Genomic DNA, 72,089 nt, shown 5'->3' on the forward strand with positions numbered 1-72,089 from the left:
GACAGGCACCTGGCTGGAGATGGACCAAGTGAAATAACAGTAAACTCCTGAAAAACTTGAGAAACTTAAACAGTAGTTGTTAATACCCAAGTACCTAGCCAAAGTCAACTTCAAATGTTCTAAAGCGATGACATCAGAAGAGATTACCTAAGAATCCCAGTATGGACTTCTGCAAAGAAAGGTGGCCATAGAAAAGGGAGCCAGGCACAGCACTGAAGCCCGGACAGATGATCACAATAGGTTATAGTCATAGATCACCTCCTCTCTTTCCTGATTAACCCACCTTTGCCTAGTTTTGAGCATCCATAAGCTCTTTTGTAGAATTAAATGAGTGAGGTAACATTTAGGAATTTACATTTCCATAAGATAGTTTGCCTAGAAGCAATAACATTTTTATTAACTCCCAATCAACCTCCTCATTCTATACAAACCTCACAATTTTTCATTCTGAGGTTAATATGAAAAGTCTGATAATGCATTGAATGATTTTCATTCTTGAAATGCCTACAGAAAGCTTTGAGTTTAACAACTTTCTGTATTTATTTGTCCCACCCGCTACTCCCCAGCCTCTCCTCTCTGCCAATCCCTTCACTGGCTTCCCATTGCCTAACGACTCCAGTTGAAAACCCTAACCATGACATACAAAGCCATCCACAATGTCTCCTCCATACATCTGTGACCTCGTCTCCCGATACTTACCTGCACGTAACCTCCGATCCTCAAAATATCTCTTCCTCTACTCCCCTCGCATCTTCTCTTCCTACAATCACATACAAGATTTCTCCTGTGCCTCCCCACATACTCTGGCACTCTCCACCCCAAAATACTAGACTCTTGACTACCTTGAAAAGCGTCAAAAGGAACCTGAAGACCCACCTCTTCCAACAAGCCTACAACCTGTCGTAAGCCTCAGTTCTCCATAGCGCTGCATGACCATCTCCATCTTCACCTACTGTATCCTCACTCATCCCCTGTAGACTGTGAGCCCTTCGCGGGCAGGGCACTCTCTCCTCCGGTACCTGTCTGCTCCTTGTATTGTTTATGCTTATTGTACTTGTCCCTATTATGTGTAAAGCGCCTTAGAATAAATGGTACTATAATAATAAATAATAATTTATGGCAAAGTAACAGAAATACTATCTGTCTCTTCCTTTCCATTTTTGGTTTTCCTCTATTTGCATTTTATAGAGTCTCTAGAAATCATCACTTGATGGACAACATTTTTTGAAGTGGTCATTTTGTTTAGAAAACAGACATTTTTAAATACATTATTTTGGATACTAGCATCCCCTGTCCACGTCAGGTGAGGTAAGGTGCACCAAAATCACGCACACACTTTTGGCATTGTTTTCACATGTGTGTTCCGACACTTTGTCTTCTAGATTAGATTTCTTATTTTATTGTTTATATGTGTGTTTTAATGTGAAAAATTTGTAGGATATAAAACAAATACGGTACGTGAAAGGGGAGTAATTGTCTTTATGAGCAAATTCCATTTTAATTTTTAGGTAAATGAAAGCAACAACTAGTTTTTCTTTTAACTATTTTTGATAAATCTTCCCCAATGTGTTCTTTACATATAAACTAGTAGATAGTTAGATAAATGGATAGAGGGATAAATAGACAGATAAATAGAGAGATCGATAGATAATAGAGATAGATAGATAGAGGACGAGGCACATTTCCTACTGCACTGTTACAAATACTCAGCAGTGAGGGCCTCCCACTTCCAGATACTTAAGATAACTGTGGAAAGATAAGGCGCAAATAGGGTCTTACCCGGTATACACGTGGAAGTGAATACTGGCAGGTCAACTCACCTGGTTCGGTTGTGCCAGTCACAACCCCTTTCAAAGCATGTAAATCACGATGTGATGGTGTGGGAGGCAGCGGTCCCGCGGTGATGAGAAAATTCAAAAAGTGTAAGAAAGCAGGTTGATATACCGCGCCACACCACAGAAGCCAAAAGTTGTTAAAAGTAAATCCCTTGTTCTTTATTTTCACAGGTCTACGCGTTTCAGGGACATATCCGTCCCCTTCCTCAGGACAATGTACAGAAAATACTATAACAAGAGGCAGCTTGTGAGCTCTCATATATACATCTGGAAAAAAAGACTTTTTTTCCAGATGTATATATGAGAGCTCACAAGCTGCCTCTTGTTATAGTATTTTCTGTACATTGTCCTGAGGAAGGGGACGGATATGTCCCTGAAACGCGTAGACCTGTGAAAATAAAGAACAAGGGATTTACTTTTAACAACTTTTGGCTTCTGTGGTGTGGCGCGGTATATCAACCTGCTTTCTTACACTTTTTGAACTTCCAGATACTTACCGCTCATACCCCGGACTTTCCATTCATGGACAAGGAGAGGAAACTCCGCATCCTACTGGGGGAAGAAGAATCAATGGTGGAGATCGACTCCCAATATGTCATCACATGTCATAAGATGAGGGGTACTAAAGACCTCCAAATGGACCATCATTCCCCAAATTTTGGCCCCAACACCCCATCTCCACAACCCTAACCCACTCCCTTGTCACACTTCTTTTTTTGCTTTGGCAATGCTAATAGTTTTTTGGTCCTGCCAATAAAGCCTATTTGATATGATTTGATTTGATAGAGATAGATAGGGATAGATAAATAGACAGATAGATAGATAGATAGATAATAGAGACAGATAGATAGATAGATAGATAGATAGATAGATAATAGGTACATTTGTACATTTCCTGAGCAGCAAAGCACTAATTATTCAGATTACATAGTCACTTTGCATTCTATTTACATATTCTTATGTATCTTGTCAGATGCATTAAAAAGGAAACGTATGTATGCCAGGTACAATTAACGTTTCATCCCACCTATTTTAGTACACAAATAAAATTATTTGTGCTGTGAAAACACTAGCTGTCAATAGATATTCAGTTAATGTTTTCTGTGATGTGTTTGGCAAAAATTGTTCATATTCATGAAACGTGCCATTTGAAAAGATATTTGGCCATTTTAGCCACAATTCTCCATCAACTTACTCATTTGGCTCAGATGTGTTATTTTTATGGTGGAATGAATGACTGGCCAACATTTCTAAAGCTTCTTATCAAGGGAGAACTCAATGTAGAGCTAAAGGAAGAAATCCAATATGGCCATTCCTCTAATCCCAATGGAGCAAATAGAAAGAAAGGGTTGCCAAATTCCAAAGGCATCTGCCAACAGAGGGGATAATGTCTATAACCAGGCTTAGATCATTTGTATTAAGGAGAAGACCCAGGAAAAATGTTGGAACTTTGGGTTTGTCAGGCGTGTTGGACATCTTGATTGCCATAGACATTTATGTATCTGCCGCCCCATATACCAAAGATCTTAGAGCTTAGAATTCTAGGTTTTCGGGCTTGAGTTGAACAAATAAAACAAAGTAAACAGAGATGATCGAATCGATTTACAGAGAATAAAAATAAAGATGAATTTCATGAATTTCACAGATGAAAGTGAATTTGAACAATTCGAAATTCAATTTCCACGGATCGCTAAAATAAAAAATATTTTTGCATACCTGATTTATTAAATGAATATCACAAGTCCAACAAATATAAAGAGAAAGTTCCCTACTCACCAAGCTTCAACAGCAGAAGTATAAATAACTTGTAGAAAAAGGTAATTTCCCACACAAGGAAATAAAAAACATGTAATTTTATTGACAAAATGGTTAAAATTTACAAAATGAAATTTGGATTAATGTGGAGGCTGCGATCCTCCCTGTGTTCTGCCTTCATCCATGCTTTAAACAAGAATGAAATAAACACACTTTCAATTCTATATCTCCATGGAAGTTTTGCTGGACTCTCCTTTTCTGTTATACAGTAAGTCTGCCTTGTACATTGTCCGTTCACTGCCTTGGAATAGCTTCCCACCATTGAATAATGGTAAGCTGAAATAACTCTCTTCATCAACATTCTCCTCCATAGCTCCCTATATACAGTATGAGCACACACATAGCATTCCTATATACAGTATGAGCCTCCACATAGCCTCCCTATATACAGAATGTATTCCAAGAGGTAAAGCAGAAAGCAGGTTTCAAAATCCGCGCCACACCACAGAAAATCCAGAGGCTTGTTAGTGAATCCTTTCTTTATTAATTTTTTACAGGTCTACACGTTTCGAGGACATATCCGTCCTCATCATCAGGACAAGGTGCAAAGAAAGACGGAAGAATGAACATTCATATAGCCTTACTATATATTGTATGAGCCCTCACATAGCCCCTACATACAGTATGATCACTAATATAGCCCCCTATATACAGTATAAGCCCTCACATAGCCCCTATATAGTATGAGCACTAATATAGCCCCCTATATACAGTCTAAACCGACACATAACCCCAATATATAGTTTGATTTCATAGCCTGTGTAGACTGTGAACCCTCGTGGGCAGGGACCTCTATCCTCCTGTACCAGTCTGTGTCTTGTATTGCAGCCTCAGCCGAGGTTTGGGGTTTGGGAACAGGGGTCCTCACCGGCTGGACCTGCGCCTCCTTTGGGACCGGACGGACTACCGGAACCGGGACAGACTTAGGTGCGGCCACTTCAGGTGCGGACGGTTCTTCTTCGCGGACGGGCACCTCCCGCTGGATCTTCCACGGTAGCGGTGCGGGTCGTCTGCAGACATCACTTGCAGGCTGGTCCTCCAGGGCGGATGGCCGGAACTCCGCTACCGGTGGTGGGGGTAGCGGGCCTAGTGGCGGGGCAGCAGCAGCCTAAACGGATAGCGGGGGAGGCAGCAGGGTGAGCGGGTGCAGACCGGGCCCCTCAGCCGCAGCGACCGGTCCCTTGGGGACACAGGGGTGTGGGTCACCTACCCGCTCCTCCAACTCTGTCTCCACCTCGCATCTCCGCACGGCCGCCGCCACTTCCGCCATGTCGGCCATCCATTCTTCCACGAGGGACTGTACTTGGGCCTGCAGGTGGCTGCAAATCCGCGCGGTCCGGACCTCCACCCACGCCACTGTGCCTGGCGTGGGCTTGGGGATTCAGCGGTGCCGGACGGACAGGACATCTTGCGCAGCAGTGTTCCAGGAACCAAATGTTTGCTGAGTCCTGGCGTCCCCGCTTTTATGGCCTCGGCTACATTAAGCAGACATTCACCCGCACCCTTGGTTCTCTTTTGCACTTCCACTTTGGGGGCGGGGCATTGCTTTTTCGCGCCTTCCCTGTTCGGGAAGACACTCGAGCGGGAGATTTTCGCGTGAAGATGGCGGCATTTCAAATTTTTCGGCCGGACACTGCCGGCAGAGACCACAAGGCGCACTTCTACTGGTAAGTAGATAAGTTCTATCCTGTTCGTGATGCCAATTTATCGCGGGCGGCGGGGCGCTGCGCTCGCTAACGCTCGGGTCCGGCGCTGCTGCTGCTCGGTGGCTCAAGCGGTGGGCCGGATCCGGGGACTCGAGCGGCACTCCTCGCCCGTGAGTGAAAAGGGGGGTGGCTTGGGGATTTAGTCCGTGACGCCACCCACGGGTTGTGGTGAAGATGGGCACCACCGCTGCTGGTGACGGGGATCCTGGGAGCGATGGTAGGGAGCAGCTGGGATGTTGTTTTCCCCCTCCGTGGGTAGGGGTTGGTGGTCCCGGGGCCCGGTGGTGTGACTGGGAGGCAGGGTCGGTGAGGTGCAGGTTTGCAGGGACAGCGCGGCGCGGTGCTGGATGGCACGGGTGTACTCACTCAGCAAGAGATGCACAAAGTCTCCGGTAAACCAAACGGCTGGATGGTCGGGTCCCGCAGCCGGCTGCAGTGTCTCTCTCTCCCCAGACAGGTGATGGCGGCTGTCTTTCCCTGCACCTTTGTGTAATGTCTTGACTACGATGGGTCCCCAATGGTAGTCCGCTCCCCGGTGTATGGATGCCGGAGGAGCCCGTTTTGCCCGCAGGCACTGGCCCTTGGGTCTCTAGCCTGTGGCGGTGGCTGTATACCCTCACGGTGCGGATGGTTGCCTTCTAACGGGTCTTGGATAGTTAGGAAACCCCTGGGGTTCCTGTCACACTCGGATTTGACTGTTGACGGTGGCTCCAAGCCTAGTCGGGGTCCGATGGCCCTGCCTGTGTGTGCTAGCTTCACTTTGCTCCCCGGTCGGTACCGGCGGGCCACCGCCCGACAGCGGTCCTACGGTTCTGCGTTGATCCACCACTCCTGCAGACGGCCACCACTGGCTGCCGGCCTTGCTGTCAGTGCCTGGGCCACAAACCCAGACACTCCTCGTTTCACTCCTCTCACTTCAACCTCCTGAACTGAACTGCTCCTTTTCCTGCCTCCAGGCCTGTAAACTCCTCAGTGGGTGGGGCCAACTGCCTGGCTCCGCCCCACCTGGTGTGGACATCAGACCCTGCAGGGAGGCAACAAGGGTTTTTGGTTTGGCTAATGTTACTGTCTAGGGGGTGGGTGTGTGTGTGTGTTTTACCTGTGATGACCTGGCTAGTCCAGGGCGCCACATTGGCAATCTGGCCATGGCCCCCCCAAGCCTCGAGCCCTGGCTGGTAGCCCAAATTGCCCTCATTATAATCTGCCTATGCCCAAAATAATAATGCATGCTGTTGTCTCTGGTACCTTGTTAGGCACATTTATATGTGCCTAAAAAATATCTAGCAACTCAGCATTTTTGGGTTACCGCAGATTTTTTTTTATCAAGAGGGAGGTAATAAAAAAATATACAAATTAAAATACAAGAAAACTTTAACGTTTGGCATAACTGTTTTAAACTGTTTTAAGTGTGTTAAATTTAACAACCATACACATGACAACAATACAGCTAACAGTTGCCATATGTTGTTTCATTGGTGTGTACCTGTCTAGCAACTTAACTTTTCAGGATTACAGACTTTTTGTCAAAGGATGAAGCGTACTAAACTTATATACCACAGAAATACTGTTGGCAACTTATAGGATAAATACTGGAGCTGGTTGGATATAGAAATGGGCACCGGAGGGGCAGTACCTAGAATATGGGTGGTGCAGGTATTCAAATAGCTTCTGTGTGGTGACAAATTAAATGCTGTAGTAATAAAATAGTGGTGTTAATATGAGTTAAAATGCATACAAAATTTATGACTGAATATGTAACAAAAATGAACTCCCCTATAGGCAATGCACAGTGTGCTGAAAGAAATTCCAGAATACAAATTAAAATTGAATCACACAGTGGCTGTAGGTAGTACATTGAATTAGTAAATAAATAGAAACATGTTAATAAATATAAACATTTTAAGTCTAATCAAATCCGGCACATACAGTGAGGAATATAAGTATTTGATCCTCTGCCAATTTTGCAAGTTTTCTCACCAAAAAGAATGGAGAGGTCTGTAATTTTTATCATAGGTACACTACATTTGTGATAGACAGAATCCCCCCCCAAAAATTCAGTAAATCACATTGTATGATTTTTAAATAATTAATTTGCACTTTAGTGCATGAAATAAGTGTTTGATCATCTACCAACCAGCAAAAATTTTGGCTCTCACAGACCTGTTATTTTTTTCTGTAAGAAGCCCTCCTACTCTGCACTTATTACCTGTATTAATTTCACCTGTTTGAGCTCCTTTCCTGTATAAAAGACACCTGTCCACACACTCAACAAAATTGAAGACCGGCACAAGCTGCGATAGGCAACAGGACAATAGGCAAGCAACTTGATGAGAAGGCAACAACTGTTGGTGTAATTATTAGAAAATGGAAGAAACACAAGATGACTGTCAATCTTACTCAGTCCGGGATTCATTACAAGATCTCACGTCATGGGGTAAAGATGATTCTGAGAAAGGGCAGGAATCAGCCCAGAACTACAAGGGAGGACCTGGTCAATGAGATGAAGAAAGTGGGACCGCAGTCTCAATGATTATAGTTAGTAATACACTATGCTTTCATTGATTAAAATCCTGCAGGGAATGCAATGTCCCCATGCTCACGCCAGCACATGTCCAGACTCGTTTGAAGTTCACCAATGACTATCTGAATGATCCATAAGAGGTATGTGGTCAGATGAGACCAAAATAGAACTTTTTTGGTATCAACTCCATTCGCCGTGTTTGAAGAAAGAAGCACAACCTCAAGCACACCATCCCAACCGTTAAGCATGGGGGTGGAAACATCATACTTGGGGGTGCTTTTCTCCAAAGGGGCCAGGATGACTGCACTGTATTGAAGGGAGGATGGATGGTATCATGTATTGCAAGATTTTGGCCAACAACCTTAACAAGCACATCAGTAAGAGCACTGAAGATGGGCTGTGGCTGGGTTTTCCGGGATGATAATGACCTAAAGCACAACTAAGGGCAACTAAAGAGTAGTGCCGTAAGATACATTTCAAGGTTCTGAATTGGCCTAACCAGTCTCCAGGCCTGAACCCAATAGAAAATCTTTGGAGGCAGCTGAGACTCAATGTTGCCCAGTGACAGACTCAAAAGCTGAAGCATCTGGAGAATATCTGTATGGAGGAGTGTATCAAAATCCCTGCTGTGTGCAAACTTGGTCATAAACTACAGGAAACATCTGCCCTCTCTAAATTACAAACAAAGGTTTCTGTACCAAATATTAAGTTCTGTTTTTCTATTGTATCAAATACTTATTTCATGCAATAAAATGCAAATTAATTATTTTAAAAACATACAATGTGCTTTTCAGGATATTTGGGAGGGATTCTGACTGTCACAGTTGAAGTGTACCTATGATAAAAATTACAGACCTCTCCATTATTTGTAGATGGGGGAACTTGCAAAATCGGCAGTGTATCAAATATTTATTTTACTCATTGTATATGTTTTGCAATGGAGAAATGTCCACTAGAAGTAAGTGTTAACATAAAATTATAAATGGTCCACAAAGGACCATTTATATAGAAAAGTTCTGATGGTTCCACTTAGTTTGGCAGGTTGTCCGTGGGCTGCCGGGTTTGAAGAGAGATCTTATGAGTTTTCTCTGCTGCCGCTCTGCTGTGACTGAGGACACTATTGGGTGGAAGCATTGCCTAACAGTCAAGAGCGGGAAATCCTGAACGGGAAAGCAAAAGAGCTGGCATCTGACATCACTGTGGAGCTACGGGTGCCTGACACATTCAAAATACTACACGTTTCAAAGGGGGAATGCCCTTCTTCTCTGCATTCTACACAACAGACATGACCCTATCTCTAACAGCCACAGGACCCAATGTTGATTTCACACTTTGCACATATTTGTTGCATTCATGCAAGTTATAGCATTGCCATGTGGTTTTCCACCTTGAAAGCATTGAGCACAAAAGCGATAGAGCAGAGGAGTTGCTGATGTGCATCAAACAATGAATCTCATGCTGGATGGCTCCTCGTCAACTGCAGTAGGGAATTGTTATAAGCAACAATGACTGGAACATTTTGTCTGCCTTATATTTTGGCACAGTAACTCAATCAGTCATTTCAAAAGTTCTATTGTGACACTTCTGACTTTGCAAAAGCATAACAGTCTGCCAGTGCACTGTCTGATTTGTGATGTTGCAACCTACTGGAATTTGTCGCTACATTTTTTGGAGCATCTGTATGAACAGTGTAAAGTAGTGATAGACTATATCATGCAGCAGCCAAACTGGAGCACGGGTAACTTTTAGGTTCACCATCGACAGCTGATGAATGACGCATGTCACCTACTGAAACCCTTTCAACAAGCTACAAAATTTGTCAGTATGGACAACTGTGGCAGCAGTGACAACTTCAACCTCATATTAATCTTGAAAAAAAAATCACTCACAAGAATGCAGCAGAGGATGAAGGAAAAACAGCAAGTTTATATGTTCAGCGCTACCCTGTAGCTGTTGGGGACCTTCAAGGTACATGCAACTAGATGTGAGGAAGGGGAAGTGAAAGCGCAAGAGGATGTGGAGAAGGAAGAGAAAGAGGAAATTAAAAGAAGGAGCATCAGCATGTGGATCTAGATGGAGACATGACACAGGCAGGGGATGATGCTGACTGTAAAGGCCGCTTTACACGCTGCAATATCATTACCGATATCGCTAGCATGCGTACCCGCTCCCATGGGTTGTGCAACACTGGCAAATCGCTGCCCGTGGCGCACAATATCGCTCAGACCCGTCACACTACTTACCTGCCTAGTGACGTCGCTGTGACGGCAAACCGCCTCCTTTCTAAGGGGGCGGTTCGTTCGGCGTCACAGCGACGTCACTAAGCGGGCACCCAATAGAAGCAGAGGGGCGGAGATGAGCGGGATGTAACATCCCGCCCACCTCCTTCCTTCCTCATTGCTGGCGGCCGCAGGTAAGGTGAGGTTCCTCGTTCCTGCAGTGTCACACATAGCGATGTGTGCTGCCGCAAGAATGACGAACTACATCGCACACGCAGCAGCAACGATAATTGAGAATAGGAGGGCATGTCACCGATTAGCGGTTTTGCACGTTTTTGCGACGATGTAAAATCGCTCATAGGTGTCACACGCAAAGACATCGCTAAAGCGGCTGGATGTGCGTCACAAATTCCGTGACCGCAACGAGATTGCTTGAGCGATGTCGTAGCATGTAAAGCGGCCTTTAGAGTACTCTCACACTGGCGTAGAAAACAGAAGCATGCAATTTGAGAAAAAATTGCATTGCACTTGGACCAATGTTGGTCAATTAGGCAGAGAAGATCTGCACATTTTTTCTCAGCTCATATCGGACTGGAAAAAAAATCAGCGCATGCTGTGATTGCATCGACTAGCGGACATGACTCATCATTGCAAGTCAATAGGTTCGAGAAAAAAATCGGACACCATACGCATCTCTGTGTGGCATCCGTGTGTTTTCGGTTTTCTATGTATACATTACCATTCTGTAACATAGGACACTATAAATGTTTCTGGAAATGACAGTAGAACAATAGTTGCTGAATAAAAAATGCATGTCATATGGATGGCATATTGATGCTGGATGATAAAAAATTGAACACTCACATAGCACTCGCATAACATATGGAATGCCAAATGGATATCACTAGCCTCAGTTTTCTGTATGGGATTAGCACTGATTTTTTATGTCAGTGCGTCATGGGTAAGGATGAGTAACCTTGCCCCTTCAGCTCCGGGGCACTTTCCGTTTTTGCGTTTTTGTTTTTTGCTCCCCTTCTTCCGAGAGCCGTAACTTTTTTATTTTTCTGTCAATCTTGCCATATGAGGGCTTGTTTTTTGCGGGACAAGTTGTACTTTTAAATGAAGCCATAAGTTTTACCATATGGTGTACTGGAAAGCAGCAAAAAAATTTCCAAGTGTGGAAAAATTGCAAAAAAAGTGTGATGGCACAATAGTTTTTGGGATGTTTTATTCACGGTATTCACTATATGGTAAAACTGATATGTGGGTATGATGCCTGAGGTTGGTGTGAGTTTGTAGACACCAAACATGTATAGGTTTACTTGTATCTAAGGGGTTAAGAAAAATTCACAAGCTTGTTCAATAAAAGTGGCGCATGTTTTGCGCCATTTTCCAAAACCCGTAGCGTTCTCATTTTTTGGGATCTATGACTCAGTGATGGCTTGTTTTTTTCGTCTCGAGCTGATGTTTCTAATGGTAGCATTTTTGCGCAGATGCTACGTTTTGATCGCCTGAAAACGTGCGGCGACCAAAAAACGTAATTTTGGCGTTTGGAATTTTTTTGCCACTACGCCGTTTACCAATCAGATTAATTGATTTTATATTTTGATAGATCGGGCATTTCTGAACGTGGCGATACCAAATATGTGTATATTTATTTTTTTTTTAACCCTTTAATTTTCAATGGGGGGAAAGGGGGGTGATTTGAACTTTTAGTTTTTTTTTTATTTTTTAAAACTTTTTTTTTAACTTTTTTTATTTTATTTTACTAGTCCCCCTAGGGGGCTATAGATATCAGCAATCCGATTGCTGATCGCTATCTGCTGATCACAGCTATGCAGCTGTAAACAGCAGAAATAGTCACTCATATGTTAGCTGGTATTCTCAGACTGGGGAGAACCATGCTTATTGCCCTCCTAGCCTAAAAATACGAGTAGCAGCCTGCAACCACCCAGGATTGTTGCATCTATTAGAAGAGACAATCGCATAACTTTACAGAGATGAGCTTACCCGTGATCACAGGTTGGGTACCGTGGAACTTCCAGCTCTGAACAGAAATAAACTCAGTGACATCACAGCTCACAGCTGTGGCTCAGTCAGTGTCTGCCTGAAGCCACAGCGGGAGGTCATGTTCAGTAATGTGCCCACGTCCTGTGACTTCAGGATGTAGCAAAGCCAGGATAATCATGGGTCCTTTTATGTTGGACCTGGGTGTTTTGTGGGTTAACAAATTAGAGAAAAAGGAGTTTGTATTTTATTTCAAATAAAGGATATTTTCGGTGTTTGTGTTTATTTCTTTTCACTTACAGGATTTGTAATGCAGAGGTCTCATAGACCTATTACTAATCTAGGGCTTACTGTCAGCTGTGAGCTGTCATTACCCCTTATATTATCCCGATTGTCATTGCACTAGGGCAAGTGGGATGAGCTGGGTAAATTGCCTGGCTTGTTGCATCTCATAGATGCAACAATTCTGGGAGGCTGCAAGCTGCTATTTTTAGCCTGGGGGGTCCAATCCAATAACCATGGGCCTCCACAGCCAGAGAATACCAGCCCCAAGCTGTTAACTTTATCTTGGCTGGGTATCAAAATTGGGGTGGGACCGCACATGTTTTTTTTTTAAACTATATTTATTTTTTTCTTTTTAAAAAAGCCTCATAGGGTCCCTCTTATTTTGATACACAGTCAAAATAAGCACACGGCTGGGGTCTGCAGCCTGTAACCATATGCTTATCTGTGCTGAGTATCCCAATATATAGGGGACCCTACTCCAATTTATTTATTTATTTTTACACCACTATAAGGATGCAGACAGCATGTGTAACTCAAACCAATAACAGACACTGTCACACAGGGTGGGGGCGCAGTCTGACTGCAACCAATCACAGATGTTGGGACTGATGGTGGGCGGGGGAAGGAATGAATATGTACGAGGGTTAAGGAGGGGACCCAGAAGTAGTGTTACAACTCCTGAGAAGTGTAGTAAGTATAATGGTCCTACTTTATTCCTTATTTTCTTTCTTCTTCCTTTAATTTATTTTCATTATCAGGGTGTCCGAATCCGAACAGTAACATGGACTTCGTTGCTTCCAGCTCTGCTGCATGAAGGTGACTGGAGCTGCAGAAGACACAGCCGCTCATGTCAGCTCCATGCAGCTAATGAAGGGAATAGCGCAATCAGCTGAGCTGTCACTGAGGTTACCCGCTGTCACTGGATACAGCGGTGGCCGCGAGTAACCTCAGTGACAGCTCAGCTGATCGCGCTACTCACCTCAATTGCTGCGTGGAGCTGACAGAGGCGGCAGTGTCTTCTGCAGCTCCGGTCACCTCCATGCAGCAGAGCTGGAAGCGACGCTGGACCATCCTGGATTACGCCGGACATGGAGGGCGTTTTCGGGCTTATTAAAGTGGTAAATCAGGGAATATGTTTGTGTTTTTTATTTCTAATAAAAGATTTTTTCGGGTGTGTGTGTTTATTTACTGTCACTTACAGATTAATCATGGAAGGTATCTCGGGGAGACGCCTGACATGATTAATCTAGGAGTTATTGGCAGATATGGGCTGCCAATAACTCCTTATTACCCCGATTGCCAAAGCACCAGGGCAAATCGGGAAGAGCCGGGTACAGTCCCAGAACTGTCGCATCTAATGTATGCGGCAATTCTGGTCGTCTGCTGGCTGATATTGTTAGGCTGGGGGGCTCACCATAACGTGGGGCTCCCCATCCTGAGAATACCAACCTGCAGCCGTATGGCTTTATCTGGCTGGTTTTAAAATTAGGGGGACCGCACGCCGTTTTTTAAATTATTTAATTATTTATTTCACTGCACAGTATAGACACGCCCACCGGCTGCTGTGATTGGGTGCAGTGAGACACCTGTCACTCAGCGTGGGGGCGTGTCTCACTGCAACCAATCATAGGCACCGGTGGGCGGGGAAAGCAGGGAATACGAGATTGTTTAATGAGCGGCCGACTTTTTCAAAATAGTAAAAGCCGCCGGAGCAGTGTGAAAGCCGCGCAGCGCCGCGCCGGAGATCGGGGATCGGTGAGTATATGAGAGAGGGCTGCTCAATTCAGTTACTCAAGAGTTTAGCGGTCACCGGTGAGTCCTTCACTGGTGACCGCTAATCAGGACGCGGCACAGACAGAGCCGCAGCATGACAATGAAGTCGGGTGAAGTTAACCTGAGTTCATTCTGATCGTGCGGCTCTTTCTGTGTCTGCTGTCATCTGCCATTCAGCTCTGCTACATGGCTGTCTGTGTCTGCTGTTAGCGGCCATGTAGCAGAGCTGAATGGCAGTTGACATAGTAAAAACGCATCCCTACACATTACACACGCTTGGCAAGTCAATAAATAAAAAAAAAAAAAAAAGGGTGCCCAATGCATACGTCACAGAACACATGATCTAAAGCAGTGTTTCTCAACTCCAGTCCTCAAGACCCACCAACAGATCATCTTTTCAGGTTTTCCTCAGTCAGGTTTTAAGGATTTCCTTAATGTTGCACAGGTGATGGAATTATCCCCTGTCTAAGATTGAGGACAACCTGAAAACATGATCTGTTGATGGGTCTTGAGGACTGGAGTTGAGAAACACTGATCTAAAGGATCGCACACAAAATTGATCAATTTAACATAGACTATTAACGCACGTGTGACAGCAAATGAACGACCTACGTGCGATCTCATTAGATCACATATGCGATCTGGGCGTGTCACATCGCAAACGTGATTGCACAACAAATTGCAACGTGTAAAGCAGGCTTAACAGTGACAAATTCAGCAATTAAAAGTTGAAGAAAAAGCTAGGAAATGTAACTGTTTTGCTACTTTTTCCTAACAACAAAATAGGGATATTGTTAGAGTAGATCAAAGCTTGTAGAATTCAATTCTGCTGGGTTCAACTAATTTTCCACCAAAATATCATCTAATTCAGGGCTGGGTAAACTCGGCTGGGTAAATGGGCCACACAGAGGAAAAAAAATAATTTGGGGGGCCGCATTCTTTGCAGGCCAAAGTGATGACATTTTTATTGGTACCATATATATATATATATATATATATATATATATTTATTTATATTATATTTATATATTTATCTCTTTCTTGTAACTAATAGTGTTTACAATTAGAACTATATAGAAATTTTGGCCAACATCTTTTAGTAATGTTCCCCATCTTGTTATAATGTGCCTTGTCTCCTTGTAGTATTGTGCCCCATCCTAGTCCCCATCCTACAGTAATGTGCTCATCCTTGTCCCCATCCTATAGTAATGTTCCCCATCCTTGTCCCCATCTTGTAGTAATGGGCCTCATCCTTGTCCCCATCTTATTGTAATGTGCCCATCCTGTAGTAATGTGTTCATCCTTGTCCCCATTCTATAGTAATGTCCCCAACCTATAGTAATGTGCCCATCCTGTAGTAATGTGTCCATTCTTGTCCCCACTTTATAGTAATGTTCCCCATACTTGTCCCCTTGTAGCAATCTCACTATCCTGTAGTACTATCCCCATCTTATAGTACTGTCCCCATCCTATAGTACTGCCCCCATCCTATAGTTGTCCCATTCTATAGTAATGTTCCCCTCCTACAGTAATGTCCCCATCCTATAGTAATGTGCCAACCTAGTCCCCATCCTATAGTAATGTACCAATCCTGTAGTAATGTGCCCACATTGTCCCAATCCTTTTGTAATGTCCCCAGCCTTGTCCCTGTTATGTCACCACCGGAGTCCGCTCCATCGACTTCTACTCCGATCGCCAGGTGATGCCGTGTTTCTGCCGTGGATAGTGCTGGTGATGGGAGAGGAGTCGATGCCAGTGGCGCGGTGGGCGCAGGCTCTGCTCATCCACTGGTCTGAGTTTCCTGGAGATCTGCAGTGCCACTGGCTGACTGTAAGTGGCGGGTGTCTCCCAGCTGAAGTACCATCATTCAGCTACAACCTATGGGAAGACACCACACCCTTTTTAATGCCCCTCCTGTCTGCTGACCTCTGCCAGAGATAGTTCTGAAAATTCTGGCTCCTGTTCCGTCCTGTTCTATGATTTCGTGTGCTGATTACCGCTTGTTTCCTGACTACCCTCCTGCCTGCTGTTTTTGTACCTCGCTGCCCGATCCGGTTTTGACCTCTGCTTGTTTCTGATTACGTCCTTGCCTGCCGATTCTGTCCCTGTTCCGCAATTCCTGGTTTGACCCTGCCTGACTACTACTCTCTCGGACTGCAGCCTGCCACAGGTAGTGATCACCTTGGGCCCTGTGTAATTCCAAATCCCTGTATAGGGGTTAAAGGGTTTCAGGGTTCTAGGGGTCTTGATTGGTGAGTGGCTTCCCTCTAGCCTGTTCATTACAGCCTGTCTGAGTCTGTGGATCCAGGCAGGCGTTACAGTCCCCATGCTATAGTAATGTGCCCACCTTGTCCCTATTCTATAGTAATGTGCCCACTTTGTCCCCATCCTATAGTAATGTGGTGGCGGCTGAAAGGGGGCAGTGGCGCTATAACTTACCGATCGCTCTCCTCAGCTTCCACAGACGCCAGAGTGAAGTTGAGGGGAGCGGTCTCCGGCCCCAGATCCACAGTAATTGGAGAGATCGGTCACAAGGCCGATCTCTCCAATCAGAGCTGGGGGCGGGTGTCACGAACAGCCAGGGGGGTCACACCAGAATCCCACCCACTGTTGATGGATTGGTAAAGAACACGACTACTCTCTAGCGCCCCCTTATTGTCAGGTCAGTTTAGGAACTACCGGACAATAAGTAAATGAGGCTGCTGAGCTAATAATGCCAAATATTGGAGGTCTCACAGCAAGGGTAAATGTATATATCACCGATTCCCACTAATGGAATATATATATACCTCGGTACCCTTACTGATAGCATCCCAATAATTCTATGCAAGAATAATTACGCTGCCACCACCCAACTTCAGGGATAGCTGGGGACCCGTTTCAGATAGCAGAAGGCTTCGGGTTCAAGGTCGTATTTAGAGCGAGGAAAGAAGCTATTTAATTTTATATATTTAATCCAAAATAGAAGGCAGTGTTTATAAAAATATACAAGAATTTACAAAAGGGAACAATACAAATACAGTATACAGTTACATAAAATAAAAAGGAAAAATGAAAGAGATTACTACACCTGGTCACGAAATATGGCCTAGATATAGGTTAGAGGCACCCCAGGAAATGGACAATCCTATACACAGAATGTATATCTTCTGGGCATTGACACAGAGGGTAATAAGACATTGGCTTTTATTAACCTCTGTCCCACCCGCAGCCCCCACCTCTGCTGACATCATGTAAGGGAGGGGTTTTTCCCCTCTTCCAACATTATGGAATCCTCATGGTCCTCATATCTCCATGTGGGAGCATCCCACACGGACGATATTACCCTCATATTTTATACTATGATTTTAGCAAAAGGTAGATACCACACAAGGGGGATCTGGTATGTTCTGGTGGGCAGATATTTAATTTGTGGCTCTTCCGTATGTCCTATAATTAAGCTGAAATATATGAGATGTGCGTTATGGAATTTCGAGATCAGCGGTATGCCCGCCATATCTAGAGGACATATGTATCTCGCAATATTAATATTTCCCCACTGGAGACAATATGGCTGCCCTAGCCTTTTGATCCTTCCTGCAGGAAACTTGTATTCCGCTCCTGTGTATACAGATTGTAGTCAGAGCGTCTCTTGCTACGCAGGGGGGTCTTTCAAGAGCTGGGAAGAGGGGTTGTATGTTAATTGAAATATACCTGTTACATCCTCTGACCAAGAAAGCTTTTGCTGGCTATTAATTTGTCAGGGCCCTGGAAGGAGGATTCACTCCTGATCCAGAGACCATGAACATATCTGCTTATTATATTTTCATGACAGCGGTGAAACAGAGGTCACCCAGCTCCAGCCAATGATCAGTGCTATAACTGCACTGATCAGTGCTATAACTGCACTGATCATGACTGGATTTCAATGTTTCAGCCATTCTCAATGGCGTTCGTCAGCTAATCATAGCCTCCATAGGTCCGGCGAGGAGACATCACCTTTCCTGAGGTCCCCTCCTCCCCGAATCTAAGGTATTTGCAAAGCAATCACAGCCACCGGGGCTGCGATTTCACCATGATGTACTGGTTACGCAGTACGTCATAGGTCGCCAAGGGGTTAATGTGCCGTCCTTCACATACACACACACAAAAAAAACCAAAACACCATTCTTCTCACCTGTGCCCCGTTCCCTCGGCTGCCTCATCTCTGCTTCTTGCTGTGTGCAGGCCTGTGCTCCCTTTGCCTATTTCGGCAGGTGCAGGGGCAGTAATCACTGTCAGTGATTTATGTCAGATGATTGTTTTGCCGGCGCTGCACACGCAGAGTCAAGCGCTCTGTGCACAACGTTTCCAACGCAGCCGTAGCTGTCCGCCAATCAGAGGTAAGCAGCTGAGGTTAAGCAGTTTCCATTGGAGGAATAGTTGTGCACAGATCGCTGGACTCTGTGAGCGCAGCGCCGACAAAACATTTATCTAACATAAAGCGCAGACAGTGGCTGTGGCCCCTGCACCGGCCGCAATAGTCAACAGGGGCACAGGCCCGAGGGGTTGCATGCGGCCCGCGGGCCGCGTGTTTGAGACCTCTGATCTAATTGATTTGTTGTGAATCTTAATATATGGAAGCTTTTATTGCCCAGAAAACATGTGTGTAACAGTCTGAGGTTTTCTTGGCTTGACAAAAAGCCATTGTAGTTTTTTAGTTATTTTGAGTAAAGCAAACCTGTTGCAGATCGTAAAAAAGGGATATTTTTTTCTCTTCAAGGTGAAAGCCAGTACTTCTTCACTTTCAAAACAGCACACCTTTTCTACTCCATAAATAATGAGATACATTTTGAAAAACTTGACAAAGAGTAGTTGTATTTTCATTTAGTGAAGATCAGTACTCCTGATTCTCCCCAATCACCGCTCCCCGCCGCATGTACTCACTTCAGACCTTTACCCAAGGCAGTTCCTCCTGTCAGCCTTCTGTCTTAGCAGTTTCTCTTGTCAGTGCACAGAGCAGTCACAGGAGGAGCTGCCAGGAGCTGAGGTCCAAGGTGAGTACCGGGGGTGGGGAGCGGTGATCGCAGCGTGATATCTATAGTACAATACCAGGCTGCAGATCACAGATCATCACCACCACCATGCTAAGAGGGAAAGTGGAGCGCATAGTATATGCTGTGTGCTCTACAGAGATGGCGTCGCTCTACTTCCATAGCTGTGATCTGGACAGACCATGGGGTGTGCCCAGATCACAGCAGTGAGCAGCTACAGTGCAGGTGATAGGGTTGGATGCCGACTATTTTCTCTATGTACAGGAACTGCTGATTTTGAGGTGTGTAACACACACTGCAAATCCAAAATGGCAGCCCCCAGTGTTTGAGTAAAAATAGAATTAAATAAAAACTAAATAAAAAATGAATTTAATTTTGTATTAAAAATAATCGATTCCATAATCAGTAATTATTAATTCAAAATTAAAATTGTGGCATCTTCCCTTTAAGAATCATACAATGTGATTTTCTGGATTTTTGGGGGGATTCTGTTTGTCATAGTTTAAGTGTACCTACAATAAAAAATATAGACCTCTCAATTCTTTGTAGGTGGGAAATCTTGCAAAGTTGTCGTGTATCAAATACTTATTTTCCCCACTGTGTATATAAATAAATATAGATGTATATATATAAACACTCATGCATTTGAATAAACACTTAAACATTTCTGCATGAGGACATTAGGTATCGATTACCCTTGTCTGCAAAAGTGTACCTTGTTGGTTCTTCATAACACAACATGACAGCCAGGAAATGCTATACAGTGGATTTCAGGAATTTATTCTCAAAATTAAAAGTGACAACTGTTAACCTGCACTGAGAACCGGTCACCAAATGATTAACTCTACTCACTGTGTCTATTTACTGGTGGCATAACACATTCTACACCAATTTCTCGATGTCCCTACTTAAAAATGTGTTATCAACTGTCTAGTTATGTTAAGGAAAAAAGAGCAATTATTACATTACCAGTCTAATTGAGTTTCTATGCAAAAAAAAAAACTATTAAAGTGACACCTCTTCTTCACACTTAAAATCCATAGGTTTATTTACACAACTACAAAAGTTCAGTTTTCAATACATAAGGTGTGTACATATCTGTACTCTGCAAATTACAATTTTTTTTAGTCTCTTCGTGGCATAGGAGTGATTCGAGAGGGCTGGCTGTTGTTTAAAAAAAAAAAAAATAAAAAAAAAAAAAAATAGATAAATAGATGTATTGAGTCTACTTATGGTTATAAAACTAATGTCTTGTTATTTTATGTTATAAATAATAACAAATATTGTGAATTATAAAGAAATAAAGGAAAAATTTAAGAAAAATAATATAATAATCATTAAAAATAAAAATCGATCACGGCACTATTGCATGACACAGTTGACCGTTTCCAGGCCGTGTGGGCACCATGGGACTACTTTGCGGGACAGGAGGATCTGTGAGACTGAGGCCTATGGGTCCTATGGAAGGAGCATGGACTCTTGAAACCCTTCCCTCTTCCCTCCTATTTCTCCTCTCCCCTCCTAACCCTCCTCACCTGTCCTGTCATTGTTTGTCTAGGTTCGATAAGAATTCTGAATTTTATGTTTTATTTTATGTATGAAAAACGTAAATTGAAAATCTCAATAAAAATTCAAAGTTTAAAAAAAAAAAAGAGGTACCATGTAATTTTAAATATACAGTACTAGATAAAATCTCATACATTGTAAAATTGTAACTGAATTACATTACGCATAACTAAAGCAGGTTTACTCAAAGAACATATTTGCATTAAAGCAGATGCTTTTACAAAAAAATAAAATAAATAAAAATCGAACAAAAAGAACAATTTGATTTACAATGTATTTTTTTTACGCATTCCAGTAGATATGTCACAAGATTTCACAATACAAACTGCTTACATAAATAAATAGATCTGTAATACCTGATGATGTTGATGTACTAACTGTAAAAATCCACGTTAAAATGATCGTAGAATCAATATATTAAGAATAAATACAAGTTAGAAATGGATCCATAAAATTCTCATTTTTATACCAGGCAGGAAAACTTTTAAAAAGGTTTATACAGCCAATTTGACATTGATTTTTAAAATAAGTACACATGCCTCATCAGGCCTAAGGCCTCTTTCACATGTCAGTGAAAAACACAGACGTTTTTCATTGATATGTTAAAGGTATATCCCTCCGTGTGCTGTGATTATCGCACACATGTGACCTGCATGTGCTATTTGTGATAACATACAGAGATCTACTCACCTGTCCACGCTCCTGCTGTCCATGGTGCTGATATCTCCTGCTCTCCTGTCTCCATCCGCCGCTGTCTCCCCTCTGCAGGTACACCCAGGTCGGCTGTGCAGTGCATATATATGAGCATAATTAGCCACCCTGGAAGCAGGAGAGAGCAGCGGTCGGAGACAGCAGCGCAGGAGAATGTGAGTATAAAAAGCTTTTTATTTTAAATGTAAGTGTTTTTTCTGGTTTGTGTTTCACAGATCACAAAATAGTGTGGTCCGTGGGACATCAGTGCTGCCAGAGAAAAACGAACTTATCTCCGTGCGGAGCACACGGACACACATGTGCACCACACGAAAACACGTCACTGAAAAATCACTGATGTGTGTGCAGACCCATTGTTTTGAATGGGTCTGCGTATGTTCATGATTCTGGCACGTGAAAAAACAGTAATATATGTACCAGAATCACTGACGTGTGAAAGAGGACTAAAGCGGGCTTTACACGCTACTACATCGCTCAAGTGATCTTGTTGGGGGTCATGGAATTTGTGACGCACATCCGGTCGCTTTAACGATGCCGTTGCGTGTGACACCTATGAGCGATTTTGCATCGTCGCAAAAACGTGCAAAATCGCTCATCGGTGACATGGGTGTCCATTCTCAAATATCGTTACTGCAGCAGTAACAAAGTTGTTCCTCATTCCTGCGGCAGCACACATCAGTACGTGTGACACTGCAGGAAGGAGGAACCTCACCTTACCTGCGTCCCGGCCACAATGCGGAAGGAAGGAGGTGGGCGGGATGTTACGTCCCGCTCATCTCCGCCCCTCCTCTTCTATTGGGCGGCGGTTCAGTGACGCTGCTGTGACGTTGCTGTGACGCTGAATGAACCGCCCCCTAAGAAAAGAGGCGGTTCGCCGGTCACAGTGACGTCGCAGGGAAGGTAAGTCCGTGTGATGGGTCCGGGCGATGTTGTGCGACACGGGCAGTGATTGGCCCGTGTCGCACAACCAATGGGGGTGGGTACGCACGCTGGCGATATCGGTACCCATATCGCAGTGTGTAAAGCGGCCTTTAGAGAGCTATTTATTAATTTGTGTACTTTCCAATCTGGTGACAGTTCTGCCTTCAGCCCAATTATACCTTGAGCCTTTCTCACCATAAACTTGATAAAATGTGTAGTTTATTGTTTTTTTTAAAATTACATCGAGGAAGTCGTATTCTGCGATGTACCAAAGTTTTCCATACTGTTTAATAGACTTCTAAGTCTTTGGGCCTATAAGAGTATATGTTGGGTTTTTTTTTGTCCATCTTGCACCATAAATGTGAATTCGGCCCTCAGATATCTTGAAAATATAATTCTTTTCTATAGCACAATCTAGTTTTCTTAAATCTAAAATGAAACCAGAGGGAACAGGGAAAAATACAATAAAGCGTTGTGAATATCTATGGCCTATAGGTATTTTCTTTTATTCCCAAAACACAGGGGATTTTTGTGGGATTTTTATGTAATATAGTGCAGGCCCCCTCCCCTCCCACCTCACAATCAATGGTTGTAAATATTACATTTCGCTTTCTGTCTTGGGAAATATTATGGAATAAGCTGAAAATCTGTTTGAAACCAATTACTGATGGAAATCTCCGCTCTAGACGTTAAGTAAACAGTCTGTAATAATTAGTAGAATGGATTAGACGGTGTCTGGATTACTTCAGAGTCCAAAAAATGGCAGATCATTGTCATGAGACATATTTCCTTTAGGTTATTTTTCTCATAAACTGTTTCCTTCATCTTAAGTTATTGAGTGATATTTCTATAGAAATGCTTGATGGATTTTTTTTAACCTGGCTATATAGGAAGCAGTAGAGTCCTTGGTATTAAGACCGCTTTACATGCTACGATTTATCTGACGATCTCATTAGTGATGTGACACGCCCAGATCGTAGTTACAATTTGCCGAGATCACATATAGGTCGTTTATTAGCGGTCACACGTAACGATCTCACAAGCGACGCTAAATCGTTCAGCAATATATTGTTTGACCAAGGCGGTCGTGTGGATGTTGTTCGTCATTTGCAGGGTGTCAAACGTAGCAATATGTCGGCTGCGATCCAAACGACGAACAATATTTTGAAAATGAATGACGTGTTAACGATCAACGATTTTCAACCTATTTGCGATCGTTCGGAGTCGCACGTAGGTGTCACGCGCAACGAAGTCGCTAACGATGCCGGATGTGCGTCACGGAGTCCGTGACCCCGTCGACATATCGTCAAATAAATCGTAGCATGTAACGCCACCTTAAGTATTTGTTTTCAAGTTTTTTGCACAACTGAGATAACAGATCCCAGATTAGATAAAGGAATTTTAAGCATAAACCTGGAAACTTAAAGGGGTTTCTCAATGAAGAAAGTTAATTTAAAAGTTGATTTTAATCAATAGATCTTAGAATAATAATAATTTATACAATTGGATGTGTTTAAAAAAGATGTTCCTGTGCTGAGATAATTTTATATACTCTATGTGCCCATGTTATGTACTGTGTAATGACTGTGTCTGATTGTACAGTTCTGATCATACCACATCTCCTGGGCAGGGGAGGATGCAAAAGAGAGTATGCAGATAGTGCAGCATGGGATCGTAACTGCTTCTTTTTGTGAAGTAAAACATTTTTCTTCCTGTTTTTAAAAATTATTTTACATCATAGAAATAATAATTTGAGATTACATGATGTAATGTCTGTATACTTTATTATGTCCTCCCCGGCCCAGGACCTGTGATATGATCAGACCATGTTCCTGCAAGGTCATACACAGCCATTACACAGTACATAGCAGGGAAACTTATATAAGATTATCTCAGTACAGGAACATTTTTTCTTAAACACATCCAATTGTATAAATTATTATTATTCTAAGATCTGTTGTTTAAATCAACATTTAAATGAACGTTGTTTGTGGGAAAACCGCTTTAAAATGACTATCCAATAAGTTAGGCATTGGTCACAGATTTGTTTTTATTTCCATTTTCATAATCCGCTTGGGAAAACATCAAAACAGAAATAAGTTTCAGGATGCATACTTTTGAGTTGCTTTTTATGTTTTTCCAAAATCGTATCTATTTTCTCCAGTTTTGACTGTTGTCCATTTTTGTACTTATAAAAAAAACAGAAAACAAAAAGCAGACAGATTCCTTGTTATTACTAAAGTCTATCGGAAACAGATTTTAATGAATCGTCATCGATTATGTCATCTTTTTAACAAATATATTTTTTAGCACTGCACATTCCCAGAATACAAAGAGGTGTTCAGAAACATCTGTAGCAATAAGTCTCCAGCAGACATTGCAGGTGCCGTGCCGGCTTTCTCATGGAGATCATTCAGCTGAATGAGCACTATTGGAGAACCAAGTGAGATGGCTGTCAGCAACTGGCCTACTCCAGTCCTCTAGGTCCACCAATAGGTCATATTTTCAGGATTTCTTTGGATTACACAGGAGATAATTTAGTGACCTGCACAGGTGAGGATTCCAACACCTGGCCAATACTAAGGAAATCCTGAAAACATGCACTATTTGTGGCTTTTGAGAACTGGAGTTGGGGAACTCTGGGCTAAAGCATCGTTCATCCCAAAGCCATCTAATGTATATCGGAGGCTTTACTTTGAATATGATATCAGAGTGGATCCAGACTACAGTGGAAGACCAAGTCACTACTACTGCACCCTTGAAAATGACAGTTCCAGTCCTGTATGGCTCCATCATGAACCATGTCACTACTACTGCACCGTTGGAGATGATGGCTCCAGTCCTGTATGGTTCCATCATGAACCAAGTCCCTACTACTGTATCCTTGGAGATGACAGTTCCAGTCCTGGATGGTTCCATCTTCTTTGCTACTTCGATGAGAAAAAAAATGCATAAGACTCTCCGTTCTAAGAAAACTGTAAAATTGATCAACTAAAACTATTGGATCCCAAAATGATTATCTATTCAGAAGGCTGGTCAGTTGCCCTCTGTCATCTACAGCCTCATGGCAAAATGGTCTATAAGTCAGAGGGGATTAGAGGTGATATTCTTCTGCTAGGCTGTAAGGTGCTGTTGGTGTTGACCATAACAGTGTAGCATCATCACACTGAGTTGTTTTCCATAGAATTGACTATCCTAATGCCAAATTGGCTCAATTTTTGTCACACTTAGTGAGTTTACGACTTATTGTGATGCTGTATATTCCCTACCATGTCCATGAGGCTTATGCTGTATTCTCAAACGCAATTTTGCGTTTCAATTTTAATTTAAATATTTTCCAAGAAAAAAACAAACAAAACAAAAGCAGCAAAAAACTAAAGCAAAAGCGACTAATAAATAATAGACTTAATCTATTATCTTTCTAAACAATATATTTATTAACTACCGTAATTAGTTTTGACGTGAACAAGAATAATTGAACAACAACCTATTTTGGGAAATATATAAACAATTACTTTAAAATATTAATACTGCATTAGTTCTACTATTACTACTAATAATAATGTAATTATATTGAACGCCATCATCAACAAATCTTTACATTTATAAATTGGAATCTATAGATATGGATATACTTTATTGTTATTTTCAGGCAGCAATAGGAACGGATTCATTTATAAAATATTGAGGTTTTTTTGCATTTATGGAAATATGTTATATAGATGTGTAGATTACACAAATGGGAATCTGTCAAAATAAATAGAAAATGTGTGATTTCTTAATTAATGGAGTATTACTTTATTGTCTAGTGAATGGCAGTCATAAAAAAGGAGTGAAGGTATTATCTTCAGTATTCTAATAAATAGCTGTGAATTTGCATCATATTGTCTACTGCCATGGTTAGCTTCAAGTGCCATAATATTAACAACAAGAAATCTTGCTAAAGAATAAAACTTAAATATGATTTAAAATGAAAGACGACACATTCAGAAATTTCTAAATATAATTTATGTCAGGTATTATTATTACATTTTCTGTATAGTTATTGTTATTATGTGTATAGAGCATTCTAGTAATTTTTGCAGGAAAATAATTTGTGCATCCGTGGAATAAAGAAAGGAGGTTTCCTGGCTTGGTATAAAGGGTCTACACATTTTCCAGGAGCAGCATCACCTTTATTAATAAGTTGTGGCTCAAAAACTTCACATAATTTGAAATGAGCTGTGCCCCACCGTGTACAGGTACCCTGTTTTATAGATTGTTGAATATTATATGATGTATATGTTTGTACCAATATTTGCCATCTAGCTGTAAGTCAATTTTAGATTAGATGTTAGATCATATAGGGTTAAGGTAGTGGAAGGGAGGAGAGGCGGATGGCGGGAAAGAGAACAGGAGGGAAGGCTCGAGAGGGGATCAGTAGAGAATGGGGTTCAAGTGTGAGAAGAGGTGGCCTAATTGCTAGGTCCGGTCATGGAACCCTGAGGTAACCTTGAGAGGTCCATAGCCCACGGTATACCCTCAAAGGCTTAGAGAGTTGTCTGGCTAGATAGCTATCAGGACCCAGAATCGGATGAATGTGAATGGAGTTTACGGGAAGGAGACACAGACGCCAGAGCTTTAGAATGAGATTCAAGATGGCGGGGACAGGTCGAGGAGCAGTGAATAGTACCCCAATACCCCCATGTCTGTTATAATGCTGTGAAGAATAAAAGAGAACTGCTCTGGTTGGCTTAGCGAAATCTGGGGTTGCGTGAGTTACTGACTGTCCACAACGGTGACTGCCAGTTTTGTGATGGACGTCATCCTGAAGAAACCAGTAAGTGTCATGCACCTAATTCGAAGTTACATATGCATGCAGTCTCTTTGGTGAAGGAGTGAGGCACCCATGTGGCCCAGGGCTGGCAACTTCCTTCACTGACACAGTCTAAGACAGAAAATTGCATCTATTCACAGATAACACTTTTCATAGATTCAATGGTAAAAAAAAACCCTGATTAGTAATTTTGATCCCCACGTCCTACTGCACAATGGATCAGTGGTTAGCCCTGGAGCCTTGCAGCGCTGTGGTCCTGGGTTCAAAAATCCCACCAAGGACAACATCTACAAGGAGTTTGTATGTTCTCCCTGTGTTTGCGTGGGTTTCCTCCAGGTTCTCTGCTTTTTGTATTAACCCCAATGGGGACAAAGTTGCTGATGTATGTGAAGCACTGTGGAATCAATGGTGCTATATAAGTGAATAAATGTTATTATTAAAGGGAACCTGTCATCAGAAATTTAGCTATAAACCTAAAAGTTTCCCCCTCTGCAGCTCCTGGGCTGCATTCTAGGAAGCTTCCTATAGTTTTTGTGGCTCCTTTTATTCCAAAATAAATACTTTACAAACTTGTACCTTTTCGTATGCAAATGTCTTAAATCTTCCATGGGGGCGGGCTGCCTGATGTACGTTGCTGTCCTCCTGCCGATTTACGCCGCCCCCGAATGCTGAATTTCAAACCTCAGGACGCCGCCCCTGGGCGCCCGTGGTCCCGCGCATGCGCTGTGCTACTGTAGCGGTGCCGTGCACTGTGTGCACGTGTGACCGCTAGTGACGCTTTGCGCGGGCACGAGGTTATGGGTGGCGCTGTGAGTGTCATCAGCAAGTGCCGCCCATAACCTCGTGACCGCACTTTCGCCTATTCCTCCAGCGTTCTGCGCAAACGCTCGCTGGCCAGATGACCGGACGTCACCTCCTTCCCATCCTGCTCAGCAGCAGGAAATAGATGGGAGGAGCGGACGGAGCAGTCGGTGCCCACGCAAAAGCGTCACCAGCGGTCACACGTGCACGCAGTGCACGGCACCGCTACAGTAGCACAGCGCATGCGCGGGACCACGGGCGCCCAGGGGCGGCGTCCTGAGGTTTGAAATTCAGCGTTCGGGGGCGGCGTAAATCGGCAGGAGGACAGCAACGTACATCAGGCAGCCCGCCCCCATGGAAGATTTAAGAAATTTGCATACGAAAAGGTACAAGTTTGTAAAGTATTTATTTTGGAATAAAAGGGGCCACAAAAACTATAGGAAGCTTCCTAGAATGCAGCCCAGGAGCTGCAGAGGGGGGAACTTTTAGGTTTATAGCTAAATTTCTGATGACAGGTTCACTTTAATATTACTATTGCTCAAATACAAGGCAGAGGTGCTCAGTAGAGTTTATCAATATGATTCGCAGGTCCCTAGTGCAGCGGCCACGTCAGCAGTTCTTGGCATCCAGGCCACAGCCATGCAAACTTTCCACTTGCTGGCAACCTCTGCACTTCTGATTAGTAGGTCTTCCACTTTCAAGACCTGCATCATGCCATGACTTCATGACATTGCAGGCCCTAATAATCAGAAGAGGAACCGAGGATGTTAACAGGTAGAAGGATGATTGCATTGCTCTGTTCTTGCTGCCATGGCCTATCAACATAATGGCTGTATCATGGTGCTGTTAATCATTATGCTCTACTTTAGTGCCTAACACAGCACTTTATGGGCTCAAGAGAACGTTTATGGGACCATACACTGTTCTGAATGTTTTGTGTTCCAGGTATATAAACAGCACTTCTGTATGTAAGGAGGTGGACCTACGGCCGTGTTCCGGCCCCTGAATCGACCAATGGCAGCAGCATCTATGTATTGTGCCTTGTGAGTTATCATGTATTATACTGTATGCATAGATGTAGCAGTGTTAGTAGTGTTATGAAGAATGTAACATTTAGGTATAGGACTGCTATGTAGGAATGTTCTGTGGGTAAATTTTGTCAGTAACAGAGTGCAGGGACAGAGATAGTGAAGTGTGGGACGAGCCCTCAATGGGAGGCGATAGTCTCTAGCATGAGAAACTACTCAAGGACTGGGCTGGAAATCCATGGTACTGGTGCCAGGGCAAGCAGGGATAGTCCAAGATGAATGGAACAATACTATTTAAGTGTACAATGCTATGGGGACGAGTAACGCAAAGCGTTGTGCCCTTTATGGCGTGCTGCCATATGATGGATTTGGACTCTAAAGTAAAGTTCCTTGACAAGAAACGAACTTGGTGCTCTCTGATTCATGTGTGTCGGAACCTGAAGTGGAAGACTTTCAGACAGTTGAGGAAGAGCTGGAGTTAATAGAAGACTGGGTCCTGAAAGTATCGTACATCCCACAGCACCAAACAGCACATGTATTCAGGGACACATGTCCTCTGTAGCGTGCCAGGGCATTACGTAGCAGCAGCTCGCCCACGACTACGGCCCTGGGGCACCCTACAAGTATTCCCGCTAATATAATGTGCCTAGCAAGGCTCATATAGTAATCTTCCAATATAGACCGGGAAAATTTCATAGGATGTGACACAAATCTTCCAGAAAATCCCAGTTGTAAGTCACTGGTGTAAAGTCCAATGTAAATAGCTATAGATATTTTTTCCAAACATTCTGATATTCTCAATATGCATTGTAGTTACCTGCACTAAATATGGGATTTTCCACCAATGCTTTTCATGTATATACTCAATTTTGATGTTTTATTATAACTGGGACCCATAATGTTTTAGTGGCCTGAAAGACCATTCTCATTGGGCTATAAAAAAAAGGTAAAAAAAAAATCACTTAGGAAAGGACAGGACAGATATTCCCTATTGTTTCAATGGGAGATAAGCAGTGTCGGAACAGCATGCTGAATCTGCTAGTTATTGAGAGGACTGGATCCGATAGTATGAATGACAGCTATCTAATGTGTATGGTCGCCTCAGACTAATATCATTAAAACCAGGTAAGGTGTAGGCTTCAAATTGCTTTCATTTTTCAGTGGTTACATGATAAGTACGAGGTGTTTTTTTTATCTATTCAGCTGAGATAGAAGAGTGCACCATGTGAGATGGAATAACTTTACAGCAATTATTAGCCTAAAAGTATTTCCTCTGCATTATGATTAAGGAAAAAGGGGATGCAGAACATGTAGTCAAAGACAAGTGTTGCATTTCTTAAAAACTGTGAGTTTTAACCCGACTCCTCTGATTGGGACATGGCTTGATTGAAGATGACCCAGATAGCTGATTGCAATTTTTTTTAGTGTCATTCAGTCAATTATGGCGGAGAAATCGGGTTCTGTCTCGCATGCATGCCATTTTCTAATGAGGCTGCATCTAACTTGCCCAGATATGACATTTTTAGGAAGGCTAGCTACTGTGCAATTGACAAGCAATGGAATAATTTAAAGAGGTATGCTATTTATTTATGAAACTAACTATCTATCTATCTATCTATCTATTTGAACAGATTTGAAACAGCACAAAAATTAGCAGCTGGCATAGGGTGCCAGAGGCCTCCAAGATACTCACTATCACAGTCTCGAATATAATAAAGGAAAAAAAAAAGAGGCAGTACTCAAATAAAAATATTGGTACAGAATAAGAGAGGACCTGCCCGCTAGGGCTCACAATCTTTCTATCTATCTATCTATCTATCTATCTATCTATCTATCTATCTATCTATCTATCTATCTATCTATCTATCTATCTGTCTCTCTGTCTGTCTGTCTGTCTATTTATCTATCTATCTATCTGTCTGTCTATCTATCTGTCTGTCTGTCTGTCTGTCTATCTATCTAACTATCTATCTGTCTGTCTGTCTGTCTGTGTGATGCCCTGGACTAGCCAGGTAGTCACAGACAGGCCCTTGCACAAACACCAGTCCCCTAAAAAGGTAACAGCAGCCAATCTAAAAACCCTGAGTCACCCCTCTCAGGCTTTGGTGTTCACACCCGGGGGCGGAGCCAGGTGGTTGGCCACGCCCACCGAGGAGTTCGGATAGCCTGAGGCGGGAAAAACGGAGAGATGAAGTTAGGGAGGAGAAGAGAGTAGTTGAGAGGAGAACACGTCTGTAGGGGATCTGGGTCGTAGCCTGGATACCTTGTGGCCAGGAGGCAGATGGTGGTTGCCGCCTGCAGGAGCCGGGAAGACGCCGCCTCTCGTTTGATCCTCGCCACATCTTCCAATCCCGACCTCTCATGTTAGAATGTTTGGTCCTCTTGCATTGCAAAGGCGTCATGGTACCTGGGATTGTTCTGTGCAGGTGCACGGGAATTCAATATTGTCGTAATGTCATGGTGCTTGCCACTGACCTCTGATGCACCTGTGTAGAACCCTCTCATTCCATGACATAAAGGTTCCAAAGGGAGTTATGGGGGATCGGAAGGTGCAGTGAGGATCAGATAGGTGGCCATGAGTAGTGGACCGGTCAGAAAGTTGAATGCTGAGTATAAGGATTGTTTTTATCTTCTAACAGGTTATGGTTATGATGCTCAGAGGTATTAAAAGACCGAAGAGCATAATAAGGAACATTAAATTAAATTGCCAAGGAAAAAATGTGTGAGCAGGAGAAATCTATCCACCTATCTATCTATCTATCTATCTATCTATCTATCTATCTATCTATCTATCTATCTATCCATCTATCTCTCTATCTATCTATCTATCTATCTATCTATCTATCTATCACCTCATTACCAAAGTACGAAATTCCTCCCAAAAATTACATTTCTAATCTTCAATTTCTATGAAAAGATAAAAGCAGGCATTGTTATCTTATGATTGTGATTATTCCCCTAAATGGATCCATTTTTGTTGATATTCGGTAATTTTGATTATTGTACTTGACACAAATTGTAATTTCAACCAACCTTTGTTACAATATTTTGTTTAAAGTGAATCTGTTGTCAGGTTTTTGCTTCCTCATCTGACAGGAGTACAGTGTAATGTAGGAAAAGAGATCCTGATTCCAATGATGTATCACTTAGATTACTGGGTGCAATAGTTGTAACACAATCAATTTTTAGATGTAGTATGTAGCAGAGCTCAAGATGCTAACTCCACCCACACCACTGATAAGCAATTTTCTGAGTACATTGTATAGTGACAGCGAGCTGTTAATCAGTGCTGGGACAGGGACTGAACCAGTGTTAATCTGCCACTGATAAAACACCCATTGTATGGATACAAGACCCATCCTAATAAGTGACACATGTCATGAACCCATTGGGGTTATAAGGGGTTAATGTCAGCTCACAGCTACCACTAAACCCTAGATTAGTAATGAGAAGTGTCTATGAGACCCCCCATTACTGATCTGTAAGAGAAAAGAAATAAACACTTAGGGTACCTTCACACTTAGCGATGCAGCAGCGATCCGACCAGCGATCTGACCTGGTCAGGATCGCTGCTGCATCGCTACATGGTCGCTGGTGAGCTGTCAAACAGGCAGATCTCACCAGCGACCACTGAACAGCCCCCAGCCAGCAGCGACGTGCAAGCGACGCTGCGCTTGCACGGAGCCGCCGACTGGAAGCTGCGGAGACTGGTAACTAAGGTAAACATCGGGTATGGTTACCCGATGTTTACATTAGTTACCAGCGCTGTGTGCAGAGAGCAGGGAGCCGCGCACACTGAGCGCTGGCTCCTTGCTCTCCTAGCTGCTGTACACATCGGGTTAATTAACCCAATGTGTACAGCAGCTACATGTGCAGAGAGCCGGAGCCGGCAGCACAGGCAGCGTGAGAGCTGCAGAGGCTGGTAACTAAGGTAAATATCGGGTAACCACCTTGGTTACCCGATGTTTATCTTGGATACAGCTTACCTCAGCTGTCAGACGCCGGCTCCTGCTCCCTGCTTGCTTCATTTGTCGCTCTCTTGCTGTCACACACAGCGATCTGTGTGTCACAGCAGGAGAGCGGCTTTGAAGAAAACGAACCAGGGCTGTGTGTAACGAGCAGCGATCTCGCAGCAGGGGCCAGATCGCTGCTCAGTGTCACACACAGCGAGATCGCTAATGAGGTCACTGCTGCGTCACAAAAAGCGTGACTCAGCAGCGATCTCGGCAGTGAGCTCGCTGTGTGTGAAGCACCCCTAAGGGTGCGTGCCCCGATCAGTATTTGCAGTGGTTTGGATGCAGCATACATTAGCTGTGTCCAAACCTCTGCAGTGTACAGTACAAACATAGTGGGTGGATTTCTATAAATCCCGTGCCCACTGTGCTTGTTTTTACAGCAGCAAACACTGACCTGCGGAGCATTTTTCCAGAGCAGCATGTCAATTGTTTGCTGCGGAATTGCCTGCGCCCTCCATAGGGAGAACACAAGCAGGAGACTGCAGCGCACAGAACCTTGATCGTGGGTACTGACAACTGTGGTCTCCTGCGGTCTCCTGTGGAGGAGACGTGCGCTGCCCCCGGTCAGGACTCACTGCCATCTGAACACAGCGAGTCTTGATCGTGGGCACATACCCTAACACTCAAAAAATCTTTTTGTTTGAAATAAAAGACAAAAAAGCACCCTGTTTTACCACCCCTGCAGGTCCGACATAATCCACACGAGGTCCCACGATGATTACAACTTTGCAACATCTGAATTCACTCCAAGCAGGCAGTCATGTTCTATTGCAGATTGGTGTGAATTCAGATGTAGTAAAGCTGGAATAATCATGGGACCTCGTGTGGATTACATTGGACCTGAAGTGGTGTTTTGGGGTTAATAAAGTGGTAAAAGAGTGTGCTATTTTGTCTTTTATTTCAAATAAAGGATTTTTTCAGTGTTTGTGTTTATTTCTTTTCACTTACAGATTAGTAATGGGGGTCTCATAGTCACCTCCCATTACTAATCTAGGATTTAGTGGAAGCTATGAGCTGACATTAACCCCTTATAACCCCAATTGCCACCGCACCAGGGAAATTGGGAAGAGCCAGGAAAAGTGCTGGGACTGTCGCATCTAATCAATGTGACAATCCTGGGCGGCTGCAGGTTATTTTTAGGCTGAGGATGGCTCAATAACCATGGGTCTCCCCAGCCTGAGAATACCAGCCCCCAGCTGTCAGGCTTTATCATGGCTGGGTATCAAAATTGGGGAGACTGCACGGTGCTTTTAGAAATGATTTATTTAAATAATAATAATTAAAACAAATCCACAAGCAGTTTCTCCTATTTTGACACACAGCCAAAATAAGCACACAGCTGGGGGTTGCAGCACCTATCTGTGCTTGGTATCATAATACGGGGGGACGCTATGCCAAATCTTTTGTTTATTTTTTACATCAAATAGTGACCTGCAGACAGGGCTTGTGATTGGTTGCAGTCAGACGCTGTCGAACAGGCTGGGCGGCACGTCTGACTGCAACCAATCACAGAATCCAGGATGGTCGATTGGCGGGGAAAGTAGGTCATATGGATGAGCAAAAATGAGCGGCCCTGGAGGTGAATGAGTATCCGTGGGAGCAGTGTACAGATGTGCCAGATCCTCGGTAGGTATGAAGCACTTGTTTCATTGTTATTTTCTTTATTTTTCATTTATTTTTTTTTAATTTCCCGAGTGCCTGATCCGGATCAGGCACTGGCCTGGCACTCGGGTATTTTTGAAGCAGCACGGATCTGGACTTTTACAGTCCGGGTCCGCGCATCACTATTTAGGACACAATTGATAGAAATGCATTGACATTCACCAACTGAACTTATTTATAGAGATTAACTCCCTCCAAAGTGTGCATATCTTTTGTGCTCAGCCTTCAGTTTTTGATGCAAGAAGCATCCTTGTCTTATTAGTCAAGTTACTAACTGGCTCACACCAGGATAATTATTCTGTTTCATGGCCAAAAGCTTGCATCTTTATGGAGTGATGGACAATAAAAGCATAGGGTTCCCATTCAATAACAGTAAATGTGTAATGTAACAGGCAACAAGAGGAATTTGGTCCCTTCTAAAGTGGCAATGCGCCTCCTTATCTTTTGTTTCCTTATGCAGCAACCTCCTGGTTGCATATATGACAGTGGCAGACATATCATTGGTGCAACCTGTGAAGCAACACAGGGGCCCAAGAGGTAAGGAGGTCCGTTTCCAACTCCAAAGCAGTAAGCACTTCTGTCACTTTAAGAACTACTTGACTGATAGAGGCCCATATATAGTTATTGCACAGGAATCCTTATCTGTCTGTCTCTGCCAATGGATATAATTAGAATAAGTGAGCACTACCATGATCAGGTGCTTGGTACTCATAACGAACAGTTGGATGCTTGGATGGGTGAGACTCAATGGTAAACTTGTGCATTTTGCAGAAAGATTTCAAGGAAAAATGCTTGAGTTCTCAATTGACTTCCATTGCACTCGGGTACTCAGGTTGTGACCATCTGAGCATCCAACTGCTCGTTATGACTACCGAGCACCAAGCATGGTAGTGTTCGCTCAACACTAGATATAATATATCTGTGACGCCCTGGCAAAACCAGGTAGTCACAAAAGTTGTCCACCCTCTTTGTTACTACCAAAAACCCACACCCAGGTACAACACACAGCCATTAAAGCCTAGCCACCCACTCATGATAACAAGGACACACCAGTGGGCGGGATCAGGTTGATGAGAACACCCACCTAGGGGTCCTGAGGTGTCAGGGGCGGGAACACGTCAGTTGAGTACAGAGTTCAGTTCAGTTCAGAGTGAGTGAGTTGTGGAGTGGAGTCAAGTGCAGACTGAGAAGTGTAGTCAGGGGTAGGGGCACTGGACTACCCGGTTAGGTGGCAGACAGTGAACAGGTCCACAGGCGACGGAGATCCGGTCGCGGGAGACCTTAAGTGGACCAGGGCAGGGTCATAGCCTGCCGGTACCGACAGCGGGAATCCGGTCTGTTGGCCATGCACAGACGGGGTGCCTGGGCCCTAGAACGAGGAAGGTTGCATGCCTCTTGTTAATCAACCAGCAGAGGATGAGGTTTCAGGCCTTGTTCTCCAGAAGCCCAGAGAGCGAAACGGAAGCCCAACGCAGGGGATAGGGTGTCCGCCAGAACCCACAGAAATCCCAAGGGTCACATTTTGCGGGCCACAGCTCCCAGACATACACAATACCGGGAGTGGACAGCTCCATTCCATGCGAAGTATTCCGACAGAAGAGACAAACACAGAGTGCAGGAGGAAGGGACACCTGTTCACTAACCCGGGTGTGGGACCTGAATACACCCTCCAACGGCAGTCGGTCACTGGCAACTTGGTTTACCACTGGACTTGTGTGAAATTACTGAACTGTGAGTACACCACTGACCCCCGATCCAATCCGGCACACCACCTCCAGCAGCCATTACTCCCGTGTACCGACCACGGGCCCTGGGACTATGCCTCCCCTACCCGTGGAGGGGAGCCCATCTTGCTGCCCCGCTACATCAGCCCCGGGCGCCCCATCACCAGGCAGCGGCGGTGTCACCATCCCTCACCACAACCCATGGGTGGTGTCACCGACACAACACACCCCGTGTAAATATTCCCCTTTCAGACGGTTGTGAGGACGGACGGCCGTGCGAGCCCGGGTCTCGTCACCACTCGAGCTGCAGCAGCGAACCCGGATCTGAGCAGGCCCAGAGAAGCGGCAGCGCTCCCCCACCTGCAACATATCCATCTAGCCGATATGTAAGAATTACTAATGAGCAGGCACTACCGTGCTCGGGTGCTTGGTACTTGTAACAAGCAGTTGGATACATTTTGGAAAAATGCATAAGTTTGCCATTGAGTTGTGCCCATCTGAGCCTCCAACTGCTCATTATGAGTACTGAGCACCTGCACGTAGTAGTGCTTACTCATCACTAATAAGAATTTTTGTCCATGTCATGCATTTGTGGAGTTGACCCTGAGTCATCTCCTTGCCATACGGATCAGATGAATGTAAAAAATAACACTCTTCCTTTTAACGTCACTTCACTTTAAAGAAATTAAGTTTGGTGGTAGAGCGGCATTTACAGTTGGGAAAATAAGTAATTAATACACTCCTGTTTTAGCAAATTTTCTCACCTATGAAGAATGGAAAGCATTTCAAGGTCCTGGAGTGGCATAGCCAATCTCCAGATCTAAACCCAATCGAAAATCTTTGGAGGGAGCTTAAACTCAATGTTGACCAGTAACAGGCCTGAAATTTGAAGGATCTGGAAAAGATCTGTATGGCCAAAATCCCTGCTGCAGTGTGTGCAAACTTGGCCAAGAACTACAGGAAACATCTGAGCTCTGTAATTGCAAACAAAGGTTTCTGTACCAAATATTAAGGTCTGTTGCCTATTGTATCAAATACTTATTTCATGCAACAAAATTCTAATTAATTATTTAAAAATCATAAAATGTGAATTTCTGTATTGTTTGGGGAATTCTGTTGAAATGTACCTACGATAACAATTACAGACTACTCCATTCTTTCTAGGTGGGAAAACTTTCTAAATCAGCAGTGTATCAAATACTTATTTTCCCCACTGTAGATGCTGAAACTATGGTGCTCTACGTGGAGAAGAGGATAGGAAGTGTTGGGCTTGGTACCCACCAATAGCTCAGGCAGACGCACGTTGCCTACCACTGTGAGCCTTTATTTAGAAAATGGTTGTCCTCTTGAGGCAGCACCTTTAAAGGGAACCTGTCAGGTGCAATATGAACCTAGAACCACGGGCAGTTCTGGGTGTATATTGCTAATCCCTGCCTAACCGTCCCTGTATCTAATAGCATTGATAAAGAGATTTTTAGAAAAAGTATTTCTTAACCCCTTCACCCCGGGCTTTTTTTTTCTCTCCTTCTTCCGAGAGCTGTAACTTTTTTATTTTTCTCTCAATCTTGCCATATAAGGGCTTGTTTTCTCACGGGACGAGCTGTACTTTTATGTGAAACCATAAGTTTTACCATATAGTGTACTGGAAAACAGCAAAAAAATTTCAAGCGTGGGAAAACTGCAAAAAAAGTGCGATCACACAATAGTTTTTGGTATATTTTATTAACCATGTTTACTATATGGTAAAACTGATGTGTTGGTGTTTTAAGGGGTGTGCTAACATGCTATTTAATGTAGTATCAACGGCAGTGATGTGCATACCTGTGTCCACTGTAACTGCTGATTAGAAGTCCCGACACTTCCGGTCATGCGCACTATGAAACCGTGTGTACGCGTGCTGGCCTAAGAGAGGTCTAGTGTGCATGACTGGAGGTGCCGGGACTTCTAATCAGCTGTGACAGCTGCTGGTGATGCTGCATTGAATAGTATGTTAGCACGCCCCTGAGGGTGGAATGAGCGCAGGAACTAACACCCTTGTGACTAGTCCCTCACTCATTAGCATATAATGCAAGATCTTTAGAAATTTGTTTTCTAAAGATCTCTTTGTCTATGCTACTACATACAGGGATGGTTAAGGCCCCTTTACAGACTGAGACTTTCTAGCGATCCCACCAGCGATCTTGACCTGGCCGGGATCGCTGGAAAGTCTCTGGTGAGACGCTGGTGAGCTGTCAAACAGGCAGATCTGGCCAACGACACAGCAGTGATACGGACCTGCAGAACGACCTCGCTGGAAAGGGAACGCTAGAACGCCTATGTGCTGGGTCGCTAACGATGTCGTTGTAACGGTGTCAAATACACCGATACATGCTGTGCAGTGGGAAACAAAGGACCAAAGCATGGTCCTGAACGACTTGTAGCGATCCGCGACCTCACAGCGGGGGCCAGGTCGCTGATGCGTGTCACACACTGCAATGTCGCTGGGGAGGTCGCTATTCCGTCACAAAACCAGTGACGTTACAGCGATATCGCTAGCGACGTTGCAGTGTGTAAAGGGGCCTTTAGAGATCATTTCATCTTCAACTTGCTTAACAGATCACAATAACAGTCATTTTTTCCAGTGGTGCCCGAACGTTTGCGTGCCACAGTAATTGTGGGAGTAATAAAACCGGTGACGTTACAGCGATATCGCTAGCGATGTTGCAGTGTGTAAAGGGGCATTTTGGCAGGGATTAGCAATATGCACCCAGAACTGCTCATAGTTCTGGGTGCATACTGCACCTGACAGGTTCCCTTTAACTTCAGTATATCTTAAGACCATGTAAGTTTACATAAAAATGACTAGTTATGTTTTATTTTTTTCCTTCCCTATAAACATACACCATACACTTTGATATGTTCTGGTATAGCTGTCTTTTAAATTTAATTGTAAAAAAAAAATAAAAAAGCCTTGACACATTTTTAAGACAGATTCCCGTATCTTAGTCAAATATAACAAACCTGTTAACATTTAGCTGCCATATGATGCAGCTGCAGCGTAAAAAGTACATTGGCATAAAACCCAGTGTCTTAATACAATCTTGAGCTAATGATGCAGTCGTGAAATCCATACCCTCTGTCAGTCTTTCAATATCTGCATTTAAAGCCTCATTAAGAGAATGCTACCCATAAACTAGAGAGCTGTTAGCATATGTCACTTATTCATTGCTACTCTTTCAGATTCTGTATGTGGGTGGCTTCTGAATGTGTGGCATTCAATTATTTTGCACATCTTCTATGCAAATCTCTCAAATGTAAACGTTACATAACAGCGTTTTTTATTTCTTTGCACAATTTAATTAAATTTGACAGGGAGAATTGATACTTACTCTTTAGAATTGCCAGTTACTTATCCACATAATTTTAATGTATTTATATATTTGCTGAAATGCCAACATGACAAACACTGTGATACGTGCAAGTTTCCCCCGCTACTGAATTACATACTATGATGTTATCAGCCTCAGATCTGGATTACAGCTAAGAAGAACAGTCAAATTGTAATGCGCCGGCTGAAAAGGAGTTCATAGACTTTGATCAGGCTTCAATGTCAGTAGTATATAATGTTTTTCTTTATGTTTTCTCTCTAAAACGTATGCACACTATACAGTGTATTAATAGAAAAATACATAAATTATAATTAAAAATAGTATACAATTTTCCTTGATGAATTTCTTCTTGTTTCCAAGATCTTTCTTTGCCTAATTCAGTCGGAATCTTCAAGGTTTTCTTCTAGTTATATTCATATGATGGACACACGGGTGTATTTCTTGTTATACCACAACTCTTGGCGTTCTTGCTTCACTCTCAATCCCTGGAATCACAGTAACATCTACAAAGGAAGTAATGGAAGCATGAAAAGGATTAGATGAGCATATGTGAATTAAAGTTAGAGATAAAATTCTTCCCATATTGTGTGTTATGTGTTTCAATGTACCAGATGGTCATATATAGAGGAAAGCTTATAAAAAATGGAATTGTCTTCTTTGAGATCTGTAACGTCTATGCTCACAAATTGCTAGTGTCCTGCTCAAGATCCATGTCATAAAGGTGAATAATTGTATAGTATAACAATTGTGCAGACACACAATGGAATTTATAGTACAATATATATGCCTTTACATTACTGGTGACGGATAGAGATAAGCAGATCTTTTGAAAATCAAATCCACTTGCCGAATATCTCTAAATAATTAAATTTACAGTGAGTAAATAAATTTGTGCGAATCTCAATACCGAAAAGCTTGTAATTGCTCTGAAAATATATGTGGGGGAGAGGAGAGAGAGGGAGAGTGGACGACGCTGACCATAAGAGCTTACACTCTACAGAAGAGAGGAATCCACTGACCATAAGAGCTTACACTTTACAGGAGAGAGAAATCTGCTGACCATAAAAGCTTACACTCTACAGAAGATATAGACAGAAGATAGAGAAATCCATTGACCATTAAACTCTACAGAAGAAAGAGAGGAATCTGCTGACCATAAAAGCTTACACTCTACAGGAGAGAAATCCACTGATCATAAAAACTTACACTATACAGGAGAGAGAAGAACCTGCTGACCATAAGAGCTTACACTCTACAGGAGAAAGAGAGGAATCCACCGACCATAAGAGCTTACAGTCTACAGAAGAGAGACAAATTAACTGACCATAAAAGCTTACACTCTACAGATGAGAGAGAGAAATCCGCTGATCATAAGAGCTTACACTCTACAGAAGAGAGAGAGGAATCCACTGACCATAAAAGCTTACACTTTAGAGGAGAGAGAAATTCACTGACGATAAGAGCTTACACTCTACAGAAGAGAGAAAGGAATCCGCTGACCATAAGAGCTTATATTCTACAGGAGAGAGGAATCTGCTGACCATAAGAGCTTACACTCTAGAGGAGAGAGAAATCCACTGACCATAAGAGCTTACATGCTACAGAAGAGAGAGAATCCTGCTGACCATAAGAGCTTACACTCTACAGAAGAGAGAGAGGAATCCGCTGACAATAAGAGCTTATACTCTACAAAAGAGAGAGAGGAATCTGCTGAACATAAGAGCTTATCCCCTCATAGCCCTCCGTGTACACCTCAGGGTCACGAAACTAGGCAGGGACACCCGTGACATCCCCCCTGATCCTCACTGGCCTGGTGACGAGTATTTCCCACTGACCCCCTGGGGTGCTACATTTACACTGTACAGAAAAGAGAGAGGAATCCGCTGACCATAAGAGCTTACACTGTACAGAAGAGAAAGAAGAATCCACTGACCATAAGAGCTTACACTCTACAGGAGAGAGAGAAATCCACTGACCATAAGAGGTTACACTCTACAGGAGAGAAATCCACTGATCATAACAGCTTACACTCTACAGAAGAGAGAGAAATTTGCTGATCATAAGAGCTTACACTCTACAGAAGAGAGAGAATTCCGTTGACCATAAGACCTTACACTCTACAGAAGACAGAGAAATCCATTGACCATAAGAGCTTACACTCTACAGAAGAGAAAGAAATCCGATGACATAAGAACTTACACTCTACAGAAGAGAAAGAAATCTGCTGCCCATAAGACCTTACACTCTATAGAAGCGACAGAGGAATCCGCTGTCCATAATAGCTTACACTCTACAGAAGAGAGAGAGGATCCTCCTATATATTCCCCTCCTCCTTCCACCATTTTATCCCCGAAAGTGAACTTTCCTTAAATATTACCATTTTTTGGACAAGTTAAAATATAAAATAATTGATGTTCAACATTTACTAAAGCCACAATTGAATCATATTCTCCCTTTACAGTATATAAAACAAATATGCCCACTAAACGTTTAGAAGAAATGTTACGAGGGAACATTTTGATATCAAACAATTTCTTACAGTGCCATGAGTCTTTACCTTTCTGCCTTTAAAGGCCCCTTTACACACTGAGACTTTCTAGCGATCCCACCAGCGATCCCGACCTACCCGGGATCGCTGGAAAGTCTCTATACAGTTGCTGGTGAGCTGTCAAACAGGCAGATCTGGCCAACAATGCAGCAGCGATACGGACCTGCAGAACGACCTCGCTGGTCGTTGGGGATGTGTCACACAGCAGCTATTTGACGACTCACACCTATGTTAGGGGCGTGGTGTTTGGTGCTGAAGCCACCTAGCTGTCCTTTTTACATGCCCCTCTCAGCTCTGATTGGTGATAGCTAGTGTGTTCTTATTGGCGACCCCTAGCTTGGAAAGATTGGCAAAAGTCGCGCTTGTATATCCTTTGTTCCTGAGCTTCTGTTGCTTAGCGGATCTTTGTAGAGTTCTCTGTGCGGCGACTCCACACTGGTTTATCTATACAGCATCAATTCAGCTTCAATCAAATGATGCTTACTGTATAGGCTTAATAGTATTGAGGACTGGAGAACTCTCTAATGATCCGCAAACCAGCATGCTCAGGAACAAGGTAGCTTTGAAACAAAGGACGGAAGTGCTAAAGTTCCCTTCTTTTCAGTGAAAGCCGCCCAATCAGAATGCAACAGCGACCACCAATCGGAAGTAAGGGGTTGGGAAAGAGAACGCTATAGCACACCTACGGGCTGGGTTCGAAGTCGCTAACGATGTCGTTGTAATGGTGTCAAACACACCGATGCATGCTACGCAGCGGGAAACAAAGGACCAAAAAATGGTCCTGAAAGATTTGTAGCAATCAGCGACCTCACAGCGGGGGCCAGGTCACTGATGCGTGTCACACACTGCAATGTCGCTGGGGAGGTCGCTATTACGTCACAAAACCGGTGACGTTACAACGATATTGCTAGCAATGTTGCAATGTGTAAAAGGGCCTTTAGAGATCATTTCATCTTCAACTTGCTTAACTGATCACAATAACAGTCATTTTTTCCAGTGGTGCCCGAATCTTTGCGTGCCACAGTAATTGTGGGAGTAATTTCATTATTTATTTGTTGGAATGCCCATGTGGCCTCCAACATATAGGCAGAACACCTATGCCACTAAGAGAAAGACTTACTAAACGTAACATTAAACACAAAATTAAATATCATAGTGTTTCACAACATTTTCTCATGGTACACAATAGTGATTACAGTACCTTGAAAGTTACACCCAAAAAACAATTGGTCCATTCACATTGGTCCATTCATTTTCTAGATATACAGGTATCAGCAGAAGAGAAATTGGATTCGATTGGATTTTTCGATTAGACTGCCTAGAACCTAAATGGTTAAATCTTTCATTAGAAGAAATTGCGAGGTGCTGAACTGAAGTAAAGTGCTGAATTTAAGATAAGTGCATAGTTTCAACACAATTACATAGTGGTGATAACTGTAATTGTTGAATTTCATTAGGGAATTGTGTGTCTGTTTGTAATTCTGTGAAAAGGGAAAAAAAAAAAAAGTTAGTCTTGTGATTTAATTAGTAGGATTAGTCACACCTGTTTCTAGAAGCTTCTAGCAGCTTCTGATAGTCATTGTATATCTATATAAACCACCCAGTGCAAGCGAGGTGCTGAGCGAGCGAGGTGCTGAACTGAAGTAAAGTGCTGAATTTAAGATAAGTGCATAGTTTCAACACAATTACATAGTGGTGATAACTGTAATTGTTGAATTTCATTAGGGAATTGTGTGTCTGTTTGTGATTCTGTGAAAAGGAAAAAAAAAAAAAAAGTTAGTCTTGTGATTTAATTAGTAGGATTAGTCACACCTGTTTCTAGAAGCTTCTAGCAGCTTCTGATAGTCATTGTACATCTATATAAACCACCCAGTGCAAGCGAGGTGCTGAGCGAGCGAGGTGCTGAACTGAAGTAAAGTGCTGAATTTAAGATAAGTGCATAGTTTCAACACAATTACATAGTGGTGATAACTGTAATTGTTGAATTTCATTAGGGAATTGTGTGTCTGTTTGTGATTCTGTGAAAAGGGAAAAAAAAAAAAAAAGTTAGTCTTGTGATTTAATTAGTAGGATTAGTCACACCTGTTTCTAGAAGCTTCTAGCAGCTTCTGATAGTCATTGTACATCTATATAAACCACCCAGTGCAAGCGAGGTGCTGAGAGAGCGAGGTGCTGAACTGAAGTAAAGTGCTGAATTTAAGATAAGTGCATAGTTTCAACACAATTACATAGTTTGACACAAGAACATAGTTTGAATTTATCCTTATACGTTTCCCATTGGGTTTTTTTCATTTTTTTCTCTTTGTTTTTCTACTTTACTGTTTATCCCCATTTGATAGGTGCTCCATGGACAATGCTACCAGGTGTGTATCTTGTCAGATGTATGCATGCCTTGAGCAGCCGTTCGAGGGTGACTATGTCTGCACTCGATGCAAGCATGTTGCGTATTTGGAAGCCAAGGTAACTGATCTAAATAAGCAGCTTGCAACACTAAGGGGCATTGCAAACCTGGAGAGGAGTTTAGAGCTCACTGAGCTTTCTCTGGCTGGGGCCAGTGATATGGAGGAGGGTGGAAGTGGGGAAGATCAGGACCCAGAGGTAGGTAGCTGGGTAACAGTTAGAAGAAGAGGTAGGGGGAAAAGTGTCAGGGAGCCTAGTCCTGACCTGGCACAACCTAGTAAATATGCCTGTTTGGCTCATATTAGGAATGAAGGGCCTGGACTAGGGTCACTACAGCAGGATGTTGCTCCTAGCAACCAGGAAAACAACTGCTGTAGGAAGGAGGGAAATAGGAGTGCAGCAAAGCCCAGACAGATGTTGGTGGTAGGGGACTCTATAATTAGGCGGACAGACAGGGTCATCTGTCGCCGAGACCGTGAATGCCGAACAGTGTGTTGTCTGCCGGGTGCTCGGGTTCGGCATATTGTGGATCGGATAGACAGATTGCTGGGTGGGGCTGGGGAAAACCCAGCGGTCATGGTGCACATTGGTACTAATGACAAAGTTAGAGGCAGGTGGAAGGTCCTTAAAAATGATTACAGGGAACTAGGAGAGAAGCTGAAGTCCAGGACCTCCAAGGTGGTGTTTTCAGAAATACTACCGGTGCCACGAGCGTCACTAGAAAGACAGCGGGAGCTTAGGGAGATAAATATGTGGCTTAGAAATTGGTGCAGGAAGGAAGGGTTCGAGTTCATGGAGAACTGGGCCGACTTCTCAGTCGGCTACAGGCTGTACGGTGGGGACGGGCTGCACCTCAATGGGGAAGGTGCAGCTGTGCTGGGGGAGAAAATGGTCAGACGGATGGAGGAGCTTTTAAACTAGGATCGGGGGGGAGGGAGGGTAGTGGAGCAAATAAGGGGATAGATAGAGCAGATAGAGACAGGGAGACGGTAGGGGTCAATGAAGGATTAGGGGGGGATAGGACAGACAAGGAAGGTAGGGAGGCTAGGAGTAATAAAGGTGTTAATAGGATTAAATGTCTACTGGCAAATGCAAGAAGTCTTGCAAACAAAATGAATGAATTGGAGACTCTTATGTCAACCATGGATTATGATGTGGTGGGCATTACGGAAACCTGGCTGGATGAAAGCCATGACTGGGTGACAAACATACAGGGTTATAGTACATTTAGGAAGGACAGGAAAGGCCAAAAAGGTGGTGCGGTGTGTATATTTATTAAATCTAACCTAAAACCTGTGTTGTATGATGACATTGAGGGGAACAGCAACAATGTAGAGTCAGTATGGGTAAATGTACATGGGGAGGGGAATAATGGAAAAATGATAATTGGAGTTTGCTATAAGCCTCCTAACATACCTAAACAAATAGAGGGTGAAATGCTGGAACAAATTGAAAAGGCAGCTAATAATAATAATCGGGTTCTTATTATGGGGGATTTCAACTATCCAGACATTCAGTGGGACATAGAATCTTCTGGTTCTGCTAAAAGCTGTAAGTTCTTATCTACCATTCAAGACCATTTCCTCTCTCAGATGGTAGGTGAACCGACCAGGGGAGATAATTTGCTAGATCTGGTCCTGTCAAATAGACCGGATACAATTTCAGATCTACAGGTCCGGGAGCACTTGGGCACCAGCGATCATAATATGGTAAGCTTCAACATAATATTCAATAGAACATTTCAAAGGGGGAATGCTAAAACCTGGAATTTTAGGAAAGCTGATTTCAACAAATTAAGGGAAGAGCTTAAATGTGTAGATTGGGACAAAGTCATGGTAACTGGGGATACCGAACATAAATGGGGTAAGTTTAAGGATATACTACTAGAGTCCTGTAAAAAACGTATACCCTCTGGTAATAAAATGTCCAGGAATAAAAAGAAACCACTATGGATAAATAAGACTGTACAAAGTATAATAAAACAAAAACAAAGGGCATTTAAAATCTTAAAGGCTGAGAATACAGAAATAGCATTGCAGGAGTATAAAGATATCAATAGGAAATGTAAAAAAGAAATCAAACAAGCAAAATTAGCTACTGAAACAAAAATCGCCAATGACATTAAAATAAATCCCAAAATCTTTTATAAATACATTAATGCCAAAAGGAAAACAAAGGATAGTATCGACCCCTTAAAATATAATAACAAGTTAGTTATAGAGGACAAACAAAAGACTGAGATATTAAATAAACTAAAAATGGGGAGACAAAAGGGCGCAATAGGGTCTTACCCGATATAACATATGATGTTAGAGAAGGTACAGTAACACTCACCTGGTGGGGTTGTGCCAGTCACAACTCCTTCAAAGACATGTGAGTGTCCGCGTGGTTCAAGCAGCGGCCCCGTAGGCACGATATAAAAATAATGGTGGACAAAAGAAAAACGGGTATATGCCGCGCTTAAAAACCACTGAGTTGGAAGTGATATAATATTTCTCTTTTATTTACAGCATTCCTACGCGTTTCAGAGACAACAGACCGTCTCCTTCTTCAGGGAAAAAAAGAAATCCTCTTTTTTTCCCTGAAGAAGGAGACGGTCTGTTGTCTCTGAAACGCGTAGGAATGCTGTAAATAAAAGAGAAATATTATATCACTTCCAACTCAGTGGTTTTTAAGCGCGGCATATACCCGTTTTTCTTTTGTCCACCATTATTGAGATATTAAATAGGCATTTCTCATCCGTATTCACCAAGGAACTGACTGTACCAGGGATCATTCAACAAGTGAAAAATCAAAGTCCACCACCCGATATAATTAATTTAACACAAGATGAAGTACGCCTACGTCTGAGTAAATTAAACATTGACAAATCCCCAGGGCCAGATGGCATTCATCCACGAATATTGAGGGAATTGAGCTCCGTAATCGACAGACCGCTGTATCTCATCTTTTTAGACTCACTTGTAACAGGGTTGGTGCCTCAGGATTGGAGGATTGCTGATGTGGTACCGATATTTAAGAAAGGTAAGAGGGTAGATCCAGGCAACTACCGTCCAGTAAGCCTGACATCAGTAGTATGCAAAGTTTTTGAGGGCATTTTAAGGGATGACATGCAAAAATATATTGCAGAAAATAATATGATAACTGACAAACAGCATGGATTCATGAAAGATAAGTCGTGTCTAACCAACCTGTTGGGGTTCTATGAGGGGGTAAGTTCAAACCTGGATATTGGTAATGCAGCTGATGTTATTTATTTGGACTTTGCAAAGGCATTTGATACTGTACCACATAATAGCCTTATACTAAAGCTCCAGAAGCAAGGACTAGGGGACACAATATGCAACTGGGTAAGGAATTGGCTAAAAGATAGGAAACAAAGAGTAGTCATAAATGGTACATTCTCTAAATGGGCTATAGTCAGCAGTGGGGTGCCGCAGGGATCTGTGCTTGGACCGATTCTTTTTACTCTCTTTATTAATGACCTTGTGGATGGGATTGATAGTACAGTGTCAATCTTTGCCGATGACACCAAACTATGTAGGATATTAAAAACTGACCTGGATAGTACAATATTACAAAAAGATCTGGATAAGATGTCAGAATGGGCAGATACTTGGCAAATGAGAATTAATGTTGATAAATGTAAAGTAATGCACCTAGGACGGAGTAATCCTATAGCTGCGTATACATTAAATGGAAGTAAACTCGGGACTACAGAACAGGAGAAGGACTTGGGTATTCTCATTACAAATAAGCTGAGCAGCAGCACTCAATGTCAAGCAGCAGCTGCTAAAGCAAACAAGATTTTAGGGTGTATAAAAAGAGAGATTAGATCCCGTGATCCCAACGTATTGTTACCCCTCTATAAATCACTTGTAAGGCCACATCTGGAATACGGGATCCAGTTTTGGGCTCCACATTTTAAAAAGGACATTCAGAAGTTAGAGTCAGTTCAAGAGCGGGCAACTAGACTATTACAAGGAATGGAAGGCCTCCCATATGATGACAGGTTGAAAAAGTTAGATATGTTTAGCTTAGAAAAAAGACGTCTCAGAGGAGATCTCATTTATATGTATAAATACATGTGTGGTCAATATAAAGGACTGGCACATGACTTATTTCTTCCAAAGACAGTACTAAGGACCAGGGGGCACTCACTGCGAGTGGAAGAAAAGCGATTCCGACACCTAAATAGGAAAGGGTTCTTTACAGTTAGAGCGGTCAGACTGTGGAATGCCCTACCACAAGAGGTAGTAATGGCAGATACTATAACAGCTTTTAAAAAAGGGCTGCATGATTTCCTCAGTACACAAAACATTGTTGGTTATAAATGACTTAGTGACTAAATGTAGAACTGGTGGAGGAAGGTTGAACTAGATGGACCTAGGTCTTTTTTCACCCTAAGTAACTATGTAACTATGTTTAGTATACATAATTGTTTTATATGCTGAAAATGGAGAATATAATTGAAATGCAGTTTTAGTAAATGTTGGACACCAATTATTTTATATTTAATGTTCTTTAAAAATGGTTATATTTAAGGAGAGTTCACTTCCGGGGGAAAATGGTCGAGGGTGGAGGGACATATATAGGAGGATCACTTTGATGATGAATACGCCTGAGGAAGAGTTTATCCCGAAACGTATAGCATTCTGTTTTACTGTTTTTAATGTTGCCATTAAACCTATAACGTCCCTTACATCTGTTTTTGGGGAGTCCATGGAGAAGACCTCTTGTTTACATTCACTTATCTGGAAATAGTGATCATCCAGCTCAGGAAGAGTGGAAGTTGGGCGTGGATGGAATTGTTCCATTGAATTTGGAGGATTCAAGTCAGACATGGAGCCGAGGGCATCAATGTGCATAGTCAGGAGAAGTGTGGCGGCTCATCAAGGAGTGTGCGTCCCCTGAAGAAATTCATTGCGGGTAAACCAAGCCTTTGGAACCCATTGTAATTTATCCTATCAGGATAAGGGGTTCAAGGCTGCTCGACTCCTTCCAGTAATGTAAGTCCCTACAAGTATTCCATTTCATATTGTTTTAAGGTATTGTCAGCTGGCACTCCTTTTTTCCTTGTTTCCAGTGTTTTCTTCACAGCATGCAGGGAAGGTGATTGGGTGGAAGCTGCAGACCGCCATAAGCACATTCTAGCCTGTATTGTGTATGTGAGTGGTTGACTCACCATGCATGATGAAGAGACCGGAGGACTCTCGAAAGCTCGATATTTATTACCATCTTTTCAGTTAGCTATTAAAAGGTGTTAACCACTGAGGACTCTCAATTTTTTTAAACTTTTAAGTCATTTTCAATTTCTTAGCGCTGTTTCTCCCCAACAGCTGTTCAGAACCGCTGCGCTTCAGATCGTTTTTTTTCTTGCATTTCTGTAAACGTCAATGATCTTCTAAATAAGAGACAAATTTAATGTGTCTGGAATCAGGAATGTGTAGTAAGTTCAAACAACCAGAAAACATGACAACGTAATCAGTATGGTAGTATATTTTGAAATTAACGCAGATTTCTTCACCTTATTGGCCAAGTTCAGAGCATATAAGGCATGCACAGAATAAATTAATACATATGAATGAATTTTTTGTATGTTTAGGTGTTTATACAGTATGTGTATAGATTGTGAGGACTTAAAAATAAGCAGTCTGTATAGATTTCCACAGAATGAGTCACGTTGAGTAGGTGTTGACTGAATATATTTGGACTCCCAAGCGATTTTGTTCTAGAGCTAAAATCATAAAATACACATTTTAATTTAGGGATTTTACAAGAATTAATTACTGGATTTTCAAAAAAATGTACATCAACCTCATCCAGTCTAAAAGATCTAATAGATGTATTGAATCTTTAATATATAAAGTTTGAATTGTGAAATCTGGTGATAGATCCACTGTATCTCAAATTCCGAATTAGATGAACTAAACCACACCTAAGCTTTAACAAAAAAGGCCTTCTGTTGTCAGTCACTATGCTTCTCCTAAAACGATGACTTAGAGATACATAAGTTATCCCAAAGTACTGCTGGTGCCAAAGTACTAGGACTAGAGATGGGGGAACCCGCAGATGTTTGAGTTTGGTGGGTCTGGCCAGACTTAAAATAAAGGTTTGGTTTGATGAAAAAAATTCAGATATTCACCCCAAAAAATAAGATTGAGTCACCATTTTCCAAAACCCGCAACATTTGTTTTTTTCGGTTGATGTGATGTGATGTTATGTGTAGAGATGAGCGAACCGGTCGCGGTTCGGCTCGAGGTTGGTTCGCCGAACGGACCTCCCGTTCGAGTTCGGTTCGTCGAACGTTCGACGAACCGAACTCGAACTGCATAGGAAACAATGGCAGGCAATCACAAACACAGAAAAACACCTAGAAAACACCCTCAAAGGTGTCCAAAAGGTCACAAACAACTCACAACACATGGGAAAGTGACAAGGACATATACTCATGCGAAAACAAAAGAGCTGGACAAGGAAAAAGAGGAGGACACACAGATATATGAGTATATGCAAGGAAACATGCCATTATTGTGCAACTTGAGCCCTGCTCATTCTTGGCTTCCAATCTTGATAAATTGCCTGAGCTCGCCACGTACGTCTTGGGGATCTTGTCGTGTCCTGCAGCCAGCGTTCTCTCTGAACCTGTCTTCAGTGCTGCTGTGGGTCTGCTGGCAGATAAGCACACGTGTCTGTCCACTGACAATGTGGACATGGCTCTCAGAGGACTTTTCTTCCCCGGGGTCAGCCAGGGGACGGGAAAGGCACGCGTATTTTTGAGAGTGCTTCATGCAAAGCATCTTTTTCTTTTTCAAAAGGGGGCTCAACCGATGCCAGTCAAGTGGGGTGTGTGTGGCCCAGTGAGTGGCAACGAGGGAGACTGTGGTTGGAGTCCCCTCGCTGTGTTTCTAAAAGAACCAAGATGAACAAGTCATGGCTCTCAGAGGACTTTTCTTCCCCGGGGTCAGCCAGGGGACGGGAAAGGCACGCGTATTTTTGAGAGTGCTTCATGCAAAGCATCTTTTTCTTTTTCAAAAGGGGGCTCAACCGATGCCAGTCAAGTGGGGTGTGTGTGGCCCAGTGAGTGGCAACGAGGGAGACTGTGGTTGGAGTCCCCTCGCTGTGTTTCTAAAAGAACCAAGATGAACAAGTCATGGCTCTCAGAGGACTTTTCTTCCCCGGGGTCAGCCAGGGGACGGGAAAGGCACGCGTATTTTTGAGAGTGCTTCATGCAAAGCATCTTTTTCTTTTTCAAAAGGGGGCTCAACCGATGCCAGTCAAGTGGGGTGTGTGTGGCCCAGTGAGTGGCAACGAGGGAGACTGTGGTTGGAGTCCCCTCGCTGTGTTTCTAAAAGAACCAAGATGAACAAGTCATGGCTCTCAGAGGACTTTTCTTCCCCGGGGTCAGCCAGGGGACGGGAAAGGCACGCGTATTTTTGAGAGTGCTTCATGCAAAGCATCTTTTTCTTTTTCAAAAGGGGGCTCAACCGATGCCAGTCAAGTGGGGTGTGTGTGGCCCAGTGAGTGGCAACGAGGGAGACTGTGGTTGGAGTCCCCTCGCTGTGTTTCTAAAAGAACCAAGATGAACAAGTCATGGCTCTCAGAGGACTTTTCTTCCCCGGGGTCAGCCAGGGGACGGGAAAGGCACGCGTATTTTTGAGAGTGCTTCATGCAAAGCATCTTTTTCTTTTTCAAAAGGGGGCTCAACCGATGCCAGTCAAGTGGGGTGTGTGTGGCCCAGTGAGTGGCAACGAGGGAGACTGTGGTTGGAGTCCCCTCGCTGTGTTTCTAAAAGAACCAAGATGAACAAGTCATGGCTCTCAGAGGACTTTTCTTCCCCGGGGTCAGCCAGGGGACGGGAAAGGCACGCGTATTTTTGAGAGTGCTTCATGCAAAGCATCTTTTTCTTTTTCAAAAGGGGGCTCAACCGATGCCAGTCAAGTGGGGTGTGTGTGGCCCAGTGAGTGGCAACGAGGGAGACTGTGGTTGGAGTCCCCTCGCTGTGTTTCTAAAAGAACCAAGATGAACAAGTCATGGCTCTCAGAGGACTTTTCTTCCCCGGGGTCAGCCAGGGGACGGGAAAGGCACGCGTATTTTTGAGAGTGCTTCATGCAAAGCATCTTTTTCTTTTTCAAAAGGGGGCTCAACCGATGCCAGTCAAGTGGGGTGTGTGTGGCCCAGTGAGTGGCAACGAGGGAGACTGTGGTTGGAGTCCCCTCGCTGTGTTTCTAAAAGAACCAAGATGAACAAGTCATGGCTCTCAGAGGACTTTTCTTCCCCGGGGTCAGCCAGGGGACGGGAAAGGCACGCGTATTTTTGAGAGTGCTTCATGCAAAGCATCTTTTTCTTTTTCAAAAGGGGGCTCAACCGATGCCAGTCAAGTGGGGTGTGTGTGGCCCAGTGAGTGGCAACGAGGGAGACTGTGGTTGGAGTCCCCTCGCTGTGTTTCTAAAAGAACCAAGATGAACAAGTCATGGCTCTCAGAGGACTTTTCTTCCCCGGGGTCAGCCAGGGGACGGGAAAGGCACGCGTATTTTTGAGAGTGCTTCATGCAAAGCATCTTTTTCTTTTTCAAAAGGGGGCTCAACCGATGCCAGTCAAGTGGGGTGTGTGTGGCCCAGTGAGTGGCAACGAGGGAGACTGTGGTTGGAGTCCCCTCGCTGTGTTTCTAAAAGAACCAAGATGAACAAGTCATGGCTCTCAGAGGACTTTTCTTCCCCGGGGTCAGCCAGGGGACGGGAAAGGCACGCGTATTTTTGAGAGTGCTTCATGCAAAGCATCTTTTTCTTTTTCAAAAGGGGGCTCAACCGATGCCAGTCAAGTGGGGTGTGTGTGGCCCAGTGAGTGGCAACGAGGGAGACTGTGGTTGGAGTCCCCTCGCTGTGTTTCTAAAAGAACCAAGATGAACAAGTCATGGCTCTCAGAGGACTTTTCTTCCCCGGGGTCAGCCAGGGGACGGGAAAGGCACGCGTATTTTTGAGAGTGCTTCATGCAAAGCATCTTTTTCTTTTTCAAAAGGGGGCTCAACCGATGCCAGTCAAGTGGGGTGTGTGTGGCCCAGTGAGTGGCAACGAGGGAGACTGTGGTTGGAGTCCCCTCGCTGTGTTTCTAAAAGAACCAAGATGAACAAGTCATGGCTCTCAGAGGACTTTTCTTCCCCGGGGTCAGCCAGGGGACGGGAAAGGCACGCGTATTTTTGAGAGTGCTTCATGCAAAGCATCTTTTTCTTTTTCAAAAGGGGGCTCAACCGATGCCAGTCAAGTGGGGTGTGTGTGGCCCAGTGAGTGGCAACGAGGGAGACTGTGGTTGGAGTCCCCTCGCTGTGTTTCTAAAAGAACCAAGATGAACAAGTCATGGCTCTCAGAGGACTTTTCTTCCCCGGGGTCAGCCAGGGGACGGGAAAGGCACGCGTATTTTTGAGAGTGCTTCATGCAAAGCATCTTTTTCTTTTTCAAAAGGGGGCTCAACCGATGCCAGTCAAGTGGGGTGTGTGTGGCCCAGTGAGTGGCAACGAGGGAGACTGTGGTTGGAGTCCCCTCGCTGTGTTTCTAAAAGAACCAAGATGAACAAGTCATGGCTCTCAGAGGACTTTTCTTCCCCGGGGTCAGCCAGGGGACGGGAAAGGCACGCGTATTTTTGAGAGTGCTTCATGCAAAGCATCTTTTTCTTTTTCAAAAGGGGGCTCAACCGATGCCAGTCAAGTGGGGTGTGTGTGGCCCAGTGAGTGGCAACGAGGGAGACTGTGGTTGGAGTCCCCTCGCTGTGTTTCTAAAAGAACCAAGATGAACAAGTCATGGCTCTCAGAGGACTTTTCTTCCCCGGGGTCAGCCAGGGGACGGGAAAGGCACGCGTATTTTTGAGAGTGCTTCATGCAAAGCATCTTTTTCTTTTTCAAAAGGGGGCTCAACCGATGCCAGTCAAGTGGGGTGTGTGTGGCCCAGTGAGTGGCAACGAGGGAGACTGTGGTTGGAGTCCCCTCGCTGTGTTATACATGCTTTTAGAAGGGCATGACATGGCTTGGAGGTTGACTTTCATAAAATGCAAACTGTTGGCTACCAAAATGCTGCCTTTCCAACAACTGTGGTTATAGGCAATGAGGAACATACTGATGAAGATGAGACGCAGATACCCGATTGGGATGACAACTTAAATATTCGGTCAGGGCAAGAAGAAACTCGGTCTGAGGGGGAGGGGAGTGCAAACACAACAATTGATGATGAAGTTCTAGATCCCACCTACTGTCAACCCACAGTCAGACACTCGAGGAGGTCAATAGAGGCGGTGGAGGAGGATGCAACCGACGTCGAAGTAACCTGGCGCCTTCCTGGACACAGTCGGAGCACTGGTAGCACGTCTACAACTGCATCCTCAGCCACCACTCTGCCTCTGAGCATTATTCGGGGTGGATCAACAGGTCGCATGGCCTCTAAGCCTTGCCTAGCCTGGTCCTTTTTTGACATAAAAAAAGATCGGCCAAATTATGTGATCTGTAACATTTGCCATGGTTATCTTAGTAGAGGTCAAAACCTCAGCAGTTTGACAACTTCTTCCATGAATCGTCACATGAATAAATATCATATGGCCTGGTGGGAAGCTCACCGTGCTGCAATGCGGCCTAGTGGAGCCAACCATCCACCGCCTGCCCCTTCCAGGGCATCCGCGCGCTCGTCATCTTCTAGGACTGTGGGGACAGCTGTCACACCTGTTTTTCCACCCACAACTTCCACCACTGTAACCGCAACAGGCAGTTTGCTTGGTAGGTCGTCAGTTGGTTTGGAAGGGGAAACAAGTGAGTGTGTACAGCTCTCTCAGACATCGATAGCACCAACTTTGGATGAAGGCAACATCATGTCTCCGCCTGCACTTTCCTCCCAAAGCTGCATTTTTCCAGGGACACCCTACTCAACACCGTCTACACACAGCAGCCAGATCTCTGTCCCTCAGATGTGGTCAAATAAAAGGCCACTTCCTTCGACCCATGACAAAGCGAAGAGGTTGACTCTATCCCTCTGTAAGCTGTTGGCTACAGAAATGCTGCCTTTCCGCCTAGTGGACACACAGGATTTTAGAGACCTTATATCTGTCGCTGTGCCCCAGTACCAGATGCCTAGTCGCCACTACTTCTCTAAGAAAGGTGTGCCCGCGCTACACCAGCATGTCGCACACAATATCACCGCTTCCTTGAGAAACTCTGTGTGTGAACGGGTGAATTTCAGCACCGATACTTGGACCAGTAAGCATGGACAGGGACGTTACATGTCGCTGACTGGGCACTGGGTAACTATGGTGATAGATGGTGAAGGGTCTGCTGCACAAGTCTTGCCGTCCCCACGACTTGTGTGTCAATCCTCTGTCTGTCCAAGTTCCGCCACTGCTTCTGCATCCTCCACCTCATCTGGGTCCTCCACCTCCGCCCCAAGCCTGCCTGGTCAGGCCACCAGCGTTCTCACTGCGCAGAAGGAATCACGCACCCCTCATTACTATGCTGGCAGCAGAGCGCAACGGCATCAGGCGGTCTTTAGCTTGACATGTCTTGGGAATAAGAGTCACACAGCTGAGGAGTTGTGGTCAGCTCTGCGGTCCGAGTTTAATAAATGGTTGTCTCCACTCAACCTGCAGCCTGGTAAGGCCGTGTGCGACAATGCTGCAAACCTGGGTGCGGCCCTTCAACTGGGCAAGGTGACACACGTGCCTTGTATGGCTCACGTGTTGAACCTTGTTGTCCAGCAATTTTTAACACACTATCCCGGCCTAGATGGCCTTCTGACCAGGGCACGGAAACTGTCTGCAGTGCTCACTTCCGCCGTTCAAGCGCCGCAGCTGAGCGACTTGCATCGCTCCAGAAGTCTTTCGGCCTGCCGGTTCATCGCCTGAAATGCGATGTGGCGACACGCTGGAATTCAACTCTCCACATGTTACAGCGACTGTGGCAGCACCGCAGAGCCCTGGTGCAATACGTCATGACGTATAGCCTGGGCCAACGAGATGCAGAGGTGGGGCAGATCACCCTGATGGAGTGATCTCAGATCACGGACCTATGCACCCTTCTGCACAGATTCGACATGGCGACGAATATGTTTAGCGCTGACAATGCCATTATCAGCATGACGATTACAGTCATTTACATGCTGGAGCACACGCTAAACACTATTCGGAGTCAGGGGGTGGGACAACAGGAAGGGGAGGAACTACAGGAGGATTCATATGCGCAAGACACAACAACATCACCAAGGTCCAGACGTTCATCATCACCAACGCGGCAGGCATGGGACCATGGGGGACAGGGATCAACAAGGGCGCATGGTAGCAGGCGAGATGTTGAGGAAGGTGCAGGAGGACATGAAGATATGGAGGACGAACTGTCCATGGACATGGAAGACTCAGCTGATGAGGGGGACCATGGTCAAATTTAAGTTGAAAGAGGTTGGGGGGAGATGACAGAGGAAGAAAGAACGGTTAGCACCTCTATGCCACAAACACAGCGTGGACTTGGTCCGCATGGCTGCGCAAGACACATGAGTGCCTTCTTGTTGCACTACCTCCAACATGACCCTCGTATTGTCAAAATTAGAAGTGATGATGACTACTGGCTTGCCACACTATTAGATCCCCGGGACAAGTCCAAATTTTGTGACATAATTCCACCCATAGAAAGGGACGCACGTATGCAGGAGTATCAGCAGAAGCTGTTACTCGATATTAGCTCGGCTTTTCCACCAAACAACCGTGCAAGTGAAGGGAGTGATTCTCCCAGTTGTAACTTGACAAACATGGGACGGCCTCGTCATCTTCAACAGTACCCGTACCAGTAGGACCGTATCTGGTGCTGGTAACAGCAATTTTATGGAATCTTTTCATAATTTTTTTAGACCCTCCTTTGCAAGGCTACCAGAGACATCAAGTGTGTCACATAGTCAACGGATGGAGAGGATGATACAGGAGTATCTCCAAATGAACATCGATGCAATGACTTTGCAAATGGAGCCTTGCTCCTTTTGTGCTTCAAATCTAGAAAAATGTCAAGAGCTCTCCAGTTACGCCTTGAAGATTTTGTCGTGTCCAGCTGCCAGCGTTGTCTCTGAACGTGTCTTCAGTGCTGCTGGGTGTGTGCTGACAGATAAGCGCACGCGTCTGTCCAGTGACAATGTGGACAGACTGACGTTCATCAAAATGAACAAGTCATGGATCCAGAAGGAATTTACTACCCCTGTGTCATCCTGGGGAGAGTAAATGCTTGTGGATTTGGAATGTGCTTGATGCAAATCAAAACATCCTGTTTGCAACTAGGGCACAAGTCCTGCCACTGATGGGGTGTCTGTGTGCCCAATTTGGGGAAAAAAGGTAGACTCTGCTTGGAGTAACCCTTGCTTGCTGTGTTTTTTAAAAATGATACAAGATGAACAGATCTGAAGGCAAGATGAAGGCAACATCATGTCTCCGCCTGCACTTTTCTCACAAACCTGCATTTTTCCAGGGACACCCTACTCAACACCGTCTACAGACAGCAGCCAGATCTCTGTCCCTCAGATGTGGTCAAATAAAAGGCCACTTACTGCGACCCATGACAAAGCTAAGTGGTTGACTCTATCCCTCTGTAAGCTGTTGGCTACCGAAATGCTGCCTTTACGCGTAGTGGACACACAGGATTTTACAGACCTTATGTCTGTCGCTGTGCCCCAGTACCAGATGCCCAATCACCACTGCTTCTCCAAGAAAAGCATGCCCGCGCTACACCAGCATGTCGCACACAACATCACCACTTCCTTGAGAAAATCTGTGTGCGACAGGGTGCATTTCAACACAGATACTTGGACCAGTAAGCATAGACAGGGTCATTACATGTCACTGACTGGGCACTGGCAAACTATGGTGAGAGATGGAGAAGGGTCTGCTGTACAAGTCTTGCCGTCCCCACGAGTTGTTTCAATCCTTGTTCTGTATGTAGAAGTTAATACACTGCTTCTGCCTCTTCAACCTCGTGTGGGTCCTCTACCTTGGCGCAAACCCTGTGTGGTCAGGCCACCCTTCCTTGCAACTGCGCACAAGGACTACCACACACCTCCTTACTATGCTGGCAGCAGAGCTCAATGCCATCAGGCGGTCAAAGTTTTACTTTGAAATGTATGGGAAATGTGAGTCACACCGCTATTCCAGAGAATAGTAGTCAGGCAGGGTCAAAACATTAATTGAGGAACAGGAACAGAATGGGACGGCCAGGAAAGAATCAGAAAACAAGCAGAGGTGAAATGCGTATCGGCCAACAAGGTACATAAACAGCAAGCAGGAAAAGTAGTCAGGTAACAAGCACACAAAATCATAAAACTGAACTGGGGGTAAAATTAACCAGAGGTTCATAGCTATGTCTGGCAGTGGTCTGCAGACAGGATGGGCATAAAAAAGGGTGTGGTGTCTTCCCATTGGTTGTAGCTGAATGATGGTATTTCATCTGTGAGATACCCACCAGCTACATTCAGCCAGAGATTCTGCATCTGTCAAGGTAATGCAGCCCAGTGGGTGAGCATAACCTGCGTCCACCTGCGCCGCTGGCATCGACTACTCTCCCATCATCAGCACTATTCATGAAAGGAACACGTTGTCACCTGGCGACCGGAGTACAAATTGACGGAGCGGACTCCGTTGGTGACTTAACAGCCGTGTGCGGCAATGATGCAAACCTGGCTGCGGGCCATCCTCAGGGCAATGTGACACACGTGCCTTTTAGGGCTCACGTGTTGAACCGAATTCGCCAGCAATTTTTAAAACACCATCACGGCCTACATGGCCTTGTGCAGTGGGCACGCTCGCTATGTGCTCACTTCCATCGTGCGCACACAGCAGCTCAACAACTTTCATCACTCCGGAAGTCTTAGGGTCTGGCAGTTAAACGCCGTAAATGCGATGTTTCGACACGCAGGAATTGGAATCTGCACATGTTGCAGCGTGTGTGGCAGCACCGCAGAGCCCTGCTGAAATACGGTAAGACATATAGCCTGGGATAACTTGATCCAGAGGTGGTGCAGATCACGCTGCTGGAGTGGTGTCAGATCAAGGACCTATGCACCCTGCTACACAGTTTTGAAATGTCGACGAAGATGTTTAGCACTGGCAATGTCATTCTCAGCGTGACAATTCTGGTCATCTACATGATGGAGCACACTGTAATTATTATTCGGAGTCAGGTGTTGGGACAAGAGGAAGGGGAGGAAGTACAGGAGGAGTCATATGCGGAAGGGATAACAAGATCTACGAGGTCCAGATGGTCAGCGGCACCTATGCGGCAGTCATGGTGAGGGAGAGGGATTAACAAGGGCGCATAGTATCAGCAAAAAGTGTTGATGAAAGTGCAGGAGCCCATGAAGAAATGGAGGACGAACTGGCGATGGGCATGGAAGACTCAGCAGATGAGTGAGAGCTTGCTCACATTTCGGTTGTGCGAGGTTGGGGGGAGAGGGCAGAGGAAGGATGCACGATTCTCACCTCTCTGCCACCAACACACCAAGGACTTGGTCCTCCTGGATGCACAAGACACATGAGCGCCTTCTTGCTGCACTACCTACATGACCCTCGGATTGTATGAATTTGAACTAATCCTGAATACTGGGTTGCCACACTGTTAGATCCCCGGTACAAGACAAAATTTGGCGAACTAATTCCTGCCATAGAAATAGACGCACGTATACAGGAGTATCTGCAGAATGTGGTACGCAATCTTAGATCTACTTGTCCACTAAACACCAGTGCTGCACAGAGTGAATCTCAACGCTTTGTCATGGATAGGAGGAAATGGTCTTTTACTTGTCCACATCGGAGGGACCGAGGGATGGCTGCTGTGCTGAGATGGCGTTGAGTACGGTGTCCCTGCACAGTTGCACTTTTGGTCATATCCCAAAATGAGTTGAAAAAGGACAGATGCTGTTGGAAAGGGGAACAGGTGTGTTGGAAAGGGGAAAAAAGTTTTGGTCCGTGGATTTGGTGGTTAAGCAACTGTAACATTTGCTGAAGAAACAACATCTGTTACAGTGGGACTGGCAGATTTGGATAAAGTGGTATATAATCTGTGACCGCTATATAACGAAAATTAATAAGAAAAGAAAGAGAAAGGTATATATCCCCATCAGCAGTCAGTGTCCACCGTGCTCCCAGTTGGAAAAGGAGAGGTTGGCAACTTGAAGGTTTGGTGGAGGATACAGAGCTGTGTGGCTATGAAACTAATAGTAGCCTGAACCGAGTTAGACGCCATTCGGATCTGGAGACTGTGAGCCCTGTTAGCGTCACAGGGTCCACATGCCCACCCAGCCCAGGAACTCCCTGTTAACAACACAGGGGCCATTGAGTACGCTGACCGTGTGCGTAGGGGCCACACCTGTGGACAGCAGGCGCATCAGCAGCAGCAGGCCTGTTAATGCCACTGGGCTGCACAAGCAGGACTGTTAGGACAGGAGCTGGTCTTAACCGTTCTGCGTTACCAACTGTGGTGGTGGCCTGCATCCACCACCCGATCCCTGCCTACCTCTGGCCTAAAGCCGCAATGGGTTCAACACATGGAGGTGTGCTCTTTCGGAGCATAATAGAAGACTGCGCACCTCCTTGTTGGCTCCAGCCCCTTTTATAACCTGGGTCCGCCCCAAACCAGGGTGAACCACAATGCACCTCCTGGAGACAAAAGTAGAGTGACACGTCATGAGTGGCATAACTAGCGTCCTATTTGGAAACGCAACTTCAATGATGACCTCATGGCTGCCATGACCCAAACACCTCACCAGTCATCGTCTGAGCATCAATAATGCGGTGACAAGTCATAGGTGTGGGCCTCTGCAAGCCATTTGGGAGGACACCTGATGCCCTGTGGTCTATATGGGACCCCCACATCAGGGCCAGGGCCAAAGAGTTCATTACCGGACCTAGTCTCTGATGCAGGAAGTGCCTGAGCATGCTCAGTAGCATGAAATACAGTCTCTGAAAAAAGACTATCAGCTTTAGCATGGTGTCTATGCCCAAAACAGGACTTATACCTGGCATGGAATGCAAGCACCTGTGCAAAGAGGCTTTTCACACTTAGTGTGGGAGCATGCGCTGTATCCCGAAATGAAAACTTAGCGTCAGGAATGGCACAGTCAGGCTGAGCATACTCACTAGGCGAAACACTGTAATTATGCTGCAGCTGGGGTACATCGGCACACGCATGCGCACTAGCTGCCTCTCCACACTTAGACGTGGAGGGGAAATTTGTCTTGGAGATGCTGTCTATGAACAGAAGGAAAAGCTAAAGGAAGCCTGACTTTCTATCCCTCCGAATTATGAAATGCAGCAATGAATTCCATGAGTTTGCTATAACATTAGCGTAGCAAAATGTGCATGAGGGTGTGATGTAGAGGTGCTAGAAATAGCTTGTCACCAGTGGGGCACTAATGGAATACAACAGCCAGTTCTATGATGCCACAAAATGGCAGTATTTTGTGCTATCATTATAGCTTATTAAAAACAGAGCACGAGGTTGTCATGCAGAGGTGCTGCACATAGATTTGCAGTAGTGTGAATAGACAAAAGTACAATAGCCACGTTTAGGATACAACTAGGTACAGTGAGTGTTTGCTAGTATAATGGCTGAGTTTAAAAAAGTTTGAGTGTGCAATGCAGGCAGATGTCCTGCAAATAACGTTCCAATACTGTGAATTGACAAAAGTACAATAGCCACGTTTAGGATACAACTAGGTACAGTGAGTGTTTGCTAGTATAATGGCTGAGTTTAAAAAAGTTTGAGTGTGCAATGCAGGCAGACGTCCTGCAAATAACGTTCCAATACTGTGAATTGACAAAAGTACAATAGCCACGTTTAGGATACAACTAGGTACAGTGAGTGTTTGCTAGTATAATGGCTGAGTTTAAAAAAGTTTGAGTGTGCAATGCAGGCAGATGTCCTGCAAATAACGTTCCAATACTGTGAATTGACAAAAGTACAATAGCCACGTTTAGGATACAACTAGGTACAGTGAGTGTTTGCTAGTATAATGGCTGAGTTTAAAAAAGTTTGAGTGTGCAAGGCAGGCAGATGTCCTGCAAATAACGTTCCAATACTGTGAATTGACAAAAGTACAATAGCCACGTTTAGGATACAACTAGGTACAGTGAGTGTTTGCTAGTATAATGGCTGAGTTTAAAAAAGTTTGAGTGTGCAAGGCAGGCAGATGTCCTGCAAATAACGTTCCAATACTGTGAATTGACAAAAGTACAATAGCCACGTTTAGGATACAACTAGGTACAGTGAGTGTTTGCTAGTATAATGGCTGAGTTTAAAAAAGTTTGAGTGTGCAAGGCAGGCAGATGTCCTGCAAATAACGTTCCAATACTGTGAATTGACAAAAGTACAATAGCCACGTTTAGGATACAACTAGGTACAGTGAGTGTTTGCTAGTATAATGGCTGAGTTTAAAAAAGTTTGAGTGTGCAATGCAGGCAGATGTCCTGCAAATAACGTTCCAATACTGTGAATTGACAAAAGTACAATAGCCACGTTTAGGATACAACTAGGTACAGTGAGTGTTTGCTAGTATAATGGCTGAGTTTAAAAAAGTTTGAGTGTGCAATGCAGGCAGATGTCCTGCAAATAACGTTCCAATACTGTGAATTGACAAAAGTACAATAGCCACGTTTAGGATACAACTAGGTACAGTGAGTGTTTGCTAGTATAATGGCTGAGTTTAAAAAAGTTTGAGTGTGCAAGGCAGGCAGATGTCCTGCAAATAACGTTCCAATACTGTGAATTGACAAAAGTACAATAGCCACGTTTAGGATACAACTAGGTACAGTGAGTGTTTGCTAGTATAATGGCTGAGTTTAAAAAAGTTTGAGTGTGCAATGCAGGCAGACGTGCTGCAAATAACGTTCCAATACTGTGAATTGACAAAAGTACAATAGCCACGTTTAGGATACAACTAGGTACAGTGAGTGTTTGCTAGTATAATGGCTGAGTTTAAAAAAGTTTGAGTGTGCAATGCAGGCAGATGTCCTGCAAATAACGTTCCAATACTGTGAATTGACAAAAGTACAATAGCCACGTTTAGGATACAACTAGGTACAGTGAGTGTTTGCTAGTATAATGGCTGAGTTTAAAAAAGTTTGAGTGTGCAATGCAGGCAGACGTGCTGCAAATAACGTTCCAATACTGTGAATTGACAAAAGTACAATAGCCACGTTTAGGATACAACTAGGTACAGTGAGTGTTTGCTAGTATAATGGCTGAGTTTAAAAAAGTTTGAGTGTGCAATGCAGGCAGACGTCCTGCAAATAACGTTCCAATACTGTGAATTGACAAAAGTACAATAGCCACGTTTAGGATACAACTAGGTACAGTGAGTGTTTGCTAGTATAATGGCTGAGTTTAAAAAAGTTTGAGTGTGCAATGCAGGCAGACGTCCTGCAAATAACGTTCCAATACTGTGAATTGACAAAAGTACAATAGCCACGTTTAGGATACAACTAGGTACAGTGAGTGTTTGCTAGTATAATGGCTGAGTTTAAAAAAGTTAGAGTGTGCAATGCAGGCAGATGTCATGCAAATAACGTTCCAATACTGTGAATTGACAAAAGTCCAATAGCCACGTATAGGATGCCACTAGGTACACTGAGTGTTTGCTAGTATAATGGCTTCGTTATAATTAGTTGGAGTGTGCAACGCAGGCAGATGCGCTCTGCAAATGTCTTGGCACTAGTGGGACTATAGCAAAGTCCAATAGCCACGTATAGGATGCCACTAGGTACACTGAGTGTTTGCTAGTAAAATTGCTTAGTTTAAAAAAGTTGTAGTGTGCAATGCAGGCAGACGTGCTCTGCAAATGTCTTTGCACTAGTGGGACTATAGCAAAGTCCAATAGCCACGTATAGGATGCCACTAGGTACACTGAGTGTTTGCTAGTAAAATTGCTTAGTTTAAAAAAGTTGTAGTGTGCAATGCAGGCAGACGTGCTCTGCAAATGTCTTTGCACTAGTGGGACTATAGCAAAGTCCAATAGCCACGTTTAGGATGCCACTAGGTACACTGAGTGTTTGCTAGTAAAATTGCTTAGTTTAAAAAAGTTGTAGTGTGCAATGCAGGCAGACGTGCTCTGCAAATGTCTTTGCACTAGTGGGACTATAGCAAAGTCCAATAGCCACGTATAGGATGCCACTAGGTACACTGAGTGTTTGCTAGTAAAATTGCTTAGTTTAAAAAACTTGGAGTGTGCAATGCAGGCAGATGTGCTCTGCTAATGTCTTTGCACTAGTGGGACTATAGCAAAGTCCAATAGCCACGTATAGGATGCCACTAGGTACACTGAGTGTTTGCTAGTATAATGGCTTCGTTATAATTAGTTGGAGTGTGCAACGCAGGCAGATGCGCTCTGCAAATGTCTTGGCACTAGTGGGACTATAGCAAAGTCCAATAGCCACGTATAGGATGCCACTAGGTACACTGAGTGTTTGCTAGTAAAATTGCTTAGTTTAAAAAAGTTGTAGTGTGCAATGCAGGCAGATGTGCTCTGCTAATGTCTTTGCACTAGTGGGACTATAGCAAAGTCCAATAGCCACGTATAGGATGCCACTAGGTACACTGAGTGTGTGCTAGTATAATGGCTTCGTTATAATTTGTTGGAGTGTGCAACGCAGGCAGACGTGCTCTGCAAATGTCTTTGCACTAGTGGGACTATAGCAAAGTTCAATAGCCACGTATAGGATGCCACTAGGTACACTGAGTGTTTGCTAGTAAAATTGCTTAGTTTAAAAAAGTTGTAGTGTGCAATGCAGGCAGACGTGCTCTGCAAATGTATTTGCATTAGTGGGACTATAGCAAAGTCCAATAGCCACGTATAGGATGCCACTAGGTACACTGAGTGTTTGCTAGTAAAATTGCTTAGTTTAAAAAAGTTGGAGTGTGCAATGCAGGCAGATGTGCTCTGCTAATGTCTTTGCACTAGTGGGACTATAGCAAAGTCCAATAGCCACGTTTAGGATGCCACTAGGTACACTGAGTGTTTGCTAGTATAATGGCTTACTTAGAATGAGTTGGAGTGTGCAGAGGACAAGAGGGTACAGTGGCAGGATTGTGGTGCTCTGGGTAGAGGAATGGAAGCCTGCCTTTCTATTCCCTCCTAATGGTGAAATGCAGGGAGGAAATTCCTGACCTGGGCTACACAGACGCTGTTGCTGTTTGCAGGACCTGTCACTTATGGCTCTCTGACCCTGCCGCTTTGAGCCCTTAAAAGGACTGCTAGAATGTGCTCTCCCTAAGCTGTCTAACGCTGTGTATGCAGCGCATACAGCTGTATCGGCTATAGGACTCAGGAGGACGGAGCTGCGACAGTGATGTCTGACACCAAAGACGCAGAAGGCAGATAATGGCGTTCGTGAAGAAAATGTCCGGTTTTATAATGCAGGGACATGTGACATGCAGATCCTATCACACATGCCGTTGCTTCTCTGGCTCAAAGTCCACTTAGGTGTGTGTGTGTCTGTGATTGGCTGACATGCTGGCCCGCCCCACAAGACGCGCGCGCTTAGGGAAGGAAGACAAGAAAAAAAAAAAAAAAATGGCGATCGCCATTATAGAAACAGCAGTGATCTGAAGGCGCTGTTCACGCACACTATACACTGAAATGTGATAATAGTTTGATTCACAGAGTGACTTACACTATTACAGCAGAAACCAAGCTAGGATTTAGCTGTTTTTTGGCTGCTAGAACCGTTCTCGAACGTTTCTAGAACTATCGAGCTTTTGCAAAAAGCTCGAGTTCTAGTTCGATCTAGAACATGCCCCAAAATCACTCGAGCCGCGAACTGGAGAACCACGAACCACGAACCGCGCTCAACTCTAGTTATGTGAGGGCTTGTTTTTTGAGTGGTAACCTGATATTTTACTAGGTACTATTTTGGGGTAGATACGAAGTGTTGATCACTTCTTATTGCATTTTTTGCGTTGTTGCTGACACCAAATACATGCAATTCTGGCATTTTGATTTTTTTTTTGCTTTACAGTATTTACAGATAAGGTTAATTAATATTTGTAGCTAGATCTAACTTTTCTGAACACGTTGATATCAAATATTTTTTTTCTATGTAATTTTATTTTCTGTATTGTTAGTGGGGGAAAAAGGAAGAGATGTGATTTTTTTATTTTTATTTTACACTTTGTACTTTATTTCTTAGTCACTTTAGTAGACTTAAATCTATGATTGTATAATCTCTTCTACTATATCCAGCAATACTATTGCTGTATATTGTAAAAGTCACTGTTTTCTCTGATTCCTAGCCACAATCTAGACATCACAGAAGCAATCACATGGCAGGCAAAAGGGGTACTCAGCTGTCCCCCAGCTGTCATAGTAACTCATCGGCTCCCTATGATCACGTCATAGGGAAGCTGATGGCCACCTGAAGTAACGTCTGTGCCAGATCACAATGCTTAGGGAATTTTCACATTGTGAGATTTCCACGTTCAGTGGTCCCTTCGGGACTTACGTCTGAACCACCCACAAAACGGGATTCGAACATATGCTCTGATGGGTCCATTGACTATAATGATACAGACAGAGTCACCATGTGCTTTGTCATGCCCCATTTTAGGATCTATACACCTACTGGAGGAGGACACAAAGACGCAGTTTACTATGTGCCACTCAGAAACTCCTTTGTATAACTCTACGTGGTTTCCATTTCATGGCTGGGTTACTGTGGTTTCTAAATACTTCCATTTTTTAGCAATGACAATCACATTTGATTGTGGAAAATTTAGAAGAAAATAATTTTCTTGACTTTGCTTGTTGCCAATGGTGGCATCTTATTACATTGCCATGCTTGAATTCAATCTGGTGGCATCTTATTACATTGCCATGCTTGAATTCAATCAACTTTTTAGAAGAACCCATCCTTTCAAAAATGTGTAGACTCTATGGTAAAGTGTTTGATTTAACAACCAGATTTAAAGGCCTTAGGTTTTATGTAGAGTGACTGCAGGCTTGTGAATTCTCACAGTGTTGTACACTGCTCGCTGTGAGGATTGTGAAGTGCTGGTGTATTGCCCAGGGAATGGGGTACTCTGTCCCGGGCAGTTTACTACTGGGGAATGTCACTTTGGTGGCCGTTGCCCGGTCCCGTGCTCTGGGTGCTTTTTAAAGGGGAGTATTTACAGGGGAGAGTAAAGTCACTTGTGTGACGCCAACTGCGGGTTGCGGTTAAGATGGTGAAAATGCCGCTGCTGAGTTCATTATCTCTAGGGCTGGTGGTAATGCCAGCTGTGGTGGTAGGCCTACCACAGGTAGGGCTGAGCCCAGGAGATGTATGATGGAGTAATAAGGGAGGCCACACTGTGGGTTGTAATTAACAGTCTATACTCACTGTTGACCCTCGGACGGCTGGTTCAGGTCCCTATAGTTCCAGTGCCAGTTGATGACTTGGTTGCTCTGTCCTCGGCACCCTAAGTGTGGTTGGGTACCCGTAACGTGGAGCGTTTGGGGCACGACTGTCTCTTTTGTGTGGTAGTCTCCTTGTCTGTACGGCGGGCAGTGTGGACCCTGTAGGGCTGGTCTGTGTCCCGAATCCTGATCCTTGCTTTACTGCTGGTGCCCCCGGATCTGTGGGTCAGTGAGGTCAGTGGAGGTCCCCTCCCTGTGAAAGTATTTGCCACACCATATGAAACTGACATCTGACCTAGGGCCCTGTGCCCCGTCAGTGCTCTGGTCCCAGCGGTACTCGGGTGTTCCTACCCTGGTGACCACTCTCCTGAGCCCCTGTGTCACCGTTACATGATCCAGCTCTCAGGCACCTCTCCTCTCTACTACTTCACTGCACTGACTGTCTGCTGTCTCCTCCCACCAGGTTGTCTAATCCCCTAGTCTGGCTCCACCCTCTAGGTGGCCATCCCCTTGTGTCTGACTAGCCAATTACCCCTTGTATGGAGTGGAAACTGGGATTATGGTGTGTGTGGGTGTTGCTGGCAGTGGTGTTCCAGGTCCCAGGGGGTAGGCTCTGCATCCTGGTGAATATGCAGTTACTAGTAGTGCCCTGAGTGGCTCAGGGGCACTACACTGGCGCTGGGAGTGGGATATCATGTGACCACAAGTATGTGATTTGCATACATACCTTTGGCCATATTCTGACTAACCTGTATCTGCCTTCACTCAACACACTTGCATTGAGTGATGCAGTGCCCATCTACCTCTACAAATAGAGTTGGGTAAATTTATTCTATTAGAATTGAACACTACAATATTACAAAAGTCTGCATTGAATGAATTTAGTAAAATAGCTGCCAGTATTTTGCTAAACAGTAGAGGGCTATGGTAAATGATTGAAAACTAAAAAAAAATAACTTAATAATCACCTCCCATTCACCTCTGCAGCAACGTTTGCTGCTTCCTCTTCCCTATTGGGCCATTGGTGCTTCTTCATAACTCTTCACGTTCAAACCTCAACATTTTCATGCTAGAATAAGACTTCTAGTTGCAATAAGACCTGGGATGTCCTTGCGCATGCGTAGAGCTGTTCCAGGACTAGTTGTGTCTGGAAGTCCCCCGGTCCAGCATGAAGATGCTCAGGATGTCTGCCTATTGAGTCTGTAAAAAGAAGGGCTGAGGACAATATAAAGGAAAGTAGGCAGTGGAGGTAAGCAGTGGGGTGAGTAGTAGTTGTTCTTTTTTTATATTTTATGTTTATTATACCCTGTGGTCTTTTTAGACTTCAGAGAATAAAAATGGACATTCAATTTGCAGAGAATCAAATTTCCAGAGAAAACCACGTGAATTGGGGAATTTGAATCTCGGCAGATCTGAGCATCTCTACTTTACAGCAATTGCTCAAAATAGTGGAGTTATAGAATTTCCAAAGCCACAGCATTTGTAAAGAAGTCCCAAGGGTACATATAACATTGCAATAAATATTTATATGATGTTAAAAATCTATATGGAACTAGACACCACCCAATATGGGTAATGTAAAGAATTCTATCAACAATAAAAATTCTAGATCTGTAAGATTCCTTTTATGATCTCTTATTAGGTTTTGATCATTGGGGTCTGAGTTCAGACCTTACTGATTAAACATTGATGACCTATCCTAAAGAGATTTCATGAAGATTGTAAGCCTGGAGAGTCCATTTAAACATTTTTAATTCTCTATACTGATTTAATAAATGATGATTGGAGGTTATGATTAAGAGGCGCACGCCTCGAAACGCGTAAACCGGTGTTTCTAGGGCCAGTTTGCTGTGTTTTTTTCACCTGCCATCCATGTGTGTTTTAGTACAATTTTTCAAATAAAAGAAGTTTTTACTCAATATGTGCTGGAACAAAGTTTTTCTTGGATTGCCTTGGATAGATGCCGTGCACTTGGAGGAACAGGTGAGCTGGATGCCTTTGATTTTTTTGGAATCAATGATGATAGTACACAGTCTACCTCCAGCTGTTTCCTTATGTCCGAGCATTATCAAACACTAGTCAATGGTGATTAGTTGATGGAGTGTTAAAGGACAGGAAAAACTATTTTATAGATTTACTTTATAAGACCCTAACTCAAATATGTTTGATAAAAATATTGCTAGAAGCTTTGTATTTTGAAATTATTGTGTCCTGTTTTTTTTAATAAATAATTGAATAATATCTTGCTAGCGATGTCGAGCGCAATAGCACCCGCCCCTGTCGTATGTGCAATATTGTGTGATCGCTGCCGTAGCGAACATTATCGCTACAGCAGCGTCACATGCACATACCTGCTTTGTGACATCGCTCTGGCCGGCGAACCAACTCCTTACTAAGGGGGCGGTTCGTGCGACGTCACAGCGACGTCACATGGCAGGCGTCCAATAGAAGCAGAGGGGCGGAGATGAGCGGGATGTAACATCCTGCCCCCCTCCTTACTTCCGCATTGCCGGTGGAGGCAGGTAAGGAGATGTTTGTCGCTCCTGCGGTGTCACAGACAGCGATGTGTGGTGCCGCAGGAATGAGGAACAATATCGCTAATAAGAAAACGATTTTTTGTTTCAGGACGACTTCTCCGCGGGAAACGATTTTGACCGGTATTGTGATCGTTTAATGTCGCTCAAAAGTGTCACATGCTGCAATCTTGTTAATGAAGTCGGATGTGCGTCACAAACACCGTGACCCCGATGATGATTCATTAACGATATCGTACCGCTATAATCCACAGAAGATCAGCGGTTGGTTATTCAAGAAATTTGGAACAACCTCCCGGCCGAGCTCCTTCAAAAACTGTGATATTGTATCAAGAAGAATTGATGATGTTTTGAACACAAACGGTGGGCACATTAAATATTGATTTTGATTATTCTTGGATTATTCATGGATTTGCATGAGCGATGTCACCGTCAGCTCCTTGAGATACCGTGTGTGCTCGCTTGCCATTCACGCAGCCCTATTATCCGGGTGCTTGCTTGCTGGCTTCAGATGCACTCTGCGCATGGTCAGAACCGCAGGAGTCTTCTGATCATGTACAGTGCCTGTCTGAAGTCAACAAGCAAGCACCTGGATATCAAGGCTGCAGGAATGGCAAGCGCGCGCGCAGGATCTCAAGGAGCTGACGGTGACGTCGCTCATGTAAATCCATGGTATCATGCCCAAAGGGGCATGATACCACGGAAAACATGCAAACGCCCACAGGGAGATGGGGACTAGAGCCTCTGATCATTTACATAGGGAACACGTAAGTTATAAAACGTGTTTTTTTTATACATTTATATTACACAATATTACAACATAGGGATGGGTAGGAAGGGGCTTGTAGGCCACACATCACCCTGCTTGTAGGTCAGAATGCATATGGGACCTGACAGGTTCCCTTTAACACTTCTATTATGTGTTATATTCTTATTTTGCAGCATTATTTCCACAGTTTCCTAAATCTCTCGCACAGTACTGTAGGAGCCCATACCAATGGCGAGCCATGTCTGTCAAACACCATACTGTCCAGTCCACCAACATGCTTGTTGTGTGTTACTTTGTAACGTTTTGTTTCTAAAGCAAAGTACTGTCATGCTTTGGCAAGGGAAAACCTGGCACACAGCACAACACTGGGGTTACAACAGGAATGGAAAGGGTATGAAGACCTAATGATAGGAAGAGGGGAGAAGGGTCACCTCCTGACACTAACCTGTGTCTGAACCCTGAGCTCAACACGTTCCTATAAGGGTCCTTCCCCGTGCCTAGTCCCTAGCTGTCCTTCCACTCACCTTTAATAATGCAAAGACTTCACCATTGCAATAGTCAAACACAGGTGAAAGAAGACAGACAGGAGAACACAAGACAAAAGGATATACACCAACACCAAAGTTGCAGCAAAAAAACAGGGATGTAAACAACAGGACCCAGCAGCT

Source organism: Anomaloglossus baeobatrachus, chromosome 4 (assembly GCF_048569485.1).
Source record: "Anomaloglossus baeobatrachus isolate aAnoBae1 chromosome 4, aAnoBae1.hap1, whole genome shotgun sequence".
NCBI classification, from domain to species: domain Eukaryota; kingdom Metazoa; phylum Chordata; class Amphibia; order Anura; family Aromobatidae; genus Anomaloglossus; species Anomaloglossus baeobatrachus.